Source organism: Ambystoma mexicanum, chromosome 3q, assembly GCF_040938575.1.
Source record: "Ambystoma mexicanum isolate Mex_15411 chromosome 3q, UKY_AmexF1_1, whole genome shotgun sequence".
Taxonomy (NCBI): domain Eukaryota; kingdom Metazoa; phylum Chordata; class Amphibia; order Caudata; family Ambystomatidae; genus Ambystoma; species Ambystoma mexicanum.
Genome location: NC_090926.1, coordinates 216,344,895 through 216,416,983, shown reverse-complemented (window position 1 = coordinate 216,416,983; position 72,089 = coordinate 216,344,895).

Genomic DNA, 72,089 nt, shown 5'->3' with positions numbered 1-72,089 from the left:
TGTGGAGTCTGACTGGGATGTCCGTTGTGATGATGCCTATTACGGTTGTGACGCAGGCCTCAGCTGTTGCCTGGCACGGGTTCAGGGGCGGCCACATCAGCAGTTACCGCTGTAAATCCGCCTGGAGTGATCCCTGTCAGAGGCCCCTCCAGACGCCGCGCCTTGGCCGCACACCACTCACGAGGCCTGGCAACTCTCTCTGCCAGCTGAAGGCACAGGATTGTGCCAACAAGCCACGACGTCACTCTGGACTCTTACCACTGCGTGGCATGGTGACAGACTCACCTTTGGCCCAGGAGTTCAAGCCTACGACACCGGCACACGCGGCACTTTTAATTATTTATTGGTATGTATTTACTTACTTATCAAGAGCTGGAGCCCACCAGACATCAGTGCGCCACACACAAAACAAGACCAACAACAACACAAAACACCAAAGCAAATGGATCAGATGGGCAGCAGTGGAGGCTAAATCAAGAACAGATACAGATCCTAGTATTGTTAATACTTATCAAACACCTCAGAATTGAAAAAAAGTAGTCCTTTGCAGGGCCAGTGCCGTTTAACAACGATTACACGAAAGCCACTTTTTTGCAGCTAAAGGGGAGGTGTGTTATATTTGTGTTTCTGCTGTTCACATCCAAGCACATTTTGATTGCTGCCATTTAGTTAAAATGTGTACGCCGGGGAGTGTGCAATGCTTTTTGTTGGGATCAATGTGGTTCTATGGATTTCTGGAAAATCAATACGTTTGTATTGTTTCTTACGTGCACTAATATATTAAAGTCGAGCACTATGAGAGAGACATAGACAGACAGTGGTGTGTTTATGTGCGCGCGCCGGCTCAAAATTTCTGCATGTCCGGTAGAATCCCATTTCTCCTGCTGAGTTTTGCTTCAGATCAATTGAGCTTTTAACCTAACTGCAATTGGTTGGGTCAGGTGCAGCTCCACTGCAAATTGCTCATTTCCCTAAACCATGTGCCAAGACATGGGATAGTAAGACGGGTGCATCATGTACCCACCTAGTCATTAAACCTTTTGTTGGAAGCCCCGACTACCACCCTCTGATGCACTCCATAAACATGTTGCTCACTCATCACCTGTTTGTGACCACAGCATAGAGATATGGTCATGTTGTATTGGCTCGCGCATGCGATGGCATCCCAGCGTTACATAGTGGAATGTCATTGCGTGTGCATCACTCTGTGACTGTTGACGTTGTACAAACTGTCATTTCCAGACCCAGTGGAGATGACTGGAACCTCATGGGGTCTTACATATGAATAAACGTAAGTATGATCAGCACTCACCTGGCGTGGTCTCTTCGATTACAGCATTTAGTGGCGAGGAGGAGACAATGTGAAGGAAGACCCGATGGCGGAGAGCAGCTGGCGGCGCCTATAGTGTCCGCAACTGATTTCAGAGCTCGATTTGGGCATTGTCACAGTGCTCTGTGGACCACTTCTGATTTGTGATGGCACGACCCTGAGGAGGGGAGCGGATGGACCTTAGTGAGGCGTGGTGGTAGATCTCAGTGGTCCTGTCAGCTGTGGTCAAGTCCAGATGCTGCACCAAATCCCTGATGCGTTCAGCCAGGCCAGGGCTGAAGTGGTGAGTCCTGTCACCCCTTCCTAGGGTTGGTGGGCCTGTGAGGGCGGGTGTGCCCCCACAGGCTCCTTTTTGAGCATATCCGTCCCATCACAGGCCTGAGCCCGGGCTGGGGTAGGGGGGATGGTCACCGCCTAGTATGAGTACTTGTCTTCAGGGGTCATGCTTGGTACCAGACAGGTGCAGCATCCTGCGGTGGGTGGCAGATGCTGAGTTGGAGGAGTTTCCCCCCCATCTCCACCACAGAATCAGGGCCAGGAGGAAGTGTGTTGCGCGCCTTGTTGGGGCCTTCCATATCAGGGCTCGGATCAGGGCTCGGGAAGGAGGCGGCAACATTTAGGCATCAAAGACAAGGTCGGCGCTAGCACCTTAAGTGGATGGTCGTGTGAGGTGGGGTCGACGACTTCACTTTCCCTGCCAAACTCGGGCTGGAAGGAGCGGGTTAAATGACCGTTATACACCCGGCACCGGTGGCATAGTGTTTATCATGCTGCTTCTCGCTTTAGACGCAATTCCGGCTGTGGGGACAGCTTCTCCCACAGTCAGGCAGACTACTGAGACATTCATATTGTAGATGGGGGAGGAGAAACCTTCAGGTCAGGAGGCATGTTTGACATTGAGTGCGCCATAGCTTACATGTCAGTATTTCAAGGACCTGTATATGATGTTCCTAGACAGTCTGTGTCAAGGCAAGGATCATTAATGTGAGCTTCATGTTACCATCTTTTGGAACTATCCTTAGTTTCTGGCAGCGGGAGCCTATCCTGCCAAGGATAACCTAAGGACAGTGGGACATTGTCCTGCCTGGGACACCCAGGGTGCTTTTTGCTATACACATATTAATTAATATACCTTATCATTTTGTTTGTTTTTCTCCCAGGCTCATCCTGACTGCTCATTTGCAGCGTATATTCAATTTTGGTAGTGGATACTGCTCCTGCCTATTCTGGGGAGGGAGGAGGTAGGTGGGGTGTTATCCTGTTTTGGGGGTAGCACGTCACTTCTTTTCCGCAGGGGTGCCAGGTTGTTTGCCCTTGTTGCATATTTCTGTCCCACTCATCATGCAAACTCTAGATCCACCACCAAAGTTTTTGACCACACCTGGTGAACCGCCAGTTCCATGGAAGGACTGGAAAGACCTGTTTAAATTCTATTTTGTGGCACCTGGTTTCGAGAGATTCTCGTATGAAAGGACGTTTTCACTCTCATGCCATGTGTGAGGGCTGAGGCGGTAAGGGTAATAAAGAAATTGCCAGAGGTTCAAGGGGTTGATGGAGAAGACGTGGGAGTGCTCACGGTGATGGTTTTTATGGAAAAGCAACAAGGAAGTTGGAGACTCAGTATGGCAAACAGGTAAATGTCGTGCTGGAGAGGTATTCATTTTTCTCAAGGAAGCAGGTGTTCGGTGAATTAGTGTATTCATTTGTGGCTGATTTGAGAGGGTTAATGGCATCTTGTGAATTTAAAGGGAGGGAGGATGAGTACATACGGGACCAACTAATGATGCACACATCTAATCCCAAAATTTAGGAACGGTTATGGCAAATGAAGACCCCTCCCTTACAGGAGGCTTCAACTATAGCAAAGGGTATGGAGCTAACAAGTAAAGGTGAATGCCAAAAGTGGAAAAGAGAGCGTGAATGTGCTAAAGGACAGTGAGAGGGAAATGGAGAACATTAGTGAGGAGGCAAGCGTGTGTGCAGTAAAAAAGTTCAACAGAGCAGGGGGTAGTCAAAATGTCCAACATGCCATCTGCAAGGATCATTGCCCGAGATGTGGGTTTGAGAAGCATGCACACAATCCAAAGGAGTGTCCCGCCATGAGAGGGAAGTGCAGCAAGTGTGGCAGATCGGGACATCTTGCCAGATTTTGCAAATCCAACAACAGCATGACAGAGGGGGAAGCAAGTGTAAAGTGTATGCTGGAGGAGAAACAGGAATGGTCTAACAAGATCATGAAGTGGAAGATGATGAGGAGAGGGAATATACCCCGCCTGAGTTGGAGATTGTGGTGGCAAGGCATTGGCGAATTCAAGGTCGCCGTACACTTTTATCATGTTGGAAAAGAAGGAGGAAATCTGGGGTGTCAAGAGTCAAATGTTGCACACATCCAATATTTAGCCCAAAGCATATGGGGGAGGTAAGATTGGCATGCAGGGTTTTGTTTGGTGTAACATTGCATATGGAAACAGACATATTCATGCCAAAGTGTATGTGGCAGAAAAGGGGCATTGTTTGCTGGGGTGGAAGCATCAGGGAAAACTTGGTTTGGAATTACATCCTGGAAAAAAATTACAAGTAAGATTAATTGGTAAAGGCTAATCTGAGATATTCAGGGTTGAGGTGGGGGGAAATTTAGCAATGTGTTTCCGTAAAGGGATAGGTAGGTTGCGTGGCTGCTGCCACAAAATTCAGTTGGTGGAGAGTGCCAAGCCATGTGTGCATAATGAGAGGAATCTTCCCTTGGGGGTGAGAGAAACGGTCAGTTTGGAGTTGCAGGGTTTGTGTGAGCAGGGGGTTATTGAACCCATTGAGTGTAGTAAGAGGTTGTCTTCCATTGTCGTGAACCAGCTCCCGGATGGTCGGATAAGGCTTTCTGTGGATTTAAGGGATTTGAATCGAAATATATTGCTCAACAGACATCCCTTAACCACAGTTAATAAGATCTTAACAACTATGGAGGAGTGGTATTCCATGGTCGACCTCTTGTCAGCCTACCACCAGGTGGATTTACACAACTCATCAAGAGCATTGACAGCTTTTGTCATACCCATGAGGGCACATACATTTAAGAGTTTGTCCTTTGGCTTGGCGTCAGCATCTGCTGTCTTTCAAACGATTATGGAAGATTTTAGGGGATATTCTTGGGGTAAGGTGCTTCCAGGATGATATTGTTGAATTTTAACATAATGTGAGAGTGAAGGAGGTTGACTGTGAAGTAAGACAAATGCCAATTTAAAGTACATCAGGTGACATTTTTGGGTCACAGATTGTCTGGAAAAAGTATGGAAACTCGCCCGGAGATGGTCGCCATCAAAAAGGATGAGTTGAAGTCATCCCCGGGTTTGATGGAATTTTATGCCAAATTCGTGCAGAACCTTTCAGCTAAGAGCGCTGTATTGGGAAATCTGTTGAAAGTGAGGGCTGAATTTGTGTGGCGGATGAAAGAAGAGGAGGTATTCAGGAGAATGAAGGAGGAGGTGGCTTATGCACCACGTTACACAGGTTTGATCCCTTGGCAGAGAAGACAATAACCGTGGATGCATGTGCCTGCGGTCTGGTTGCAGTTCTGAGCCAGTTCAAAAAAGGTGTAGAGGTACCGGAAGCGCTTGTATCAAGGGCCCTCACTGCGAAAGAGTCTAGGTATTCTACCATTGACTGGGAGAGCTTAGCTTGCTATTGGACTTCCAACTACCTTTATGTGTACGGAATTCCCTCTGTTATAAAAAGTGATCATAAGCCCATGGCGCATATTTTTACCACAAGGGATTCAGGTTTGGCTCGGATTGCTAGATGGTTATCTGTGTTGCAGAGATTTAACTTTGTGGTCAAATTTGTCCCAGGGCATTGTAATCCAATCACTTATTGCTTATCATGGTCTCCTAGGATGGGTTCTGCAGATGTGGAAGTGGTGGGCAACAAGTGGATTGTTCAGGTGGTGAATACCGTGGACAGTGCATTTTAAAAGGAAATTTGGTTGGAAGGCATTGCTGGTGATATGGAGTTGAGGGAAGCTATGATCAGGACTGAGCGAGGATGGCCCTCTGCTGAGGAGGTCAGTTCCCCGTTCTATAAGGTGAGGGATGAGTTGAGTAGTTCTATGTGGGGTTTAGCCAGGGGTGAAAGATTGGTTCCGCCTACATCGCTTCCCAGAAAACTGGTTTAGCGTGCTCATGGAGACCATCTTTGCAAAAGCTTAACCAAGCGCAGGTTGATGGCGAAGTTCTGGTGACCCGGTATGGATGATATCACGTAATATTATCCCCAAAATATCGCTGTATATATATGGTCGTCAGGAACGGCCATAGGCAATATTTTTATTGGGGATAATATGTGGGGTTTTGGGAGCAGGGGTTGCGGGGGTGTCCCCCCCAGGTGCCATCCCTTAATATCACCGCAAAAATATGGCAATATTTTTGTATGGCGATATTTTTGTGGGGATATTAACACATGGAACTGTTTGGACGCCATGGTGGATGAGGAGGTGGGTTTTTGCGTCCCTTGCTGGGCCAGTGATAAATCCTTAAAGATCTAGAAGTTGCAAATGGGGTGTGTGGATGTTCCAGAGAACGCATGGGAGAAGGTGGCTATTGATTACTTGAGTATGTTGGAGCAGGAACATAGATCTGACATTGTGGTGGTGGATTATGCATCAAGGTGGTTTGAGGTGGAATTTTTGGAAAGCATTTCTACCAAGTATGTGATCGACTTTATGGAAAGACTGTTTTCCAGAGAAGAGTATCCTAGTGTTGTGATTTCTGATAATGGCATCCAGTTGGTTTCAAAAGAGATGCGTGAGTAGATGGACGGCAATGACTTTGAGAATAACTTGTGAGCAACCCGAAGGTGTCTCCCCCTATTGCCCCCAGAGATCTGTTATCCAGGGGGCCAACACACAACCATTGCTATTGGATCCATTTCCTGGAGGTGGACCAGTGAGGGAAGATCACCTGGGCGACGGGTCTTCATGGAGTGGAAGTGGGACACCAAGGGTTGAAACACAGTATTCCCTTCCCTGTAACACTTTTTTCCCCATCCTACCCTGTAGGATATTTAGAAACTCTACCCCTGCCTTTTCCCGCACAAACACTTTATTACACAGTAATAGACAACAGACTAACACCAGAGCTGTTTACCTGACATGTCCCAACACTCGGGTCAGGCATAGTCCGGCAATTGACAATAACCAGGCACACCTGACGGCCCTTTACCTTCCTCACAGGGATAAAAGGCAGAGCACATAAGCACACTTCGAGCAAGGTCGAATGCACAAGGAGACAGTTACACCAAACCACCAGTACAAAGGGAGAAAGAAAGCGGTGAAACCTGGAAGGACGTAGAACGGGGAATTGTCCTTGCCCTTTTCAAATCAGACCTGCAAAGCCTCCAAAAAGGAAAGCATAAAACCGGGAGTTACAGCTGGCGTGCAAATCAGCAGATGTCAATCGTACACGGGGGCCTCCCGCATTGGTAAAGCAGGCAGAGAGGCAAGCTGGCTACCATGGTACTATCCTTGACTCCAGAGAACAAAGAAGCCAACGGGTTCAGCACAGCCGGTGAGTCGGAAGAAACTGATAGCAAACTGAACTGTGTTGAGCCCAAGGTTCCGAGTGGCAACATTTTGAACGCAAGAAGAAAGAACTTGTGTGTATGTCTGAACTTTAAAGAAATCCCAGTTGAGGTCCAGGTGCAGAGGGGTCCGGTGCCACGTGGGCCCTCATTCGAAAGGCTCTGACTGAGACCTGTTATTGAAAGTACAAGAACCAGAAGGCCCTAGGAAAGGGAGGGAGGCCCAGTTGGCAAAGAGGATATGAGTCCGGCAGAGGGAGGTCCTAGAGATGAAGAGCAATTGTCCAAGGTGCACGATCACTGAGATAGCCTTTGTTTGTTTTTCATTGTGAAATTGGGGTGAAGAGCAATTGCCCAAGGGGCTTTTGTTTGTTTGTTACTTTGAATCAGAAAGCCTTCTAAGGCAAGATACTTTTGCAGGAAAGATACTTAGCCTGTGAGGGGTTTTGTTATCATTGAACTGAACTGTGAACCTTGTGCTGTCGAGGCCCAGGAGTGTGCTGTGGTCAAGAGTCCCACCTTGTTCCGTCCTTCAAACGTGGGGAAGGGAGACCCAGCCATACCACTCTGACTGACTTATCATTTTTTAGAACACTTCTTTATTTTTGGGTGAACATTATCCCACACTATTTTTGTAATGTAGTAGAAAGGATTGGCAATAGTTTTATTTTAGTATAGGCCCATTATATTTGATAAGATGCCACGAGGACTGCCTTATTATTATTTGATGGTCGTAGTTTGCTTCCATCTTAGATTTAGGTTTAGATTAGAAATTGATCTCACCAATTATAAAGTTCAATAAACACCCTTGAGCTGTGATCACTTGTGTCTGTCTTTACTGTTGACACCATGAGTACCTAACACACTGCACTGCCTTATATAATTCCAAGGCCAATGGGCTATTTGAATGGACCAATTAAGGAAACAATCCAATTGGCATTTGCTTATTGTCTTGATTGGAGGAAAAGCAGCCAAGAAATGATGAGGGCATTCAGAGATCCGCCTCCTGTGTTGACGGGTTTAACGCCTTTTGAGAAGATGAGGTGTAGGAAGATACATCCACGGTTATTCCCTTGTACAGGAGGGCGGAGCGACCTCTGACGAGCCCATGGGATCAGAGCTCACACTTGAGTACTTTAAGACGAGCTAACTGCACCTTGAGGAGGATGGGGTGCAGGATTCTCTTACTCCAACACCAATCAATAAGGACCACTCGATTGTTTGGCAAAGGGAAGTGCATTTAAAGTACAGAAAACTGGGAAACAATGGAAATCAACAGTGATGCGATCGCCCGTCTCGCTTCAACTCCCAATTCTTCATGCAAACAGTAACCTTTTATAAGAAATTCTCGTCATCATTGACGTGTAAAAACTCAAATGTTTGTCATGCAATTCTATTGGTTGTAAAAGGTAACTTAAGTATAGGTGCTATATCTGTATATGGTAACAGAGTGTGAGGATTGGATAACTCTTACTGGGTGGGCATCTACGCCCATCCCTCTACATCACTTAAGATAGACGTCACTAAAAGCACGACGTCTCATTGGTTGTACTAGCTCTAGGACCCTAGATTATTTGGTCTATTGGTATTGGATAGGTTACACCCCTAGACATAAATCTCCACTTTAATTAGCAGCATGCAGAATTGACAACCAGATGTGGTGTGCCCCAGGATTCACCCTGCCTCCCTTCCATCAATCAGTACCTTAGGCCTATGTGTCAATTAGTTGGCTGAGGATGGCCTCGAAACTGTAGCTTCTTATCAGGAAAAGTTATGGCATCCTTCGGTTCTGGATGACATCAGACATTGATACCTCTTCGTTCTTGGCTGGTCACATGTCAGTCCACCGTGAAACTGCTTCATTTTCCCTCTATTTGTGTATTTGATTCTTCTTTTAGCCTTGCCACCTGCCTGGGCCTCCTTATCTCGACCTTCACTGGCTGGCTGCTATGCTCTTAAGTTTCACTTCTTTGGAGTTGCCGCTCTCCACCCTCTCTTGGGTGACCTCGAATTCCCAGGCATGAGGTGCTTCTTGCTGAGTTTCGATTCCGCACTTACAACTGGCTTTGTGCTGGTATATTAATCCTGGCCTGTTTGTCCTCTACCATCCTGGGTTTAATTCTGCTTTTGTAAAATGGAGTCGCACTTGTATAATGTGCTTCGTTGAGGTAGATATATAGTTGGCGCTTGCCACTCTATTCTTCTACTAAGCCTAGCAAGCAGTACTGTTTTCTTAGCTTCTTGCGTTCCAAGCCTATTTATAGGCATTTAGCTAGTTGCATATTTTCATCCTTCTTTCATGGTTACGATCTTTGTGTTGCAACATCGTTTCTTCTTTTACATCTATTACACGATTATTCCTTATATTTCGTCTTTACGTATCATTCTTTGCTTGTTGTTTTGTTCATTAGTACGTCTGTCCGGGCTCTTGTGTCATCATCATTCGCCTTCCATTAAGGCCCTTTGGGTCCCTCTGGGACAGTTAGCAAGTAGTCTTCATTTCGTGTCAGCTGCTGGTACGGTTGTCTCAACGGGTACTGTGCTGCCCACGGTTGTCTGGTTATAGGCACGTCAACAGGTATTGCTCTTCTGATGAGCACTGGGCAGAGCCCTAGCGGTGCTCTCTGTTGGTTTTTTTGCTCCTCATACATCACATATCTTGGCGAGTATGTTCCTGGTATCTCAAAATGGGTGGCTGGAGTGCAGGCCATATCTGGGACCTCCTCTACACTCCCCCCTCTGGTCGGTTCATCGACCAATTCTGCTTCCTCCTTCACATTCGTCTTACTTGGTTCTTTTGTATCTTGTTCATCGTCTTCTGGGTTTGTACATGATGGTGTGAAAGATTGTGTCTCTGGAGTCCATATTTTAATCGCTCCTTTCAAACTTCCTGCTGTTTTTACATGTTTGTCTTTGTTCCAGGTCATTAGCTGACATTGTCCATTTGGGCTACAATAGATCAATTTTCCTTCATAATTTATACATTTCCTGGGGTACAGGAACTTTGTTCCTTCAGGCGCATACTTGCTGGCCTTCACAAAGTCTCTTATTTCTTCATCCGTCAGGTCTCTGGGCTTCCATCCTGGTTTGACATCGATCATGATCTTCATCCCTGTGGCTTTCTTTGCCGTTTTCTGGCACTGTGTGATGATTATCTTGATAGCACAAAATCCTAGTAGTATCATCAATAACAGGGCTCCCAGGACCTTGAATATGTCTGCCATCCATTGTGGGACCCATGAGAATAGTGTTCCAAACCAGCTGTCATCATCCACTTCATCAGTTTCATCGATCATCTGGTTCTGTAGGGTTGTCAGCATACTTATGGCTTCTGTTAAGTTTTCATTTTCTTCATCATCCAAAGGTGTAAATGTGCAACATGATTCTCCAATTTTTGCGCAAACCCCTCCATCCATCTCTGTGATCATGTCAAGTACATATCTGTTCTGGAGAGTCATCAATCGGATTGCTCTTAGTTCTTCTTTAATCGCGCTGAATCCTATTATGGTGGTGTTTATGGTCTGTAATAATTCCCATCTGGTTATTTGCAACCATTTAGTGTTTGCTCCAACCTGGAATCTTGGCATGATGATTGTTTTGAAAACTGATGAGGTGAGGCTGAACAGTCTGTGTTCATATGGGATTGCATGGAATGCTTCTTCCGATTTGGCAGAAAAGTAATTTTCTCTCTTCATTTGGGATACCAGTTCCACAGATCTCCTTTTCCTCGAGTGAGCATCTGCTTTCGGAAAACTGTCAATATTCAGGTCACTTTTCGGGATCACTAGTGCAGGAACGTGGACGTTCACTATTGTTCATATGCCTCCCCAGTTTTTCGGTAGTCTTATGTATGCCTTGGATCCACACGCCCAGTAATGATCCATAATTACTGCAATTCCGTGAGTCATTCCTGGAGCTTCAAAGATTCGCCTGTAGTTTTGATTCTCTCCCATCATCCTCGTGCCATTGTTCCTGAAGCATAATTTTGGACTTTCCAGTGGCACTATCTGCAAGGGTCCTCCTCTGGCTTCGACCCATGTTAGTAACTTTACCAACTTTGAACATAGAGGTTTGCACAACCTCTGTGAGTTTTCTATTGCTTCTTGGCAGGCTCCAAGGACCATCCATGCTCGGCAGATCACTTCTCCTGCTTCCCATCCATCTGGTGAAAACACTGTTCCCCAGATCTGCATTTGGCCTCTGTTCTTCCAAATTTGAGCTTCTTCTGGAGTTTTTCCTTGGATGTTGTTCAGTCTCGGCTTAATTTCCCATCTTTTCCTGCTCCTTTAACTTCTGCCTTTTCATGCCTGATCATGTGATTCCTAGTATGAGCTCTGTTTCTTGTCTTAATGTCCTGGACATATTGGGACATCAATTTCTACAGCCACAAAGATCTTGGATTTCCCCATGCTGTACGTTAGAAGTGCACAAATGAAGCAATCTCCTTCTGATCCACTTCTCCCGACTTCCTTCATTTGTTGATACCAGATGTTGTTTCCTAGATGAGCTGTGCTGTCCAGGTAGTCATTCAATTCATTGTTATCTTCATGTGGGATCCTCTTGATTATTAGTGTCTTCCTATAGTTTGCTATGAGCATATCCCTAAACGCATCAGTGTGACTCTTCCTTGCTGGAGGACTCTCAGGCATGCTGATCGGTGGAGCAGGTTTCTTTATCTGCATTGATGTGCATTCTTTTCCTGCCCTCTATAAGTGCCTTTAACCACAATCTGTCATCAGCCCAATGTAAGACTGCATCGTGGGCATGGTACTTGTTCCCTGTGTTGGAACTGGTGTGCTTGTTAATACTGTCTCTCTGGGTTTATTTTTCAGTTCCTTATGTAATTTGTTCGCTCTAGCTATGAACGGGAATAAATGATCTATCAACATTGGTGTCCTTGCAGTGAATTCTCTCGTAGCCACTTCTGTTCTCTCGAGGGCTTTTGCTATGTCTGCTTTAGTCGGCATTTCACTTGATTTTTTCCGGTCTCTTTCATTGTTTTCTGGGACTGATTGCTCGGCTGGCAGTCTCATGCTCTCTGTTGCCTTCGCTTGAGGTTCTGTGGCCATTGACACATGCCCTAGTTCATGTGCATTCAGTGTGTGGGTGCGTTTCTTCATTTGTTACCTCAGGTTTGTAGGTATCACTGCTAATTATATTCAATTTTAGTTCATTTACCTTACCATCAGATTTTCTCGGGACTGGAATAACTATATAGGGTCTGGGTGCTTTTGTGGGACCTATGTGTACATTATCCGGTGGGTTCACTGAAATTGGAACGCTTCGTGTGCCAATATAAAAGGCAGTTCTGATTGTTAATGACAGAAAGACAATGATAATCACTATGCATATACACATAATCATGCAGTACGAAAGGTGGCAGCATTTCCTTCCAGAGAAGCAGGGCCGCCCCTCTGCTTGTTGGAGGACCAGGTTACTGTTCTGGGCCCCCATCACAATCATAACAAAATGTCAATGTTTTATTCTGTACACTCACTCCATTATTGTTTCTCGAAGAGTTTGTATCATAAAGTGTCTTGTGCTTCGCAAGTGTCCCCCCTCTTGTGGGTGACAATTGTCTGTGGATACGGGATACAGTTTCCTTGCTAGACTATGGAAAATAGATTAGACTAACACCTTTGGTGAGTCACATTCATTGTGCATATTCAAAATAGGTGAGTTCCCAGTCCACCCCCTGAATCTGCTTCAGTCCTGAGGACATGCTGGAACCTGTTCAATGTGAAGAAATGGAAAAAATGCTACTTAATCAAAATCAACACATGAAAAAATGTCTCTGCTCCCTCGATCTGTCCCTCGGAGGAAAGATGAAGTATTTTGCCTCTGTCTCTTCAATCTGTCCCTCGACGGAAAGTTTTCATATAATCTCTCTGAAAGTTGGACAGCTCCACTTGCAGCATGATTCCATGGAGGAGTGTTCCCATATGAGCAACATTAGCTGGATCTCTGATGAAGGTGATGACATCAACCTCAATAGGTCTCCCCACCATTTCTGGGAAGTCAGTGACTAGAGGAAAGAGGACATTGTGTGCCAGTCGGCTGTTCTCGGGTGACAGGGACATTTGTCCTGCCTTGTTGAGTTCTGGATCACAAGCCCTTCCCTTGGCGTGAACAGTCCTTGCACTTTCCAGCTGCGTGGATTGTGACTAAGTAACTTAGTTTAGTCCACAGCTGGCTCAAATGTTCGAAGTTTGCTGGATCTCTAATAAAAGTGAGAGTGTCAGTGGGTCTCCCCACGATTGTTGGGCACTCCTCTATGACGCGGAAGAAAAGCGTATTGATGACTTCATCTACTATCGCCTGTGGTGGAAGCATTTGTGTCCTTATCACTGTATTCTGGTAACACAATGAAGGCTTCCGCGATGACAGTAAGAAGTTGCCTGATTACTTTCTTGTTGGCAGGATCTTGGATGAAGTCTGTGACACTGGTGACTCTCTCTACAAGTGACGGATATGAAACTAGTACTAGCTGGAAGTAGGTTAGCACATCCCTTGTGATATTTCTGCTGGGAGACACCATAAATGCTGCAAAAGCGACGTCTTGATCTTTGATGATTCAGAAGGCTGCGTTTAGCTTCTTAGGGCAAAAAGTCCTTGATCACAGTTTATTTGAGTCTTGTTTCTCAACAAATGCTTTAGTGTGATTTGATTTACAAGTTCGTGTCAAAAAACGTGTTGTGGCTTAGATGCGCAATTTTTCTTCACCCTGCAACTGGGATGCACAGAGTGTCCGTTATGTCCTTATCCCCTTTTTTTCTTAGAGGAAATGTACAGTTTAAGCCACAACTTGAAAACAGGTTCTTTTGTCTTGGCTGTGCTGCTCATGCGTCCTTCTTCCTCGTCATGGATCTCGTCTGCACGTGCTGAGGTTCTTCCCCGTTGTCTGTAATTTCTTCACAGTGGGGTGCAGCTTGAGGGCTTTCTCCGAAATAGGGCTTAATGTCAATGAGAAAAATCCATGATCTCCTGCCCTGCAGTTTCACAGCTGATGGAGTGCATTCCTCCACGATGAAAGGACCATTGAATCTTGGCTCGTCCCACCTTTTCCTCGTGTGGTTTTTCACCAACACAGCATCTCCAGGGAAGATGAGTGGAGCACGTAGACTTTGAACTGCGTCTGTTTCAGCATCTCCTGCTGTGTTTTGTGCTGCGCTGCCCCCCTTTTCGTCATCGCTGTAGTTGGTCTGAAATTACAGAAAGGCTGGATGTCATGCAGTTCAGATATTCTTGTAACTCGGTTCCCAGGACCTCTCGGGTTGACTGGGCATCACATCTATCTCTGTCTCGGGGGGTGAGTGGGGTATTCATTCTCCTTCCTGTGAATATTTTGTGCGGCGTAAGATGATGGTCGGAGCCTGGTTGGTTCCGAAGAGCATACAATGCCAGTGGAAGGCAGTGCAACATTCCCTCTTTGGAGTAAGCTTCAACTTGGCTATCCTTTCTTTTAACAAGCCGTTGAGCCTCTCACAAATACCATTACCTTCCGGATGATATGCCGACGAGAACCTGTGCTTTATACCAAGCAACAAGCTAATCTGTTTGAATACTACATGAACAAAGTGAGGGCCATTATCTGATCTCATGACTTCACACACCCCCGACCTAGGGAACACTTCCCTCACTCGAAATTTAGCCGCACGGGTAGAGTTTGGGTGTGTACATGGACCTGTTTCTACCCATCTAGAGAATGGACACACCACTACAATTAAGTACCTGTACCCGTTACACACTTGAACCATGTCGATATAGTCGATATGTAAGTGCTGAAAAGGCCCAGTTGGCCGGGGGAGGACTCCTCTCACTACTTTTAATGTGTGCCCAGTGGTGAATTGCTGGCAGATTATGCAGTTCACCATAAAGAATGCAACATGCTCTGCTACATTCGGTATAAACCAGTCTTCTGCGAGCGTTGCTGCTAGATTCTCTTTTGACATGTGAAATGGGTAATGCAATTGCTCCAATGCTATTTTTAGTAGGGCTACAGGCATTACTTGGTTACCAGTGCTGTCTTGCCACCACAGGCCATCAGAGGGGCTTAAAGAACACCCTCGATGTTTCCACAGGTTCTTTTCCTCCTGCGGTGCCTCCCCTTGAAGCTCCATTAGTTGCGTCTGCCCCATATTGCTATAGGCTTCGGGTGTGGTCCGTGCCACCATCATTCTCTCATGGGTACATGTCACTTCTACTTCCATGATCGTCTCACTTTTGGATGTCATACGCTTGGCTTCCGTGTCTGCTGCATGGTTTCCGCGTGACACGAAATCTGTCCCTTTGGTGTGGGTGGCGCATTTCACGACTGCTATGCCCACTGGGAGCTGTAGTGCCTTGATCAGCCTGTCCAATAAGGCTGCACGTTGCACTGGCGTGCCGTCCGCTCAGAGGTAGCCCCTCCTTTTCCAGCATGCTAGGCCTGCGTGCACTGTAGATGTCACATAGACAGAGTCACTGTACACTGTAACTTCCTAGTCTGCGTGATTTTCAATTGTGAGTATAAATGCCAATAATTCCACAGCCTGTGCCGAATAATGAGATGGTATTTGTGCACTGACGAGTACTTGAAATTCTCTGTTTGCTATGTGTTTCATTACGGCAACGGCTGTAAATCTTTATCTGTCTTCTTGGTCGATTCTCGAAGAACCGTCAATAAAAACGATCTCACCTCCCACCAGGGCATTTTCCTTCACCCTGGGGATTTCATCATAGAATTCTTCATAGTTCACACAGTCATGTATCGGCTCTCCTTCAGTGACTGGCTCAGCTATGAACGTAGCTGGGTTCACTGTTTTACATCGAACTATTTTGATCGATAGTGTAGATATAATCACTTCATAGGCAGAAGCTCTTTGAGATGTCATCGTACCCTTTGGTTTCTCTAAGATGTCAAATAATGAGTGCTCGACGTATAACGTCATGGAACATCCCATTACAATGGTTGTCGCCTTCTCTATGGCGAATGCTGCGGCAGCTAAGCTTTGTTCGCATGGGAAGTGGCCTCTCATGACTGGGTCCAGGCTCCCACTGTAATACGCCAGGGGTTTGTACCCCAACGAGGTTCTTTGAGCGAGCATTGCCATCATAACGCTGCCATCTGTGTGTGAGAATAGGTAGAATTCCTCTGCATAATTAGGAATCCCGAGAACTGGAGAAGTACAAATCTCTCTCTTAAGTTCTGTAAACCCCTTTTCCATTGACTCGGTCCATTCAATCTTTTCCTTTGTCACCTGGACCTTCTTTAAAGCCTGGAGCAAGGGCTTGGTATACGAGCTGTAATCGAAGACCCATGCTCTAATATAATTGCACAGGCCTAAAAAGCTCTGCATTTGCTTTATCGTGAGTGGCTTTGCTGTGTTCATGATAGCTTGAGCCCTTTCTGGGGTCACCTTTTTTCCCTCATGCGAGATGAATTGGCCTATGTACAGCACTTCCTGTTGACAATACTGTAGCTTTTCCTTGGCAACCTTATATCCTCTCTCAGCCAGAATAGTCAGTAGTTTAACAGAATCGCGCCTGCATTCTCTTCAGTGGCACTGCAGATTAGGAAGTCTTCCACACACTGCAAGACAACACTATCTAATGCAATATTGCTTAGGTCCATCTGTAGGACTCTGTTAAATATGTACGGGGGCTCACAGTACCTCTGTGGCAACCTCATGCTTTTCAGACACATTTGTCTGAATGTAAATGACGTCAGATCTTGAGAGTCACGGTGCAATGGGATTGAGAAAAAGGCATTTTTCAAGTCAATCACTGTGAAATATTTTGTCTCAATGGGTATGTTACATAGGATTGTAGATGGATTAGGGACTAGAGGGACCTTGGCTTCCACAATATCGATTAATGCTCTTAAATCTTGGATTAAACGCCAAGACCCTCTTTTGATTTCCTGACGGAATAGATCACCGTATTACAGGGTGACTCTGACGTCACTAGGATGCCTTGATCCATCATGGCGGACATTGTCTTTGCGATCCCTTCGTCCGCCTCGCTGGACATGGGATATTGTCGCGCTCTTGGTAAAATTTCTCCTGGTTTCAGTTTAATTTTCACTTCTCCCACCTCCTTCAGGAGGCCTACGTCATATGGATCTGTAGTCCATACTGAGACAGGCATTTGGGCCATGTAGTCATCAAAGTATTCCGGACGTACCAGTGCCAGCATCATTCTCTGCAGCACTTCTCTTTTAATCATTTTTACCCAAAATATGATGCTCACTTCCACCCTCGTCTCTTCTGAGTCTCGTTGCTCTTCTAACAGATCATCATTGGTGACATCAGTCACTCAATACCCTTCTTCAATGGCGATAATCGCACACCATTGTCTGACTTCATCATCATATCCTTCGACCAATGCTATTTTCCCTCGTACTGGTGCAGCATGTATCATCAAGGTCTCCCTTGATGATACATGCAAATATGATTTTAGAGAATGAACAAGCACGATCTGTAGCAAGATGGTGAGAGAGGTGGATATCAATAGCCATATACTTGTTCCCCTTTTCATGCATATTCTTGGTCTGAATAGAAACTCATCAGGGGTTCTCATAGTTCTATCTGCGAGGCCTGGCAATCCTGCCATAAGCACACGCATGCCATATGCGAAGACCTCTGGCTCTAGAGGCACGGCCCTCATGGCTATGTGTCCTGAGTGTGCCCTGATTATTTCGCACACCTTTGAATAATGCATTCCTGAAGTGGAGCATACTATGCACTCCTCCGTGAACGAGATTGTCATATTCAATTTTGTCATCAAGTCTCGACCCAAAATGTTTACTGGGGTCTGACGTGAATATAACAAAGGTACATTCATTTCGCACTCTCCTAGAGAGACTGAGAGGGCGTCTGTAAAGGGAACTCGACTGTGAACTCTGAGTATCTATGGCCTTGTCGGTCAAGGAAAACCTGCCTTCTCGTATGCACAAGCGTGTTGCACCCGTGTCTACTAAGAAGGAATATTCTTTACCCCCTATGATGACATTCACCCTTTGTTCCCTGTTAGGGTCTGGTGTCACTGATAGGATAGAGCACATCAGGGTTCCCAGTGAGCTGTCCTAGTTCATATATAAGTTCGGTCCACTCTACACTTGTGGATTCTCTCCATTCCCTGGGTTGCCTCCCCTTCCAGAGTTTTTACCCTGAGATGTTTGCGGTGGTGCCTGTTGGAATTGCCCTTGTGGCAAGTTCCCCATATTTGGGGGTTGAACCCATTGTTGCGCACCTTGCTGTATGCCTGGTGCTTGCTGCTGCACTGTGTGCTTCTGTGCACCGCCCTGTTGTGAGATTGCAGGCATATTCACCATGCCTGCTCCCATTCCTTGGCCATTTTGCCATGCGCCTTGGCTTCTGCATGACCATGCCAAATGCCCTGTCATTCCACACAGCCAACACACTGGTGGCGGTCGGACTATTTGTCCATTTGACATATCCGGATTGCCCATTTGCACGTTTTGAAAGCCTCCTTGATTACTTTGGAAACCTCTCTGATTATTCTGCTATCCTCTTCCTCTAAATCCCCTTCCCCTCGGGTACAATCCTATGTTACCCTGGCTGTTCTGCTGTGGGTTAGCCACATGTTGTACGTTCTGTTCAACTTGGCTAGTCAGCATGGCTCCTTCAAGAGCATACTTTGATCATTTCTTTTGCACCAGCCTCGCTACCTCACCCTTTCGATTTGCCTCCTTTTTTCGATTCTTTTTTTGCAACAATCTACAGTAATGTGCAATAATCAACTGTATTTCGGCCCAAGGTTTAGCCTCAACTCCTACCAATTTCTTAAGCTGTTTTTATACTGACTCTGGTAACCCCTGGCACAATATATGATAAAATACAGGTATAGATTTCGTCCAAGATTCATGCGTTTGAGGCACCCACGCGTCTTGGAAATTTTGGATATAAATCAACAGATCTTCTGACTCCTTCATTTTTTGTGTCATTATAGCTCCCATATCAGAAGTGACTGGGTAAAGCACTCGTATCGCTTTCCATACTGCTGCTCTGCAATTATTAAACGGCGCTCTGTTGTGTGCAGTGCTAATTATGGTTACCCCAGGGTACCCTGCCTGTTTCCACATGTAGTCTGCTCTCTCACCAAGTATGGCGCTCAGGAGAACTTTAATGTCCCCTATAGCTAACGTGACAAACCCTGTCATTTTTTCTAACTCGTGTATCCACTTTCCGCCTCCCGATGTCAGCATTGGAAGCTTGTTTTTCAGGTTTTCCCGATCCATGTGTGGCCATGGAATATATTGTGGTCTTGCTCCCCCTTTTCTAACAGCAGAAATTGGAATGCGCAGCCTTCTTCCTCTTTCCCCATAGCTCTTCTGTCTATCGCTGGGGTAATATTCCTGCATCATCGTATGCCTCGCAATGTCCTCAACCTGTCTATATAGGCTGGTGCTGACACCCCCCTCTGACCATGGGGTGTTTCTTCATGCCGGTCAGACTGCATGGCAGATTCTGATGCCCTCGGTGCTGACTCGCTAGCATCTGACCATCGTACCCCTTTGTCCTTTGGGAGCCGCTTTTCGAGCCGTCTCCCTTCTCCATTTGTCTCGCACTCCGTCTCCTCTCCGGAGTCGGACATTGATTGTTCCCAATTCACGCAACTCCTCGCGTCATCGTCGTTCCTACTCATTTCTAGCCTATCCAGGGACAGTCTCCTGCTCCCACTACTTCGGGTGACGTCCTCAGCGTCATACAGCTGAGTGCTTTCCAAGCGCTCGTCTTCCCCTTGTGATATTAGTTCTAGCCCCAATTCATCATATATTTTATCGATCATTTCACCGATGCTTCTGGCGTTGAAGTCATCTTCAATATTTGCCCCACTCGTGCCTGGTACTGAATCGTACGAAGAGAAGAATTCTTCAATTTTTTCCCATTCTACATCAGGATCAGGTTTTTTAACTTCCCGCTGCAGATATTTGCGTGCCCTCTGTCTATGCTTACGTTCAATATCATCATTGAATTCTTTGCGCTTCCTTGCCTCTTCTCTGACCTTATCTTCTTCTCTTCTCCTATCATTTCTACATTAATTTGCCATTGGAACTTCTTCATCTTCTCGTCTCTTCATCCTTTTTTCACGTATCCTTTGCTCTTCTTCCAACCTTAGCTGTTTCTGTCTGTACTGGTCATAGGCTGCTTTCTGTTTGCGATCGAGCTGCTTTTCTTGCTCCTCGCGATATAGCTGTTCTTGCTTTAGCCTATCTTTCCTCCTTTTCCATCGAGTTTCAACAATATCTGTCCTCCCATCCATTCGTCTTTTGTGAATGCTATCTCATCAGTTCTGCCTTCACTTCCTTTCCATTTCTTTCCCTCTCTCTCTTTATTGAGAGGTGCACTTGCCTGTGCCTGATCCTTCCTTTCATCATCGCATCTCTCCTTGTCCCTTGGGACTGCAGAGGTAAGACTCTTATCCTGATCCTTCCCCTTATTGTCGTCACTACTGTACGTAGGTGGCTCATATGCGGGGTTGCTGTACCCCATGGCTGCCTTAAGCACTCTTAATGGGTTAGAGTCCCTCTGGCTTACTTTCCTCGGTTTCTGTTTCAGGTGGGGCAAGGTGTGCGGTAGGCATCTCACCCCCTTCCGTGCATACATTTAATATCCAGTCTGCGGGTGGCTCTTCCTCCTTCGACTGTTCGAACATTTTCCAAAGTTCTAGAACAGCAAGGCGTTTTTCTAGCTTCTTGCCTGTATATGTGGCATGAAGGTAAGTCGTCATGTGTTGTAAAACGGCTTTAGATAAGAGACCCATTTTGTGGCCACGGCATAAACATCTCGTGGGCTGTACCCTTAACCCACTCGGTACTGTATTTCTTAAGCTTGGGTGCATGTTTAGGCAGTTGTTTACAGAAGTGTGCTAATGGAGTAATGTCTTCCATGCTTAAATCTGTTTCTAACAATACTTTCGTGCAATTTCACACTCCGTACAATATGAGCGAGCACCAAATATTGCAAGCTCCAATCTATCTTTTCCTGCCAAAACCTTTGTTTCACCACTTTATTCAAGAACATCAATTCATGTGCGATTCTCTCTAAACTATAGAATCGCGGAAAACCCCTAATCAATGTCAAGCAACAAGGAGACAAATTTCCTTACGTGTGACACATCAACAGAACATGTATGACAAACATTAAACAGACTAGACAGACACCAGGTGTACACAGATATCTCTGCCTTCTAATCAATACCCCGACATGGAGTCTAAACGAACTCCTTTTACGACGTCTTTAACCGCCGTAGTAGCCTACTCGTTTCCTATTATGTGGGACTATGAGTTCACGTTTCTTCTGACCGCTATATTAAAGCGCAGGAACAAGGCATATCCTCTCTCTTCTCGGGTGTCTACCCCGGTATCCTCTCTCTTTATCTCAGGTGTCCACCCTGGTATCCTCTCTCTTTAACTCAGATGTCCGCCCCGGTATTCACTATCTATTCAGTTATTCTGGAGTCATTATCCCCTTATATATTTACAGCCTTCTCTACTTCTGACTATTTTGTTGTTTTTCTCCACCTCCATCCGTTACCTTTTCCCTTGCTTGTTCTATTGACTAAAGACATTTGCCAAAGCATCCATTTTTTGTTTCATTCACCGCTCGCATCGTTCCTCTCTGGACCCTCGGGATCACCGCCTCCGTTACCGCCTCTTTTATTCTTTCGCCTGATCCGCTGCCCGTAGGAATGGAAGGGTTCATGTCATAAAACAGGTGCCTTCAGACCCACTGCAGGTTTTTTTTTTGGGGTGATTTAAACTATCATTGTCCACGGGAAGCTTCACAGTCTACTCGGTCAAATGGCGAAGGACTTGAGATATTGCCGAAGAGCTAGTGTTTCTTCGTGTCGATGGTCAATAGGTGTCTTATCAATAATCAATATTCAATAGTTGATGGTCAAAACATCCTCTCCGCTACCAAGTGTACAGGAGGGTTGAGCGACCTCTGATGGGTCCATGGGATCAGAGCTCACCCTCGAGTACTTTAAGACGAGATAGCTGCTCCTTGAGGAGGATGGGGTGCAGAATTCTCTTACTCCAACACCAATCAATACAGACCACTCGATGGTTTGGCAAAGGGAAGTCCGTTTAATGACAAGTTCAAAAAAAGGGGAAACAATGGAAATCAACAGTGATGCGATTGCCCATCTCGCTTCAACTCCCAATTCTTCATGCAAACAGTAACCTTTTATAACAAATTCTCGTCATCATTGACGTGTAAAAACTCATAAGTTTGTCATGCAATTCTATTGGTTGTAAAAGGTATCTTAAGTATAGGTGCTATATCTGTATATGGTAACAGAGTGTCAGGATTGGATAACTCTTATCGGGTGGGCGTCTACGCCCATCCCTCTACATCACTTGTGATAGACGTCACTAAAAGCACAACGTCTCATTGGTTCTACTAGCTATAGGACCCTAGATTATTTAGTCTATTGTGATTGGGTAGTTTACACCCCTAGACATAAATCTCCACTTTAATTAGCAGCATGCAGAATGGACACCCAGATGCAGTGTGCCCCAAGATTCACCCTGCCTCCCTTCCATCAATCAGTACCTTAGGCCTATGTGTCAATTAGTTGGCTGAGGATGGCCTTGAAACTGTAGCTTCTTATCGGGAATAGTTATGGCATCCTTTGGTTCTGGATGACATCAGACATTGGTACCTCTTCGTGCTTGGCTGGTCTTGTGTCAGTCCACCGTGAAACTACTTCATTTTCCCTCTATTCGTGTATTTGATTCTTCTTTTAGCCTTGCCACCTGCCTGGGCCTCCTTATCTCGACCTTCACTGGCTGGCTGCTATGCTCTTAAGTTTGGTTTCTTCGAAGTTGCTGCTCTCCTCCCTCTTTTGGGTGACCTCGAATTCCCAGGCATGAGGTGCTTCTTCCTGAGTTTCGATTCCGCTCTTACGTCTGGCTTTGTGCTGGTATATGAATTCTGGCCTGTTTGTCCTCTACCATCCTGGGTTTAATTCTGCTTTTGTAAAATGGAGTCGCACTTGTATAATGTGCTTCGTTGAAGTAGATATATAGTTGTCGATTGACGCTCTATTCTTCTACTAAGCCTAGCAAGCAGTACTGTTTTCTTAGCTTCTTGTGTTCCAAGCCTATTTACAGGCGTTTAGCTAGTTGCATATTTTCATCCCTCTTTCATGGTTACGATCTTTGTGTTGCAACATCATTTCTTCTTTTACATCTATTACACCATTTGTCCTTATATTTCGTCTTTACGTGTCATTCTTTGTTTGTTTCGTTCATTAGTACGTGTGTCCGTGCCCTTGTGTCGTCATCATTCGCCTTCCATTAAGGCCCTTTGGGTCCCTTCTGGTACAGTTTGCAAGTAGTCTTCATTTTGTGTCAGTTGCTGGTACGGTTGTCTCAACGGGTACCGTGGTGCCCACGGTTGTCTGGTTATAGGCACGTCAACAGGTATTGCTCTTCTGATGGGCACTGGGTAGTTGGTTTATTTGCTCCTCATACGTCACATATCTTGGCACGTATGTTCCTGGTATCTCAAAATGGGTGGCTGGAGTGCAGGCCATATCTGGGACCTCCTCTACACCCTCATTGGTTGGTTTAGGACAGACACAGTGCAAATGAGCAAAAGTTTGTGGAAGGAAGGATGGTGTGTGTTGGTGATGTGGTGCATATAAAGAACCATTAAGTGTACCGAAAGGATGTTCCAGTTATTTTCATCCAATTAAGGTGGTGAGAGTGGGGAAAAGAAATGTTTTATTTATTTAATTTTATTTATTGAACATTTTTATGGCACCTATACAGCATAAAGTGTGTCCAAGCGCCACAAGACAAAAGAAGGCAGTATGAGGGAAACATGTGAGAAAAAAACAACAATAACGGTCCTACTAGGCCTTGTGAGATCTGGATCGTGCAAGTGCAGTAACAGAAAGTGTGAGGGTGGGGGAGGGGGGAGAGATAGGGAGGAGGGATGGGATAGGGAGAGGAGGAGGAAGTGCCAGGGTAGGGGGTACCATGGGCTGACCAAGGGCTATGGGGATCCCAGGAGGGCAAGTACCATGGAAACCGGAGGTCAAGGTAAGCTATTTGCGAGGACAGGGGAAGACTAGAATCAGTAGGCTGGTCAGGAAAAGGTGCCGGGGGCAAGTGCTGGAAGGGGAGGACTGGTTAAGGGAGGGCCTGGCCACAGGAAGACTCATAGGGGACACAGCAACTAGTTGCATGGCAGGTGGCGATCAGTAAGGGAGGGGGAGAGGGAAGGAGGAGGAGAAAAGCAAGGTCTTGAGAAGCTTCCAGAACTTAAGGAAATCCGGCTTATGTCAGAGAGGGGTAGTGAGGGCGTTCCAGAGGGAGGCTCTTGATGATAAAAGTGATCTACCTCCCTCTCTCTGCTTAGAGAAATGTCTGATCTGCAGATAATTTGAGCTAGAGGACCGAAGAACACTAGCAGGGTGGTATTTAGGGAGAGAAAGTTGGATGTAGCGTGGTCCCATACCCCAGAAAGCCTTGTGGATGATGCTGAGGGTATTCAATGTGATCCTTGCAGCCACGGGGAGCCAGTGGATAAGTCTTGCAGTCCTGCTCTGGATTAATTGAAGAGGGTGGAGGGAGTAAAGAGGCAGATTAAGGAAGGAGCTGTTACAATAATCCAGCCTGGAGAGAACCAGAGCTCTGGAGACATTGAGTTTATGGGGGAAGGTGAGGAAAGCGAGAATGCCTCTGAGGAGATGAAGCGGAAAGTGGGCCTTTTTGGCAGGGTCAGCAATGTGAGTAGAGAAGGAGAGAGAGGAGTCGAAGATGACACCAAGGTTTTTTGCCCTCACTCAAGGTAAGGGGAGGGGCCCAAGGAGGGTGGCCATAGAGTAAGCGGGAAGGATGGAGCAGGAGTCCCAATGAGAAGGATCTTGGTCTTACTGGCATTAAGGCAAAGATCGTTAGCAGCACACCATGCCTGAATAGTAGTCAGGCACTCGGGAATGAGGGAGGAAGATGCGGAGGTAGAAGAGGGGAGCGTAAAGGAGAGTGGAGTGTCATCAACCTAACACTGGAAATGAGGGGAGAAGTTGAGGTGAAGTGGGCCAGGGCAGCAAGGTAAATGTTGAAAAGCCACAGCGGGAGGATATAGCCCTGAGGGACACGGCAAGTAGAGAGTGAGGTGGAGACAAGTGCTGTAAGGCGGTGGAGTATGGACCGTATTGCCATTGTTCACCACCCCATGCAAGGGAAAATGTTTTGGGGAAAGGTAGTGGTGATGAATTCCAGAAGGGGGAGATGAGTGGTACAAGGGAGACCCTGACAGTGGCTACTTCATCCCATGTTGTTGATTCATATGGAAGTCGAGACTCACAGGATGCGGTATGTGGGGAACATGACGAGGCATATGGGCATGATGGCATGAGCATGGGACAGGGTGCTGGTTGCATCACTAGTCGGTTGAGAAGGAGACTATCGAAATTTGATGATTACGTAACTCAGTAGTCACTTGCCATCTAATGTTCCTTCCATATGCATCTTCCTGTCTTAATTACCGTTGCAGCTGCTTGTGTCTTTACTCACTTTCTCTCTTGGTACCACACGTTTCAGTTATATTTTTTCTTTTAGCATATCTTTGTCTTTCTTCTCCATAGTTTGTACATGACGTGTGAGGGGAAACATATGTTGTATTGTCTCGCTCACGCGATGGCATCCCAAAGTTCCATAGTGGAATGTCATCGCGCACGCCTCAAACTGTGACAGTTGACTGTTGTACAAACTGTCATTTTCAGGCCCAGCACGGAGATGACTGGACTTGCCTGGGGTCTTACATATGAATAAACGGATGTATGATCAGTACTCACCTGGTGTAGCCTCTTTGATTGCAGCAGGCCAGCGCTTTTACCAGATATCCACTGTGTACCTGGTTACATGGACAAGCCTGCACAGTATGTCCAGTATACACTGACCCTGACATGCTACGTGCTGGGACCTTTGTTGTTTGTTATCTACACTTCTACTTTTCTGCTTGTATCTCAGATTTGGGACTTCCAAGTCATTTCTAGCCTAATCTTCAGTCACACTGACTCCATACCTGCTAAGCATTTTGCTGTCAGCATCTCAACGTAATGACATCCCCTTTCGCTCGCGCCCACTAAAAGTGACGAGCTCCACTTCTCTGCTGTGATTCGTCTCCGCTCTCTATGTTTGCAATCTGGGTGTGACTTTTCACTCAGTTCTCGCCTTTACGGTCCCATATCTCAAATCTTGCCTGGCTCTGTCATTTCCAACTCTATAAAGTATGGAAAGTTCAGTCACTTCAAATATTTCACACTTGAAAATCTCTGGTCCTCAGGGTCACAAGAGTTTCAAAATAAAAAAATGGGACAGGCCACTGACAAAAAAGTAGCACTGTGGTTGCCGATACAAAAGTAGGACTGCCCTTTGAAAGCAGCCATGAACATAAAAGAGGGACTAAAATACAAACATAGGACTCTAATGACAGCACATAAAAAAAAGAAATGTGTTCTTAGGCTTGACAAAAAAAAACTGCACAGTGTGGTATGGGGAAACATCCCAGTGTGGCGTGAGCCCCCACAGCATGCAGAAAGACTCTGGAGAAACTTTATCTTGTCCGGGCTCCACGCATGCTCTCTCAGGCTTTTATTCAAACCCACACGCAACTGAGTTACGTCACTCTGCCGCGTGGCTACCTTAAAAGAACACGACACACAGTAGAGGTACTGTAGTATACTTTACACATACAACAGACCTCACCCCCAAAATATGGAAATACTAACCCAGTAATGAATTGAAAAACAATAAAAAATAAAATATTGTATCTTATATATAAATATATAAATACACACTTCCCCAGAAAATATGACATACACACTCACACACAATACTAATCTAAGATGGGGAACAAGATAGCTATGGAAAGATCAAAGATCGTGCTGTCTGATCAGGCCTGATCATACGCACATTCATCAGCTTGCCAGAAGTAACATGTCAGCCATCTATGAATTGTGCAGTAGTACCCCATTAAATTGTAAATAACAAAAAACGAAACAAAAACAGCTCTGGAGGTGCACACTTATATACTGGATGACGTGGTGGGGATACAGAAGCAGATACGAGGAGGGCCACAAAGATAGACAGCAACACCACAGTCCTAAGAGCAGCACTTACAATGTTTTATGGATATCACTAACAAAAGGTCACATAAACAGTCTCAAGAGCAGCACTTACAATGCTTTGTGGATAAAACTAACAAAAGGTCACAGCCCTAAGAGAATTACTTACAATGCTTTTTGGATATCACTAACACAAGGTCACAGTCCTAAGAGCAGCACTTACAATGCGTTAGAACCTCAGTGTCATCGTTGACTCTACACTGTCCTTCTCCTCACACATCTCTTGCATCTCTAAACAATCTAATTTCTCACTGTATCTCCTCAGAGGTACTTTGCCTTTCCTCTCCTTCCCTCAGAAGATCACTGTCTCCCAATCTCTGGTTCTCTCCAGGTTGGACTACTGTAACAGCCTCTTTCTAAATCTACCTGCCTCCACTCTCCACCCTTTAAAATTAATCCAGAACAGGACTCCAAGACTTGTCCTTGGCCTCAAGCCCAGGGATCGCATCTCTCCAGCTCTGAAATCCTACAATTGGCTCCCAGTGGATGAAAGGATTACATTTAAAACCCTCTGAATTGTCCACAAGGCTTTCTGGGGCCTGGGTACAAAATACCTTCCACTATCCCTCCGGAATTACCTCCCCTCTCTAGCCCTTCACTCCTCTACTTCTAACTCCCTCAGGGTCCGTCGTTTCTCAAAGAAACGTGCCGGGGGTAGATCTTTGTCTTTGGCTGGGGCCTCCCTTTGGAACAGCCTCCCTGTCACCCTGAAACTTGAGGAGAACCATCTCCGGTTTCGGAAGCACCTCAAGACCTTCCTCTTCGGCTCTGCCTTTTCCCCTATTCTCGCCTGCTGATTCTGTTCTCTCTCTCGGTATCGTGCATCTGGGCACCCACTGTCCTTCGGGCCCAGGTACCTGCTCACCCTGCCACCCTCCTGCACTGCCTCGGGGCCACCACATGCACTGGAGTCTGTATCTGTACCCATAAAGCCACCCCACCCACTTTTCTTCTGCACTTTTCAGATATACCCTATCTGACTAACCGAGCACTTGCTGGCTGCACTACCACGATTTATCACTTTTATAGCTTTTTTTAGCACTTACAATGCTTTGTGGATATCACTAACAAAAGGTTGCAGTCACAGTCCCAGTATCAGCACTTAAGAATTATTTGTGGACATAACTAACAAAAGATTGCATTCACAGTTCTAAGAGCAGCACTTACAATGATTTGTAGATAACACTAACAAAAGGTCACAGTCCTAAGAGCATCATCACTGACATTGCTTTATGGCTATCACCAACATAAGGTCACAGTCAAGTGTGGGCACTTTCGAATTTTGTAGCATGTTTTAATCACTCCCTGAAGCATCTTTTTGGTAGAACAGTGGACTTTCCGCTTCACATTGTTTTGTTGGGTTATATGTGGTTACTCCGCCCTCTGCGAACAAATATAGAGATTGAGAGGTAGGGTGGGCACCGCTTTGTCTTTATACTAATTCAATAATGTCGCTCGTTTTTTTTTCTTTTTTTCTTATATTTGGGAGCTCATCCTTTACCCTAGGCACTGGGTTATCAGAACATCTACAAAAAAGAAATGGACAATTTCCATCTCAAGATGAGCTCACTCGCACTCCCCTGATCGGGTTTCAATCAATGTTCAAAGTAGTACAAAATTGTAGTTAGTTGTTTCTTATGTAGTTATATTTGAAATCATTAATCCACATTTCTATTTATGATTTTCAGTCTCCTTGTTTATTCCTGACCAATCAGTGTTTTGAAATTATAGCCTATGCATTTCGGACATCCGTCCATCATCAGGGCTTTTAGCACTATTCATAATCATGAAATCAGTGACAATCCCGTCATTATGATGCATTCCCAATTATTCACCATTTAGTGAGATCCGTAAAAAGATAAAGTATCATCACATACCAATTTTGTAGTTGTAATCCAAAATGGAATGCCACGAAAAGATGCAAAAAAAAATAAAAACGAATGTACATTATGGAACATTGTTGTTATACATTGTGAATATTTAAATTGTATAATTATATAGGTCTCGACCTGTAGGTCTTCTACTTCCTAGAGATTGTATACATCTCTGCTGTATGGATCTCTGAGGAGCCCACATTAGCAGCTCCTGTTCAGTAAATACATAAATAACCTTATATAATTCCCCTCCGAATCTAATCTTTTTCTTTTAAGGTCGCATCATATTATCCCTCAGGATCATCGTTCTTACCTTACGTAGAATACTGCTGTGCGGGCAGGCCGGCTGCACAAAGGAGCAGCCGCTGTATGTAATGGCGTACTTATACACTAATCGCTTGCGCGCATGCGCGCAGTGTTTCACTCGGTACCTCGTTCTCCTCTTTGCTCTTTAAAATTTATTGGGATAACCTGCTCTGTAGCTTTACGGTATCACCGTGTACATCATTCTATGCTGGTTTTTAGAAAACAATATTTTTAGAAAACCATGAAATACTGTGTCTCGAGCGTGTATTAATCCAACGCGCATGCGCGTGTGCCGGACACTACCTCGCGAGGTCCCGCGCTTGCGCCCGGACCTCAAAGGTAGTGTTCATGCGGACGAAAAGAAGTGGATCATCTATCCCTATTGTTTAATGCTGTACTCTGGTTCTTCGTGTCCTGCCCTACCAAGCGGACCTGAACAGGGTCATATTTATTGAATACCATGTCATTATTCAAACTACCTCCTCTAATACAGGGGTCGGTTGTTCTCAAGTTACCAGTTGTTACCAAATGCAAGTAGCTAGAATGTATCCACATTAATAACATATTTTAGCATTCTTCTCATATTCTAATCCTCAATTACCTGTTCCAATATTCACAAGAGAGGTACTTCCTATTTTCTTGGGTTTACATGCATCACATAATTTACAGTTTGGTCCCCATATATTCTTAGTTTGACACTTTTTATCTCACATGTAGAATCAATTCATACCAGTTAGACATGAATGTTGGCTACGTAACATTGTATACATTTATGTGCATTCCCGTTCATATTGTCATGTTCAATAGAGGGTCTTCACATTTGGCAGTGGAACCACTGCCTTACGTCCCACAGGGAGCTCCCTGCGGGACACAACGTGTACCCTCTCTTAGTAGCCAGTGTTCTACCACTTCATCTATATTTACTGAAATTCACAAAAAGCACATAAAGTTCACTTCCTCATTTATACCCCCCGGTCTCAGGGAGTCAAGTCGATCGATCCAAAATGATTCTCGTTGGTTCAACCTTCTCCCTACATCTTCATGTGTGTTACGTTGTTGGATAGCCTCGAGAACCTGGATCCTCATCTGGCTAATGTTGTGCTTCATTGAATTCCAATGTCTTGCCACTGCTGAATTCACATTATTGTTCCGAATGCATGATCTATGCTCGTTCCATCGTAGCTTACCAGGTATTTTCGATTGCCCTACATAATAAATGCTGCATGGGCATTTGATCGCGTAAATTATGTTTGGTGTATCACATGTTGCATATCCTCTTAATTTCATCTTTTCACCCGTACAGGGGTGGTCTACACTGTCTCGCTTTGTTATGAAGTTGCAGTTACTGCATTGTAGGCATGGGTATGTCCCTTTCCTTATGGTCTCAATCGTTTTCTTCCTGGGTCTTGTTTTCACCAGCCAACGCAACAGAACGACAAACAGAACCCACGACATCGGTAGAGAGAGAATCAAGGGCAGCACCCATTTTTTTAGGACGAGAAACAGGAAGAAAAGAACGAGACGGGGGAAAAGAAAAAGAAAATCCAAGAGTGGAGACCAGAGGAGCGAGACAGAAGAAAACTTAGTTGTAAATATATCATCGAGGGTATTAACCAGAAATGAGGAGATGCTACTCCAGAAGGGCCTAAGTTTTGTCCCCACACACAGTACAACTATGTTTGAGACTAAGATCGATTTATTTAAATTAGTCAGGAAATTGAAACTAAAAGTATTTTTTGATGAACTTGACACGACCCAATCCAAGGAGCTAGATCCAGAAGAATTACAAGAATTCAGAAAAATAAGTAATTTCATGCCACCAATAAGTGTTCCATCTATAGACATTTTTCACAGACAAGTACTGAAAGATTTGAAAAAAGTTTCATTCAAACGTCCGAAGTATGGAAATTTGAAACCTTATGAATTCAACCTCCTGAAAGGTTTGTATGGAGATGAAGATATAACTATACGTCCAGCGGATAAAGGGGGAGCACTTGTCATTATGAACAGTCAAGATTATCATAACGAATGCATGGACCAACTCAATAACAATGATGTATACTCAGAATTGGACAATGACCCCACAAGCAAAGTATTGAAGAACTTAGAAGAACTACTGGAGAAAGCAGAGGGACTAGGTTGGATAAGTGAAAAAAGAAGATCCTTTCTTACTAATAAACACCCTAGAATACCGAACTTTTACACACTGCCTAAAATACACAAGAGTTTGATCAAACCACCAGGGAGACCCATTGTTTCTGGCGTAGACAGCATATTACAGCCATTAGGGCAGTACATAGATTAATTTTTGCAACCTTTAATACAAAAAACAGATACCTACATTAAGGACACCACGCACTTTCTGGAAAGATTGGGTAAGAACAAATGCACAGCCGATTCAATTATGTTTACCATCGATGTGAAGAGCCTTTATACGTCAATCCCACATAACTTGGGCTTGGAAGCAATAGAATGGTTACTCCTTAAAGAGGGAGATTTAAAGGCAATCAAGGAATTTATTCTAGTACTACTTCAATTCATTTCCGAAAATTCTTACTTTCAGTACAGAAACAAATTCTTCATCCAAACATCCGGTACAGCTATGGGGGCATCGATGGCCCCCACATATGCAAATACTTTCATGCATAAATTTGAAAAGGATCATGTCCTAGAGAATGCAGTATGGAGAAATTACATTTCAATGTGGGTCAGGTTCATCGGCGACATTTTCGGGATCTGGATCGGTACAGAGGAATCTCTCAATGATTTCTTTATATATCTTAACAGCATAGACCAGCGTATACAATTCACACAGGAAACTTCAAAAACTCAAATACATTTTTTGGACGTATCGATACAAATCCAAAACAACATTTTTCAAACCAACATTTACAGAAAAGAGACGGATCGCAATAACCTTCTCCATCGCCTTAGTTTCCATCAACCGAGTCTAATTAGGAATCTACCTTTCAGCCAGATGATGAGAGTAAAGAAGATTGTGAATGATCAAATGGTGTGTGAAACAGAGTTTAAAAAAATGGGAGAAAGATTTGAAACCAGAGGATATAAATCCTCGGAGATAAAGGCAGCAAAAGAGCGCTTACAGAAACCCACAAATACCGACACCAGGAAAGAGAAGAAAGAACCGAATATAGTCTATGTTTCATGTTACTCGACACAGAGCAATAAGATTAAGAGTGTGATTAAGAAAAACTGGAGTACATTGTCAAGCGACATGAGAGTTGAACATTTGTTCAGAGAATTGCCTACTTTCGCTTCAAAAGGAGTGCAAATCAAAGAGACAGGCTGGTGAAAACAAGACCCAGGAAGAAAACGATTGAGACCATAAGGAAAGGGACATACCCGTGCCTGCACTGCAGTAACTGCAACTTCATAACAAAGGGAGACAGTGTAGACCACCCCCGTACGGGTGAAAAGATCAAATTAAGAGGATATGCAACATGTGATACACCAAACATAATTTACGTGATCAAATGCCCATGCAGCATTTATTATGTAGGGCAATCGAAAAGACCTGGTAAGCTACGATGGAACGAGCATAGATCATGCATTCGGAACAATAATGTGAATTCAGCAGTGGCAAGACATTGGAATTCAATGAAGCACAACATTAGCCAGATGAGGATACAGGTTCTCGAGGCTATCCAACAACTTAACACACATGAAGATGTAGGGAGAAGGTTGAACCAACGAGAATCATTTTGGATCGATCGACTTGACTCCCTGAGACCGGGGGGTATAAATGAGGAAGTGAACTTTATGTGCTTTTTGTGAATTTCAGTAAATATAGATGAAGTGGTAGAACACTGGATACTAAGAGAGGGTACACGTTGTGTCCCGCAGGGAGCTCCCTGTGGGACGTAAGGCAGTGGTTCCACTGCCAAATGTGAAGACTCTCTATTGAACATTACAATATGAACGGGAATGCACATAAATGTATACAATGTTACGTAGCCAACATTCATGTCTAACTGGTATGAATTGATTCTACATGTGAGATAAAAAGTGTCAAACTAAGAATATATGGGGACCAAACTGTAAGTTATGTGATGCATGTAAACCCAAGAAAATAGGAAGTAACTCTCTTGTGAATATTGGAACAGGTAATTGCGGATTAGAATATGAGAAGAATGCTAAGATATGTTATTAATGTGGATACATTCTAGCTACTTGCATTTGGTAACAACTGGTAACTTGAGAACAACCGACCCCTGTATTAGAGGAGGTAGTTTGAATAATGACATGGTATTCAATAAATATGACCCTGTTCAGGTCCGCTTGGTAGGGCAGGACACGAAGAACCAGAGTACAGCATTAAACAATATGGATAGATGATCCACTTCTTTTCTTCCGCAAGAACACTACCTTCGAGGTCCGGGCGCAAGCGCGGGACCTCACGAGGTAGTGTCCGGCATACGCGTTGGATTAATACACGCTCGAGACACAGTATTTCATGGTTTTCTAAAAATATTGTTTTCTAAAAACCAGCATAGAATGATGTACACGGTGATACCATAAAGCTACAGAGCAGGTTATCCCGATGAATTTTAAAGAGAAAAGAGGAGAACGAGGTACCGAGTGAAACACCGCGCGCATGCGCGCAAGCGATTAGTGTATAAGTACGCCATTACATACAGCGGCTGCTCCTTTTGTGCAGCCGGCCTGCCCGCACAGCAGTATTCTACGTAAGGTAAAAACGATGATCCTGAGGGATAATATGATGCAACCTTAAAAGAAAGAGATTAGATTCGGAGGGGAATTATATAAGGTTATTTATGTATTTACTGAACAGGAGCTGCTAATGTGGGCTGCTCAGAGATCCATACAGCAGAGATGTATACAATCTCTAGGAAGTAGAAGACCAACAGGTAGAGACCTATATAATTATACGACTTAAATATTCACAATGTATAACAACAATGTTCCATAATGTATATTCGTTTTTATTTTTTTGCATCTTTTCGTGGCATTCCATTTTGGATTACAACTACAATTGGGTATGTGATGATACTTTATCTTTTTACGGATCTCACTAAATGGTGAATAATTGGGAATGCATCATAATGACGGGATTGTCACTGATTTCATGATTATGAATAGTGTTAAAAGCCCTGATGATGGACGGATGTCCGAAATGCATAGGCTATAATTTCGAAACACTGATTGGTCAGGAATAAACAAGGAGACTGAAAATCATAAATAGAAATGTGGATTAATGATTTCAACTATAACTACATAAGAAACAACTAACTGCAATTTTGTACTACTTTGAACATTGATTGAAACCCGATCAGGGGAGTGCGAGTGAGCTCATCTTGAGATGGAAATTGTCCATTTCTTTTTTGTAGAAGTTACTCCGCCCTCTACCACTTTAAATGCTGTCAACTTTATGGTCGCAGTTGGATTGATGCATGTTTCATCGCCCCACTCATTATCGTGGTATCTCTTCCCACCATGCTCTGTACCTGTTAAATCGTATTTCCCCCTGCACCATTTGCACCCCCAAACCTCCCCACGGTTGTGCCTTGTTAGTGTGGGGGTTTCACCAATACTCCCTTTTTTTTACCCCACCGCTTCTTTTCTCCCTTTTCCTCCTTGCACTTTCCTCCTGGTCCTGTCTCTCTGTGCCTTTAATTTGTGGCAGCCCCTTAGCAGGATATTACCACTCCTGTCAAAACCCACTGCCCTAATCCCCTGCTACTTACCTGATGTCCTTCCACCCGCCTCTCCATCCTGCCTGGAGGCCCCCCATGCCCCTATTGCGTGAGACACACCACAGACGTCGGCTCCTTCCTTCTCCTTAACTTGCTGCCCAGTTGGAATTCGAAGGGAACCAGTTCCACAATACATTCTTTTTAGGCTCATGATGAAATATGTCATTGTCAAATTGATCCACGATCTGTTTGGCCAAAGACCTGTTTATTCAAATGTCTACGTTTTATTCCAGCGATGTAGCCAAAGTACAGTATGGTTGGTTGTGAAAGTCCTCATTCTGTGCATTAGGTATACCAAGCTCTTCCCTCAGCTGGTAGATACCAAGATGGCCAACCCTAGATCACTTGCACGGGCACCCAGGGGTGTTCCTAGGTCTGGAAAAGATATGGAGCTTCACTCATTTCGGGACTGTTGGGACTCGGGGCTAGCTATAGCCTTTTGGTTGTTTGCCCTGAGCTTTTATTTGTAGCTACAATCAAAAGACCCAGGGCTACAGCCGCCTCAGCCCCCACCCCAGCAACACCTCTGCAGGCATCTAATAGCTACACGAAACGCGGGATGCAGGAGAAACCATATGAATACAGCAAATCAAGGTGAGAGACAGAGGCTTGCAACCTGAATATCAAAAGGACCCACCAAATGAGATTCTGGCTGACTGCTTTTATGTGGGGCCTCCCCCGTTCCCCTAACACACACATGGACACACGTTTTTAATTTTGGAGGTAAATAACTGTCCTTACCGGCATGGCGCAAATAGCGTGTCCGTGTAGTCAAGAGCCCGCTAATAGAGGGCTATTACGACTTCGCGGGCACGAGCTTTGCGCCATGCTGGTAAGGCACGAAAAATAGCGGTCACCGTAAATAAGCAGAACCGGAAGTAGCGTCATCACACAGGAACAGGAAGGAGCAAGGCGGCCATCTTTAAAAACACAATCCATTGCCATCCTCAGCACACAGGACCTGTGGGACACTGCTGTTCGTGGAAACTCATCCTCCAACACACAATGCCAAAGGCTATTAAGAAGGGCGCCTCCCGCCTGCGCAAGGAGTGCTTCAATGAAGACGAGTTGGAGATGCTAGCTGGGACCCTGCAGGAACATCTGACATCATGTTCGCCTTCATCCTTCGGAATAAAGAGATCTGGGCACTTGTGGCGCAGAAAGTGAGCGCAGTTGGGAACACGCCATGCACTATAAAACTGCAGGAAGCGGTGGGACGACTTGCGGCTGCGAGTATGGAACATACTGTCTGCCAACAGGAGCCAGGCAATGGCAACAGGTGGAGGAGCCAGCTCCCCCATCAAGCTGTCCCGGTGGGAGGACATCTGTGCCAGCCTGATTGGCATTGAGGGCATAGAAGGTGTCAGAGATATGGAGTGTGGCGCCACAACATCGGCGGATGGAGGTCAGTGTCCTAAGAAAACACTGTAATGCAGAGTCTGATGAAAGTCAACCAATATGTCTGTCCAAAGAGGCAAGCCATGGCCCAACACACACACACTCCCAGCACAGTTGTCGGACGCATCACAGACACATGCAGATGCCTGCAGCAAGGCAATGCTGTACCCGACACATACCACACCAAATGTGAATGCCATAAGTCATACTGCATGCAGGCCCCAACAAATATCCATGTCACATACCACAGGTCTTGCCCAACATGAGTGACCCTGACATATGCCTGCATCACCCACCCATGTATCAAACAACGTGATCATCCAAACTCAAATGCCTATTACCCTCGATTGTGTGGATGATCAATTGTACAAATGTATGTATTATGCCTATCAAAACATCACTCATGCCGTCCCTCTCTTCGACCCCCACAGGCTCAGACCATGACAGTGATGCCCAGGACTCTACCCCACAGCAAACCACACCCCAGAAGAGGGCCTGGGATGAGGCCAACCGGCCTTCAACCTCGAAGGGCCAACCCAAAGGCCGCCAAGCACCACCATCCAAAACACCTCAGGTTGCCAGGGCACTGGTGCTGCCAAGGGCCGTTGAGGCGGAATCGCCAACACCTGTTGCACAGCCACAGGAAACAGCCGAGGCTCCACACTCGGCAGAGTCCAGTCTGGCTGGGGAGGTGGCAGCCACAGCACCCCAGGCTGAGGAGCAAGCACAGGAAGACGTATGGGTGCCCGTGGAGGACGATTCCTCAGAACTGCCCCGCACACCCAGTCCATTGCCATTCCCCCAAATCACATCACTTGAGTCAGACCACGGCACCACCCCGGTGCAGTCTGGGGGGGGGCTAATTCAAGGGGCCATTAGTCCCATAGTGAAGAGCAGTGAGGCCGAGCATGACACCCAGGCACCGTCCACCTCCACAGGTGCACCTGCAGGGCCGCAGCATTCTGAGCAGCTGACAATCACAGACAACACCGCCTCCATGGGCAAGATATTTGCAGAGAATACTAGCCGCCTGTGCAAGGAGGTATCCGCCCTGCGGCAGGTACTCAGCCGCAGGACGGATGCCGATGCCATGGAGTCAGTACGTCCGGCAACCCAGTTTGAGGAGGAGGCCACACCATCCTCATCAAGCTCTACCCAGACCAGCCCACTCCGTCAGTCGTTGCACACCCTGCGCCGGCCAGACATGCCGCCACCAGGTCCAGGGAGTGCAAAAGAATAGTCTGGCCAGCCTGATGAAGGCATTAGAGACTTGTTGGGACATGTGTGGGGGAGTTGTGGGGGGAGGGTGAGGGGGGTGAGGGTGTGTGGGGGAGATTTGGGGGGAGGGGGAGGGGTGTGTGGGTGGTGGAGGGTTATTGCGTTTTCATTGTTAATTTCAATACACCTGTTGTGTCAAACGCAATGCCTGAGTGGACATTCATCATTGTGCATGTGTCATTTATTCATATACAGTGCATAGTGTGCATGTACCCCCACACACAGTGCCCTCTGTCAAACTATCATGTCACCCACTGCAGCCATGTGTGTCAGTAATATTATGCAATCACTGACTGACCCACTGCCTGTCCCTCCTGTGTATCGGCACCGCAATGATGTGCTGCCACTTTTTCTTCATCCCCTTCATCATCACTAGGTGGTTGCAGTCCAATGTCAGGGGGCAGGAGTACTTTGCATCGGATACACATGTTGTGCAGCATAACACATGCCATGATCATTTTGGCCACCTTCTCATGTCTCTAGAGGATTGCCCCACCCGAGGGGCTAAGGCAGCGAAACCATGCACTCAACAGGCCAGTGATCTGCTCAATGACCACACGGTTACGGACGTGGGATCGATAGTAGTCCTCCTCGTGCCTGTTATGTGGGTTTTCGGGCAGGGGTGAGGAGCCACGTCATCAAGGGATAGCCACTGTCACCTGCATGGGAGGCAGATAAAAAGGTGTATGTTAGTCGATTCATGATGAACAGCTGTACTAGTCACACATGCCGTCAGATTATCGTTGGCCACATGCACATGTTCCTGGTTGTTTGCACGCCATATTTATGCCGTCAATGTGTCCTGTGCCATGGAATAATGGTGTGGGTTGCATCTTCAAGATGATACACGGTGTGCTCTGCCGTCTTGTTACTCATGCATTGTGTATACATACAGCTGTGCCTGGGTCCATTTAGTGATGGTAGCATTCTGTAGGATTATCTGATGGGAGCGTTGGCAGTAGGTTCTGCAATGTTAGGCATTCAGCGCTGATTTTTCCCATGGTGACATGCAGCATTCCTGTGGTTGATCCGGGATATCGGGCACAACAATGTGTGATGATCTTGCTGGCGTCGCATACCAACTGCACCTTGTTGGAGTGGTATTGCTTGCGATTGCGGTACACCACCTCCATGGCATGTGGGGCCACCAACTCCACGTGGGTGCAGTCAAGGGCACCTATACAATTTGGCATGCCTGCCAGTGCATGGAGGCCACCTTTTGTTTCAAGGATCTCCTGGGGAGTCCGTGGTAGGGATATGTATTCCGTTGTGTGCTTGAGGAGGGCATCCAGCACTTGCTTCAGGATGCAAGTAAATAAGGTTTGTGATATGCCATGCATGTGCCCCACTGTGTGCTGGTAGGTGCCTGTGGCAAGGAAGTGGAGCACCGACACCACCTTCAGTAGAGGGGGGATGGCGGTGCGTATTTCAATGAGGCTGACAGTGTCGTTGTGTATCATGTCCACAATGGTGTTGATGGTGTCCTGGTCCAGACGGTACAGGGTGTGGTTCTGCTCTGGGATTGGGCTGAAAGGACTGGCTCTGATGTGTGGGATTGGGGGCTGCCTGCATGGTTACGCTGGCTGCACTGGTGGGGCAAGCTGGCCCTGTCTCACCCTCCTTCTCCTGCTGCGTCTCCTCTGTGGTGCCTGCTGTTGCTGTTGGTGTTGTTGCTAGTGTTGCAATGCAAGCATGTCCTCCAGCTCAGGTATTGATGCTACTATTGTATTAATCTTGGTGTGGAAAGGGGTGTGGTGTTTTGGTGTGCTCCTTTTGTACAGGCCCAGACTCCATTGCCTCGACCTGTGCTGATGGTGTGCACCTGTGGCAGTTGGGAACTCTGCACATAGCATTTTACGGTTGGTCCACGATGCCAGTATTTACGGCATGCCGGTATCCACTTTTAGCGCCTTCAAGATGCCGGTATTTGCATGTCTGCCTGACTTGTGATGTCCCCCAGTTTACGGCATGCCGGTATTGCCGACATGAAGGGTCGCGTGCCCGCGCCCATGCCGCTATTAGAAGCACCGTTATTTACGGTGCCGCTAATAGCGGGTTGGCATGTCGGAATAGCCCGGAGCGGTAAGCGATGCCGGTAATCCTTTACCCGCATCGTTTTTCCCTTACCTCCAACCTCGGAATTACCCCCATTGTGTCTTTATTCACCCTTTTGTGGTAGAATGCCACCTGAGAGTGCAGACTAGCGAGAGTTTCGTTCATTTTTTATATAATATGATATGATTAATTCAGTCTCCGAAAGTGAGATCGGCTGATCAAACCCACCTTCATATTGCTCCAGGCTAAAAAGTGTAGTGCAAACATGTTACTATGCTGAGTCTGTCTACTGAAACCTCTCAGCAACTGCCGTGTGGTTTGGCAGGATGGCTGTTCAGGGTGACACGGGCATTCCTTGTGGAAGCCAAAGCTGTAACACACATGGACTGCCTTTAATCGTGAGGAACCCTAATCCACAAATTCTATAAATGTGTGCTTCCAGAGGCTGGGGGTAGATTAAAATCAAAATATAATGTATTTATTGTAATTAATATTATAATAGTTGTAACATTGGGGCCTCTGGCAATATACATTTATCCTGACCAAACGTTTTGGTATCATATTTTTGTGTGCATGGTTGGTAGTGAGTCATTTCGCTGACAGGGCCTTGTGTGTATTAGCGATCTGCTACTGGGTTTCACCCAAAACAACACATTTGGTCCTGCCCAGGAACCACCCCTCACCTTCCTAGGAAGACTCAAAATCTCCCCGGGTGACTAACTGGGAACCAGTGCTTCAAACACAAGCCTGCCAGAGCATTGGAGAGCTCACATGGGTGTGGTTATCACCAGAGACTATTTGAAGCTGGGAAGACAGTAGAAAGGTCAGTGTTAGAGTAGCCAGGAAAGGAGTACCAGTGCCGGGAAGGGTCCCAACGTCTTGGAATCTTCCAGGGCTCCCACAATTCCCATACCCTCTCCCGACTCACTGGAGATGCTGAACGCGGTCCCAAAGCAACCAGAAGTCAGGAATAATCCTTGAGCACTAATTGCCTGCTTCGATCCGGTTTTAAACCGATCAACCGATTTTCAAGCTACTGCATGCACCTGGAGCTGCATTTGGCCTCCTTGCTTTCCCAAAAGCTCTTCAGTCCATCTTGATGCCAACTTAATCAAATGGAAACCATTGACTTGCTTGTCTAAAACTGCTGACTCGATCAACTGGAAGCCATTGTCTTAATCCGTCTCTCCGACATTTATTTTTTGCTATTAACAGTTCCACTACTTTTTGCAATCATTGTCACTATTCCGGATTTGTTCTCTGTCAAGTCAAACCACACTTCTCCAGTTTCGCACCGGATATCAGTTACAGCTAAACTGAAATCTGTTTCAACTCAATTCACTGTATACCAGCTTGACTGCAACCCTTGAAAATGGTGTTGCATGTTGCTGCCTTACTTCCGACCCTGTCCCCTGCCGGAGTCACGGTTCTACTACTTTTTTGGTACACTTCTATCACTGGTTCCACTACTTCTTTTCGTACACTTCAACCACTGCTCTGTGGCAGCCATCAATTGACCCGTTTCGACAATGACTCCACCCATTGGAAGCAATTGACTTGGCCCGTCTCGACGCTAACTCAACCATCCAGAAACAATTGACTCAACCCATCTTAGTGCTGTCTTGCTTTACATAAAAGGGCCTACAAACTGTCCTCAACAATGTTGAGGCTCAATGACAAGCCACAAGATTGTTCAAGTGGTTCCATCCCCCTGCCCTGTCGAAAGGCCTTAGTAAAATTGTACAACCCCACTGACCTTTTTTTAGAACTTCTTTAATGAACTTGACTTTGCAGCTGGAATTATTCCCTATCTTCAGATCCCGAGTGCCCCTTTTCATTACAAAGTCTGCATACTGCCTTCTCCTACAGAGGTGTCTTGTAGTGTTTTAGATTTGTATTTTGGTTTAATTTAAGTCTCCAATTTTTATAGAACCTTGGTTGGAAATTCTTTTATGTTGGTACCACAGTACTATTTCTGTTTGGACTCTTTCTGTGCTAGCTCACATCCCCCTTAAAGTGTCTAGCCTGCCCTCACTCCCAGGTTAACATAAAAGGCAAAGGAGGTGCACCATTCATATTCTACCTGTTCAACCTCTACAATTCAGATCACGGCTAGTCTAGTAGTAGTCCGGGGCTCAGCTCAGCAATTGTTTAGAAACCAATATTCGCACCTGTACTCCTTCAGAGCAGAAGTCGTTCCAGCCAACCTTCTTTATACGTATTTTTTTATCATGATGCTGGAGTCTGTTGTACTAGCTGCTTAGGTCATGTTATGTCAGACTAGATTTAGAGTACATTTTTATAGTATAAACAAAAATTAATCTTGCATGGTTTTGTATATTAATAAACACACTAAAGGACTCTGGGTGGGTGTACACAACCCTACTAAATTCACAAAAACTCTGTACAGGTACAATTAGCTTCTAGTTAGTTAGTCATGTAGTCATATACAACCTAAATGACACTCCGACCAAACTAACTGTTTCCTCATGATGCTAAATATCCCTAGATGTCGGTGATGAGCAGCTATCTAGTGAACTGGGACAGCCAACCCAGCCCTTTAAGATGACATAGCTATACTAAGAGACAGATGGGGATGCAAAATATTACTCAAACATCAATAATCAAACTAATTCAGGAAGTTGGCAAAATGAGACTGTTTTAATATCAATTATCTAAAACAGGGAGTTACAACGAACATCAGCACGTTCGCTCGATCCTCACACTCAATTCAACATATAAAAAAACAGCTTATGTACTACATACTTGTCACTATTGACGTCAATCTACATTGCAAACTACAAAACCCTATTTGGAATGGTGATAGGCTTAAAAGGAACATCTAGGTATACGTTCCATACTGGTCAGGGAAAGTGATTGGGTCTCTAACATCAGGTGGGGCAACTAAGACCTCCTCTAGTGCAAGTCACTATGAACGTCATCAAATACACAACGTCCCATTGGTTATACAAACTATATGGCTCTCTATTACGTGTCCCTCTATAATTGGTTGGCACCCTTGTTTCCCTCTGTAATATTCCACGTGCGTAAGCAGCACGCAGGCTGGCATCCAGGTGCCAGTGGGATGGCCACAACCATAGCTTCCCACCAATTAGCCCTGGCATCCCTCTTCACACTTGCAGCCTATTAGTCAATTAAATGTTTGAACTCAGCCTTGGAAATGTTCTCTGTGCTGAAGAATATGAGGGAGTATAGCATACTAAGTCTTCTCAATTTCGTTACAGTTCATCATAGTGTCTATGTTCATCTGACCACGTGACAGTAGACCACGATTTCGAGTCTTACTGCATTTAAAATACTACTATTTGATGAACCTCAGACGTCTTCAATGTTCTCGCCTCTCACTAGGGACAGGAGTTTTGTTCTATCACACGTTAATTGTTTGTACACACATCCAGGCCCAGGACCACCTTAACTTCTTGATGTTTATCCAACCAAGCCTTTCTTTGATTCACCTCCATGGTTACATTTTCTGTTTCTAACTGCGCCACATTGAAAATGTCTTCCTGCTTTCGGAATCCAGCCCTGCTTTCGGAATCCAGCTCTGCTAAAGTGCACTGTATAATCGTCCATAGTCCTTATACTTTTTGTGTATATACGTTGGCGCATCGCCGCAATCTATTCACTACATAGCCAGCCTTAAAGAATGCTTTGTCTACTTGTATTACTGCTTCTGTACACTTGTAAAATGACTCAGTGATTTCTCCATTATTCTTATAGCATGAACATCTTCATCTCGAGCCCGAAATGTTGCTCCTCTTTAATACCTTGAACTTAGTGCTTATAGAATCTTTATGTTCTCTCGTCTTCTGCATCTCTTCTAAGTGCATCAACTCTGCTTTTAATGAAGTTACAAATCTTCTTTCTCGCTTGCTTTTCCCTCTTCCTCTGGGATTTAATTCAAATGACCATCATATTGTCATCTATTCATGTACGACTTCCTCAATGGAAATCTTACTCCCACGACCCACGATTCTCTTTGGTATGGGTATTCTTACTGGCAATGCAGGTGTTTCACATTCTGGTTCCCAACATATAGGCATCATGGGAGAGTAGCTTTGGGTGTGGGCACTCGACTCCACCTCTACACTAGGGTGAGGGGACAGAAAGAGGCTAGCCCTATCACTAATTGAACCAAAAACTAAAAACACTCCAGAACACTTTGCGCTGTCCCCCAAAGTGCTAAAGTTCTAGCAGGAAACCTGATTACTTTAATTTCCCTGCTTTTTGAACTCTGTATTACTTGTTCCAGCTTTCCTCTCTATAGAACTTGGCTGTTTGTGACCATCTGGGACTTAGGGGAGTAAGTAAAAGGGCTTAGCCCGCCTGTTTTTGTGGGCATATTTTCAACAGGTAAGACCCTGACACTGTGGAAGGCTTAAGGGTGAGCACCCTGTTCAGCCGAAGTGACCATGTCCCGAACTATTTTGCACAAAAGGGCAAGTCTTGGTATTCTGACACTGATGGGGTGATGTTTGGGCTTGTTTATCAGGAGTTGCAAACATTTCTGACATGGAAACCTGCCCAAATGATTTTATTAAAAGAATGTCCAGGTGTACAAGCTGCACAGACTATTTTGGAGCACATTCCTTCCACTCTGGGTGGTTGAGGAGCCGCTCAGTGCTGATCTTTGGGCGCAATGGTGTTCATGTTGTTGACTTGCAACCTGAACGAGTCCCTCCCTTCTCCTCAGTCCTTTAACTGGCGTTACTGTGGTACAAAGCCATGGACAAACCGCAAAACGTGGCCTAGTCTTATGGTAACTATCCAAGCATAGTGACATTACATGAAAGAAAGGTGCCAGACCTTCCTTGCACACAGAAAGATAGAGAGCAGGCCCTTATCGCCCTACCTACATTGTTTGTTGCAATTCCACCTTCAAGCTTCACACAGTCTAAGGAACACGCCTGCCTAAGGAGCCTAGACTGTATTTTCTCAGTGTTGAAGGGGTCCTAAGTGAAAACATAGTTTTCACAGGACCGAAAAAAAAGAAGCGATTTAGAATGACCGCTCTGTTCCCGTACAGAGAGGTCATTCTAAATCGAGCTGTCATCCCCTACCGCACACGAGTGCACACAGGGGCTGACAGGCTGTCTGCCAGGTGAGTGTCTGTGTGTGTGTGTTTGTCTGTGTTTGTGTTTTTGTGAGCGTATGTGTGCGTATTTGGTGTGTGTTGGGCTGGGAAGGGGCGGTGGGTGGGGAAAGGGGGGTTTGGGTGGGGTGAAAACCCCTGTTTAACATAAAAACCGGCAGGAGAGAGTGGGGTGCAGAAGGGATCATCTTGGGGGGTGGAGGGGATGTGATATTGTCGCATTTAAATGCCAACACAAAACCGGCTGAAAGAAATCAGTCTTTTTTGTGTTCGTTCTTTTAAATGCAGTATTCTCACATAGAACGGAATCAGCCAAAATGACTGAAATGAAATGACCGAATGCGCGATTTGGCTGAATTTCGGCCGTTCAAAAATTCCAAAGTTCAATCAGATCACGCATTTGGTGCAGGGAGCAGCCGATCCCGAAAAGCACCCAAAAAAAAGAAGAAAAAATAGAGGGCTGCCGGGGAGTCCCCAGCACCCTTGCTCGCTATATTGTGAGCAGTGTTTATGGGGGTGTGTCCCGTAGCCATCCCCAAAAAAATTTTAAATTTAAAAAGAAGAGGACCCTCCAACGCTGGTTCCCGATCACAGAAGTGAAAGGGAACAGGCGTCGCAAGGACACAAGGTAAGTATGGGTGTGGGGGTGTGGTGGGGATGTGGGTGGAGGCCAAGTTGTAAATGTTCAGGAGAGAAAAGACTGAAGATTATTTTCTCCCTCATCGCAGGCTTTCAACCCCATGACATGATGCAAAATAACAAAATTTCAATCATCATTTTTTGGCATGGAAGTGACATGCTTTTCCAATTTTACCGATTTACCTTGACCACTCGAGTTCCTTTATTTATGTTACAAATAGCATTCACCTTTCTTTGGTTATTATTATTATGTACAAGAATCGCTACGATATTTATACATTTAAAATCAGGACCGTATTAATAACAACATCATTAAAATGAAATAAATGTCAATTACAATATGTCAATTAATCATGAATTTGTAATAGCTTATCAACCGCATGCCACATTTTTACTGCAGCCATATTGGACTGCGGTTGTTACCAGACAATGACATTTTTTCCTCCTCTTACTTTTTCTCCCGAACAGAGTTCGTCGTGTAGGCCAGACCTTCACATTGCATAGATGTTTCATCACCTCAGTGATTCCATCCGTAGCACAGATTCTGTATCGTTAGTTAGCCCTTTATTGGTATACAAGCCCTTGGCCCAAGAACTTTTACACTGGGTTGTAAGGTGTGTAGTAAGTTACACTTCAGATATAGGTGGTCACATCTCACAAGCAGCCAGGGAAAGGCAGGGGCATTGTGTGATGTATTTTGGTGTTGGCCCAATCCTAGGTGTATCCTTTGCGTAATCCCAAGCATGTGCTATGGTGCATAGATCGGTCCTAGTCTGCTCGGTGAATCTAGGCCATAGACCAGTTTTGACATTTGGATGGCCTATTCAAGAGGGTTCAGGCAGAACAGTGATCTCTGAATTTATTTTGCGGAATGTTGTCAATGTATCTGTCTGCACAGTCTATTCTTGACTACGCCTTCTTGGGAGTCACAGAATTAACATTCTAGCGTTTAATATGGTGTACACTGCATGTGCATAACAAATAACCCACCAAACCTCCAGTATTGATCACACTCCCAAGCCACTCCTACATCGGTCATTACGTAGCATACCAACATAACACTCTTCCACATCAGCTTTGGAAACATAAGACAATTATCATAGTACTTTAGGATATAGCCAACACCTTAATTTCGCAGTACTGTGGCCCACCTAACAAGGCTGATGTGCACCCGTGCTAACACAAAACATTCTTCCCCCGCTGCATCACTCTCTCCATGTATTTGTAGCATCTATTTTCTTCTTCCCCGTCCAATCATCTTCGCCTCGCCCGTTTGCTTTGCCCCAGAAGATAAAGATCTGATACCCCAGATGGCTGTACAGTATTTAGGCACAGTATAATGGCTCATCAACGGCCACAGGCAGCCAGTAGATACTCTACAAAATTGACAAATATGGTTGAAGTGTGAAAAGTATCACAGCATTTGTGCAGTTGTGTTACGCACCAGCTGCAGTCTTCATGCTAAGCAAATGAATAGCTTTACATGCACAGCATTCTGTTGTCCAAATTCACTGACGCAAATGAGCGTACCAACCGGAAAAGGTTGAAAATCCCTGCTATTCCTAACATGCAAATACTTAACCTCAACCACTGCAGCCATTTGCACGCACATTTTAAGGTTTTGTTCAAGTAGATCTCCAAGCACCTGGGTAACAGAATTAGGTGATGCGATTAACCCCTGGTAATTCACACCTATCCCTACCAGATTTCAGTCACCATTCTCAACCCAAAATTATGTTTTCCTGTCTTGTTCAGATTGAATTTATGCCAATTAGTCTGTATCGATTTGGTAACTGCAGTCAGATAACTAGCCCGGGCTTCCAGCGCAGCCTCAGAGATATAGATCTACATGTCATTAACTTATCCCTAGCACCAAATGCAGCTAAAATGTCCAACATGATGCCAAGGACCAATGTACAGCCCCTCTCCATGTCCAGGATGTTTTCTCAAACCAAATAATCTTCCATGTGAACCAGGCCTGCCACGGCCATGACCAGCTCTGAAGCCAGACTTAGATTGAAGAAGCCCCTCCCCTGTAACCATTTTGCCAGTTTTATGAAACTGCTTTCTTCAACATCTTCATTAATAGGGGAGTATTTTGGCAAAATCTCACACATTAAGGCATAACCAATGTCCAATGATGTCCAGATGTATGGGGCCATGCAGACAGAGCATGACTGCATTCTAGGTAAAGTGTTACACAGAAAACACCCTAGATTAGAAGCCCTGCCTCCAGTTCCAATTCAGAGATAAATAAAACGAAATATACAGTGGCAGCTATGGAGCACACAGATGCCATCTCTGATGCTAAAATATCTGCCTATGACCAGAGGATTAAAAGTGCTGATTCTGACACTGGGGTGAGTGTTCCATGATCCAACCACTCCCACCCACATTTTTGAACAACACTCTTGTGGGGGGCTTGTAATTACTTTGTGTCAAATGGCAGCTCACTCTCTCTTGTTTCCCTTCTGGCCTACTCCCTCCCACCCACCTCAACGCCCTCCCCCGACCCCTGATTGAGTGTACTGCCCTGATTGTTGTGTGCAGTGCTGAGGGGACCTGGCGATGCTCGGATCGGCCAATGCCACAGGGATTGGTCTGGGGTGAGTGTTCCATACTCCATCTGCTCCCACCTGCATTTTTGAACAACTTTCTTGTGGGAGGCTTGCAATTGCTTTGTGCCACATCACGGCTCACTCTCTCATGTTTCCCTTATGCCTACTTCCTGCCACCCACCTCCTCTCCCTCTCCTGACCCCTGATTAGGCGTACTGCCCCACTTATGTGAGCCTTACGGGGCAGCCCTCTGCCCATTGCAACCACTGTGCTGAAGGGCCCCAAGGCAAAGTGCAGCTCCTACAGAAGCAGCTCCAGATGATGTCTGCCGATGTCCACCAGAGAAGGAGGCAGCCATCAACCAGCAGCAACTCCTTGTTTAGGGAATTTCTTGTGCCAACCTGCATTAATCATTATATCACCATTATTAAAGAAACCATCTCTTGACCAAAGTGTGCCCTCCAATTACAGGCCCACTTCTAATGTGCCATGTTTGCTTATGATTCTGGGCCATGCTGCCTATCTGCAAGTACAAGATTTCCTTGATAGGCGTCAGAGCCAGGGTCAGAGGCAGTCGGGGTTCTATAGGGCTCACAGAACGGAATCCGCCTTGCTCGATCTTAAGGCCAATATGCTGTAAATTCTGGAGAAAGGAGGCACTGCTCTCCTCATGCTTGTTGACCTTTCAGTGGCTTTTGACTTAGTGGATCATACGATGCTGATCACCAGGCTCATTCACTCTGCCCACTTTTCACCCTCATCCGCTAGATGGGTGAATTCCTTTCTAACAAATCGTACGGCCAGGGTCTTTGCTGATAGCCAAAAGGCTGATGAATTTGTACCTTGGTCCACCGCCTACCGTATAATGAGGCCCTGAGTCTATCAACATGTTCTACTCACTCATACAAACCTGTATGAAGGATAATGGCTAAGCGCTTAATGATTCAAAAACAGAGCTAATGATTGTCAGCGCAGCAGCACGGTTAAGGAAACTGAGTCCGGACTATGGTGAGTTTCATGTAGCCTGTTGTGTTATTACCACCCTCACTAAAGTTAAGACGCTGGGTATGTTGATTGTCCAAGAACTTAACATGAAGGCCCATGTACGCTGCCTAGTCTCGTCCACTTCCTACTACTTAAAACTACTTGCACAGCTGAGGCCTTTTTTGTCTCGAGATAACTGTGCTACTATAGCTATGGTGATTGTTGGAGCCAAATTGGATTATGGCTCTAGCCTGTTACAAGGCGTGAGTAAGGGAAAAATCATGTGTCTCCAGATTATCCAAAACAATGATGTTAGAGTTGTGGAAGGACTTTGTAGGAAGGATCACATCTCAGAGGCAAGGAGAGCGTTGCACTGGCTTGCTATAGCTAGCGAAATGTATTTCTGTCTCCTCTGAATCACGCACAAGTGCTTGTATGAAGTTAGCCCAGGCTATCTTTCCAATTGTATCTCTTGGTTGCCGGCAGGAAGGACGCTGCGGTCCAATACTTTGGGCCTCCTGCAAGTTCCCAGGTCCAACCTGGATGCTGTGGAGTAGGGTTCTTTCAGCTATGCTGCCCCAAAGAGTTGGAATGCACTTCCCCCCAATCTGAGACTGTGTCAGTCTCTCTCTAAGTTTAAACAAGGCCTAAACACATTTTTGTTCTGCTGACCACTGGCCTAATTCGGGATATGTTGTTGTATTTCTAATTTTCTGTTTTTTGGTGTGTGCATCATGTTTGCACTACTATGCTTACGGGCCTTTTGTAAATAAATATAAATAAAAATAGATAAATACACTCGAGTGAATCTAACCTCTGAAGAGAATAAGCCTTGGCAAAGCCAACAGTTTTCGCACTTGTGTAGGCATGAGGTGGGCATTTTCCAGGCACTGCCATAATGGTACTACCTGGTCATAAAATGGCAACAACTGTAAATTCTGTGAGTTCCTTCGCTATATTATGGCACTGCATGACAAATATCAAATGCCTATGAACCAAAACTATTGTCTTTGCCAATTCTTCTTTTTAAGGGCAATTTGATGCAAGGTTACTTGGTTAGCACATTTATACAGCAGGGGCTTTGTCTCTAAATCTCTTCTCTACCGGAGGTGGGTTGCACCCAGAGCTGAGGCAGGACTCCCTCTGATTGCCGGGTTTTGCTTGCAGGGGCAACTTGGCAGTAATGCTTATGCTAGTACAGCGGGGATACAGGATGGGGCACCAGAAATCAGCAGTGAGCACCAATGGCAGCTGTGTCTACTTGTCTCTCAGTGCAGCCCATCTTGTACAAAGGATGCTAATGGACCTCAAGGGTGTGCACACAGTGGAATAGAGTGATAGTGTGACTATTAGAAGGGGTTCTGCTTATATGAATGCAAGGGAGCACAGCACAAACCCAGGAAATAAACACAGACTGGCAGAATTTTTCCTTCATTTTGCATTGCAATTCCATGCTGTGAAGTATTTTGCCATGCTGACCCTGCCAGACCAGTAGCGAGACATGGAAATCCAAACACAAATTATTATTTATTATTATGGCATTTATGGAGCGCTGACCTAGTTTTGGGAAGCAACGGAGCTCTTTACAATCATAGTGGAAAGAACACAGTGAAGGAAACCGAGACAAGGAGAGATGGTAGCTGACATCCGGGGAGGGCAGACAATTGGAAGCAAGGGTTCTACGAGCAACCAGGGGAAGAAACAGTGCGGAGCAGATCATCGAGTCTCATATAGGGTGCAGAGTGGAGAGTGTGTGGATCTAGCTATTAGAGAGCAGCCATTCCTTGAAGAGGAAGATCTTGATATCTTTTCTGAACTATAGAAGTGATGGGGTGAGTCTGATATTTATGGGCAGGATGATCCAGAGTTTTGTGGTGTAGACAGAGAAGGAATGTCTTATGGTTCTTTCCTTCATACACCAGCAGATGTCAAGTCTGCACATGTCGTTACTTCTGGTGGATTGCAGTTCTCCGGAGATGCAAGGTTTTTCAGTGAGGTAGCTTGGGGACTTCAGTGTGACAGCTTTATAGATGATGCAACAGGATTTGAAGATGATAAGGGCTTGCAGAGGGAGCAAGTGCAGTTTGGTGAGGGTTGGGGTGATGTGGTCAAATTTGTGGAGTCCTTTGAAGAGTTGTGTTGCTGGAAGCAGGGCGCATCTGAGGATTGCCGGGGTAGTTGCCGGAAGACCTTCCAAAAGGGCATTGTCACCATCAATATGGGAGAGGAACAAGTCTCGAACAGCGGATCTGAAGTAGCATTCTGGGATGAAGGGCTTCATTTTCGGCAGGAGAAAAAGTTTCTACCAGGCCGTTTGTGTCTTCCTTGCGGAGTGCTGTTTGAAGGTGTGGTGTCTGTTGATTTCAAACCCAAGGGACTTGGAACAGGTGGACTGCGTCAGCTGAGGTATGAATCCTTCGAGGTTCAAAGCTTAGAGCCAGATCTGGATGTCAGGGTGTTCACGGTGTTCAGGGTGTTCGGTGTTGTTGGTCAACAATAGCAATTCAGTCTTGGAGGAGTTGAGCTTGGCATTGGGCAGCCACAATTGGATTAATGTGAGGCAGGCCTTGAGCATGTGGATGTCTTCAATGAAGGATATCTTGAGGTAGATTTGCATGTCATCTGCGTCCTCTGGTCCTCGTGCCCCCCACATTTAGGCCCAGTTAACTTTTTTTTTCTGTCAGTCCCCTCATCCTGCAGCAGATCAGAAGAAAGCAGGGTGCAAGCAGCTAGGCAGGAGATGTCATGCAAGTGCAAATTACCTTTGTTCTGGTCGGGATGTGTGGCCCACACACAGTGTAAATTGTTTGTGGGGCCATATTGTGAGCCATGCAGGGCTGAAGTGACAGGAAGCCTTCACAAGTGGTTCAACCCTGCACCCCTCCATCTGGGGATTGGGTGGGTGGGGCAGAAGACAGCCACAGAAGAAGCCATAAACCCTCCATTTTTAGTCAGGGTTGAACGCATCTCTATCAGGCTTCACCCAGGTAGCATCCGTTTCTTCTCAGAAATGAACATCTAGTACACACTATTCCTTAAATCTAACTTCTACCTGAGAAAAATTCATTATATATGACCAGAAATTCTTTAAATGTCGTCTAGATGTACCCTAGTGTCCCTTTGATTACATTCTCAAACAGAGGTAAGGTGAAAGGTGTATGTTTGTCAGATAAGATTGCTTAATTGCTTAGAAAGACTAGAGAATATGGAAAAGCAGATACAACTTGAGACAAGACATTGCATTTGATAAGAGATCTGCAGCCCTACCTTTAGCTTCCCCCATCCGTGCCAGACGCCACTTTTTTTTTACAGTTCTTAAAGCGGATGCCGCCCAAAAGCCTTGACTGCCTTAGGGCACAGATTATTTGGACCCAAATTGAGGGAGCCACCGAAACAGGCTCAATAAACAAATTCTCCATTTCTGTGGAATCTATGCAGCAGGCCAGCTAGAGGTATCATAACAAATGGGGCAACGAACATCCGCATACCAGACAGGACCTCAGATGAAAAGGGTCTACGGTCGTTCAGACTTCCAGAGCACTGAAACCTCAGAAGCCTTCAGGACTATGGAATGATCACATCTGTCCTGCTGGTGGACTTCCTGGTTGGTGGCAGACTAGTGAGATGTATTGAACAATGTAAGAACTCTATCTCCACTGACTGGGTCCTGGATATTGTGAGACAAGGGTGCACATTGAAATCTCCAGGAAACCTCCTCTTCCTGCACTTAAGTTTACACAATGGAATCCAATAATGAAACGCTGCTCCTCTAAGGAGTGAAGGACCCACTGGAAAAAGGGGCTATAATCAATGTTCCACCACACAAGTTGAACACAGGTTTCTATTTCATCCTTTTCCTTTTGGTGAAACATCAGGACGTTTCAGGTCAATTTTAAATATCAAAGAGGCGCACCTCTATGGCCAGCATACCACCTTTGGGATGGAGTCCATCAGGTCTATTTACAACATGTTAAATAAAGGGGTGTTTATAGCAGCAATAGACATAAGTGATGGATACTTTAACATTCGTATTTCAGAGCCCACCAGTAAATCCTGTGATTTCAGGTGGAAGAAGACCACTATCAGTTTGTTGTCCTAGCACTTGGCCTGCAAACTACCCACAGAGTTTTTCCCTCGGATCGGGATCCACTTCTGGCACTTCTCAATGAGAAAGGGATGTCCATACACCCTAACCTAGATGGTTGGATGGTTCACGCTCCGTCAGAAGATCAGGCAGCAGTGCAGATCGTCTGCAAACTCCTAGAAGAACATAGAGGAATTACAAGATGTCGCAAGTCAATCCTTCTCATTTCCTGAATGTTATCAAGGTCATCATCAATACCTACTAGGACATTGTGTTTCCTTCACTGATGAGTTCTGAAGATGAGGCCTTAGGTTACTGTTCTCCTGTCCCCTGCGTTATCGGCAGCTCAGTAGTGAATTCGAGTCCAGGGGGATTTTGAAGCATGTGTATTTCTTTTTTTTTGTTGTATTTATAATGCCCATATCCCAATAGAGAACCTGGCAGCGAACTGTATCTAGGCACCGGTGGATATGTAATGAGCGAATGACTAATTGACTATGCCAACTGACTCAGAGAACTATGCAAACAAGTGTGTTTTCAGATGTTTCCCAAAGATAGTTAAAGAGTTTATTTGCCGTAGATGTAAAGGGAGGGAGTTTCAGGCTCGAGGGCCTGCAGCGGAGAACCGTCTATTGCCCCAGGTAGCAGTTCTGGAAGGGGGAACGCCAATAGGCCTTTCTCCATAGATCGTAGTGTACGGCTAGGCCGCTCACTTACAATTCTAGATGTTAGATAAACAGAGAGGAGGGCGTGAAGGCACTAAAAGACAAGGCACAACAATTTAAACTGTATTCGCTCCTGCACTGGAAGCCAGTGAAGGTTCCTGCGGAACTCTGAGATCGATGTTTTCTGTATCTATGGTGCCTTTAGTCAGGCTGCACAACAAGCCCCTGTTTTGAAAGCTGCTGCAAATGAGGAATCTTGGATTATCAAAGGCGTATACCAGTGGCATCAGAGGCACCTCAATCATTTCAATGGCGGCTTGCAAATGAGAACGTCTTGAAATGGTTACTAATTCAACCACCGGACTAGTTAACTGTAACCCTGGCTGACAGCCTTCTGGGCTGAGGAGCAACTTTGAATCATGAAACTATTGAGGGAAGACTGTCCTCGCAGGAAACCTGCAAATCTTAGAGCTGAACTCCTGAAGAGGTGTCTGCAACATAGTGTTATATAAATCTCTAGGGGGACCAGGTACAAGTCCCTAGGGGACAGAGTTCAGTCTACCTGCTCATGAGCATAGGTTCCCCTCTCTCCCTGTCCACCTCATGCATATTGGGGCGGGAACATCTCCCTTGGAAGAACATTACCTGTCCCAGGGGTTTTCCCTTGATCCTCGGATCTTCTGGCCGATTTGTGCTCACATGTGGCGCCCCAGGACCGCCATGCTTGCATTAGAGACAAATTTCCAGTTTCCCAGATTTTGCTCCTGGTAGTAGGTGGAAGTAACCCGGAGCGGGATGCCCTGTCCATCTTGTGGCCAAAGAAACTCTTCTTTTCGCCTTCTTCCTCCTGCCCTGGCCAAAGTTCAGAGTGAATGAGATCAGGTTTTCCTGGTTATTCCCCTATGAAAGAATATCCTTTTTGCCCCTTCTCTGCAGTAGGCGTATTTTCCTTAACGGGTCCTGCCCAATCTTTCATCTCCTCTGAGGTGGCAAAGTCTTCATCTGGCCCCCTCATGGCAACTGCTTCTATCAGTTTGCAGGCTAACCCGAGGAGGTTAATTGTTCCTCAAATACATGGGTGTATTTTTAGGGGGGACGGGGGTGTTTGTCCTCCCCAACCTCCATGGCACACTATTTTGTCCCCACTCATTTGAATGGGGCACCTTTTCTTCAGAGGCCATGTCCCCACCCAACATTTTCAGCAAAGTTTCTCCACAGCTCAAATATCCAGGAAACCTTCAACCCTCTGGATCATGAAAGGCACTGGGCGTCTTTTTCTAAATGCTGTAAAAGATTTGAACTTCCTCCTTTTTCTTGTGATCACTTAAGGGTCTTAGACTTCCTGAAGGATGGGTTTTTCTCTTAGTGTGGGGGTTTCCCTTTGAGGGCACGGTTTATACCATTTGGGCAGTTCAGGAATCTTGGGGCCGGCGGGGAGGGGTGGGGTTGGACATGTCAGCAATTTGATCCCATGCTTCCAGATTGCTCAAATCTTTTTCGGTCGAATGCCCCCAACCAATTGTTCCCCCTTGGAGTCTATCTGCGGCCCTTGATGCTTTCCGGTGTCATTCCAGCCCCCTGTCTGAAGCTCCTATAGAATTGTTGACCTTGAAAGTGTTTTTTGTTAGGCATCCCCTCTGCTAGAAGTCTTGGGAAGTTGGGTGAAGGGTTACCTTGTGATGAATTCTATCTAAAGTTGCCAGACCACGAGTTCATGCACACCCCTCCTTCAAACCAAATATCTCATCAGCTCAACACCGAAGGATGAAAGGCTGAGTCGGCCTCGCTCGGATTGAAACCTGTAAACTGAAGGGCACACACATTAGCCTGATAAACGCTGTTTTGGGATCTGTCAAGTCTGAATCGGGATTAATGACTGACACATGACTAAAAGTGGTGCACGGGGAAGTGTTAAATGCACAATCGTGGGCCACATATGTTACCGAGCACCCCAAGGGTTAAAGGAGTGCTGCCCCCGTTGTGGGGGCGGAGCCAGTTTACGGCGGAAGGCCGGGGAAAAGAGGGAATTATGGGTAAGGCGCGCGAGCGCCAGTACTTTTTGGAAGAGGGAGAAATAAAGAGGCTTCCACAATTCCTGTGTCCGCGTCCTCCTTCTCCGTGGCCGCCACCGTGTAACACTGGCGACGAGGACCATCCCCGTGCGCCCACGGAGTCCTCCTTCGGCAGTCCGCCGTCCTCCTGTGGTTTTCCACCACGTCCTGCGCTACGAGCGCATCCGCGGCATTGCCAGCAGTCCGCCAGCTCTCCTCCGTTTTGATCTCCTGCCGCCTCCGCGCTGCAAGCGCGTTTGAGGACGTTCCTGCGCCTCCCTCTGCCTGTTAACCTCCTACACGGCCAGAAAGTAGAGGCCGCTCCACAGGTACCCTGCAGCTGCGCCATATCACGACGTTGTAGGTTGGAGGCTCGCCTGATTCTCACGGCACTGCGACGAGCCCCCCCCCAGAAACTGCCCAAGGGAGTTTCAGCGTTTCCACTGCGCGGCGTGCTGGCATAGCCCGCCCACGCCCAAAAAAAAAAAAAAAAAAACATTTTTTTTTGTTAAATATCATCAAGAACATTTGGCGAGTTTGAAGCAAGGACGTGTGCCACCCCTCTCCACACCTGGCAGACCACTCTCTCTGCATAACTGATCCATACACAAGTGCTGTACCCAGCTCCTGGCACCATGAGCACGCCGGCATCTGCCTCAGGGTCCAACCCTGGGTCGCCTACACCAGCCCATATTGTACAGCCAATTCAGCTGCGACTTCCACCGCCTTTCACCATGACTCCACAAGCCACGAAGGGGCCCAGATGGACCGACTGGATGGAAGATTTCCAGCACTACGTCAGGGGGTCTGGTGATGGTAATTCCCCCAACATTAGGGACATTTTCCTCAACCTGGTAGGGGGTGAGATTAGGACGGTGGTCAAGACCATCCCTGCAGCTGAACAGAACACATTCAAGGACTTGATCAACGCTCTAGATAGACTCCTCATCATAGAGGTTAATCGTGACTACGAACGCTATCTTTTCAACAAATGCACCCAAATGCCACAGGAGACAGTTGACGAATTCATAACCCGCCTAAGAGTGAAAGGCGCAAATTGCCAATTTGACGCTTTCTCGTTGGAGGAAGCCATAAGATTAAGGGTCATCGAAGGCTGTCTATCCCCGGTGCTCAAAAAACAGCTCCTGAAGAAACCCCTCACCACCAGAGAGTGAGCGAACTCGCCCGCATACATGAAAGGGTTGATGCCCAAGCCACATCCATGGGAAACCCGAGTAACACCAAGCAGGACGCAGCGGAACTGGTCGCAACTATTCAACCAGCTCGCCCAGGTGACCGAGGGCCGCAGTCATACAGAACTCAATCCATCCAAACTCCCCGCCAACAGAGACAGTGTTATCGTTGTGGGATGTCTTTTCCGCATGCAGGCTCATGTCCGGCGCTATCACAGCGATGCACGAACTGCGGAAGAGAAGGACATTTTCACTCAGTATGCCGGGAAGGCATACCATTTCCCCCTGTGAGATCCCAAACGCCTGCCAGGCCTGTTTTGCGTCCACCACCCCCACGATACTTTCAACCCAGATACTACCAACAAGGCCAGGGGCAAAGGAGATACGTCCGGGCCATCGACGAATACCAAACACCAGGATATCCACTACAGCCGGAGCAAGCTGACCGAACAAGATACTTCACGGACAAATATGATCATCCACCAGAGGAATATGGGCCCGAGACTTTCTACCAGGAGGAGCACGGAGCCGCATATGACATGCCATATGACCTCTACGACCATGACGAGTTTGTCAACCTCGTACTTGACACTGAAGAGGCCAGAGAAGCCCCAAAAATCCCCATCAAAATGGGAAACAGAAAATTCCAGTTCATGATTGATTCCGGCGCTACCGTCAACATTATGGGCGAGCAGGACTATGCCGCACTACCGGACCCACCAGCACTCGAACACACTCGCTCAAGGATATTTCAGTGGGGAGCTACCACCCCCCTACCGACGGTAGGATGCTTCACACAACACCTTCTCCTAAATGGCCGGAAAGTCGACACAACAATACACATTATCCGGTCACTTGCCAGAAGCCGATGCCTACTCAGCTATCACACGGCATCCCGCCTGGGCTTGATTGAAATACACGTGAGGCCGGGAGACTCCATCACAGCGACCTCCGAGAGCACAATCACGAGAAACACAGTTGGCTCCATCGCATGCCACCAGCCGCAGAACCTGGTCACACAGTCTGACATCACGAGGCAATTCCCCAATCTCTGCACAGGGCTAGGCAAACTCAAGGCCCCTCCCATCCGGCTCCACGTCGACACATCAGTGAGGCAAGTACCACAACATCCTCGGAGAGTAGGATTCCACCTGCAAACGGCTGTGTCAGATGCTCTTCAACAGCTGCTGGCTGATGGAATCATTGAACCAGCCACAGGCCCGACACCATGGGTCTCCCCGCTCGTGGTCGTACCCAAAGAAGGAGGGAAGATCCGTCTGTGCATGGACATGAGGGTGGCTAACGCTGCCATCCAGCGTGAGAGACATCCGGGCCCGTGCATCGAGGACATGATTGTGCAATTGAACAACGTTCGGATGTTCTCCAAACTCAACCTCAACCAAGGATACCATCAACTAGAGTTACATCCGGAGTCCAGGCCCATCACGACGTTTGCGACCCACAACGGTCTCTACAGGTACCGGCGGTTGAATTTTGGAATCTCATCAGCCGCGGAAATTTTCCAGGAGGCCATCCGACAGGTGATCAGACCCATCAGGGGCACACTAAACTACAGCGACGACATCCTCGTTTTTGGATCATCTAAGGAGGCCCATGACAAGGCTCTACTCGCCGTGTGTGCAGCACTCCAGGAAGAGGGCCTCACTCTCAACATCGCCAAGTGCCGTTTCAGCAAGACAAAACTGAAATTTTTCAGACACATCTTCTCCAGCGAAGGAATGTTGCCGGATCCCGACAAGGTTGACACCATCACCAACTTGGATGAACCGCGGCAGGCTGCAGATGTTCGCTCGTTCCTCGGCATGGCTGGTTACTGTGCGAGGTACATACCACACTATGCGTCCCTTACCGACCCTCTGTGGAAGCTCCTTCAGAAAGATACAATTTTCGAATGGACCCCTGCGTGCCACCAGGCATTTTCCAACATCAAACGTGCCCTGATGGAAGCACATTGCCTGGCGTACTTCAACCCTTCGTGGCAAACTGAAATAGTGGTGGACGCTAGCCCAGTGGGCTTTGGTGTGCCATCCTAGCCCAGTCCAGCGGGGCGGACGTCCACCCGAGACACGTGGTCGCCTATGCAAGCAGAGCCCTGTCCACCCCTGAACTGGCTTACTCCCAGGCGGAAAAAGAGAGTCTAGCCGCCGTCTGGGCGTGCGAACATTTCCACGACTTCATTATCGGGAAAAAGTTTACGCTGATTACGGACCACCAGGCCTTGCTATCGCTCTTTGGCAACCCGCACACCAAGATGCCCCCTAGAATCGAGCGGTGGGGAATCCGTTTACAGGAATACGATTATGACATTGTGCATCGACCCGGGGGTGACCTCAACCCCGCGGACTACCTATCACGACACCCAGTCGGGGCTCCCCTAACCCGCGAAGGAGACATCGCCTACGTACAATACATTGCATCCAACTCGCTACCACCGGCGCTATCCCTGGAGAGAGTTGCAGCTGCATCAGCGGCCGACCCCACCATGGCTCTTGCCATCAGCCTCACACTGACCAACAAATGGAGAGATCACCACAGGGCAATGCTGGCGCACCCAGGGGTGTGCAAACAGGAAATCGAAAGACTGGCCAGGATACATAGTGAACTGGCCGTCAAGGATAACGACATCCTCCTCGGAGGCTGCAGAGTCGTCATCCCCGCCACGCTCAGGAACGAATTAGTAAGCACCGCCCATGAGGGACACAGAGGAGCGGAGAACACCAAAAGACAGCTGAGGTGCCATATCTGGTTCCCGTTTCTAGATGCAGCGGTAGAGGAATGGGTAAAAAACTGTCATGCCTGTCAGTGCACGGCTCCTGCGGAACATCCACCCCCGCTCCAACACACACAGATACCTGAACGGCCGTGGGAGCGTGTAGCCATGGACTTCTACAGGCCCACGGAGGAGGGTGACTACCTCCTGCTCATAATAGACGAACACTCACGTTTCCCGATCGTCAAAACAGTCACCACCACCGCATTCCCTCAAGTAGCAGCGGCAATAGAGGAAGTGTTCCGCGAGTGGGGGATCCCCAAAACAGTCAAGTCTGACAATGGGCCCCCGTTCAGTGGACACGAGTTTGGAACCCTAGCAGAACACCTAGGATTTGCACACATGAAGATAACTCCTCGACACCCACAAGCGAACGGGATGGCGGAACGCTTCATGGCGTCGATCAAGAAGACAAGACAAAGGGCCAAAATAGAAGCAGTCGATCCACACCAGGCACTGTGCCGACTTCTACGGGACTATAGAAACACTCCGCACGAAGCCACCAACAACACACCTGCCGAGCTAATGTTTCGATACAAAGTGCGAACCCGTATACCGTGCAACCCATCGGATGAGGAGCTGCCTGACATAGACGTACTCCGAAGGGACGCGGAAGCCAAGGAGAGAGCAAGACGAGAGACAGATGCTCGCCGCCACGCGGTAATACCAGACTTCCACATTGGGGACGAAGTACTCGTCCAGCAACCAACGCCCAGAAAGACAGATCTGCGGTTTGCTCCAAGCCCCATGAGAGTAACCGCCGTGAAAGGCACGATGGTGACGGCCGAGGATCAAAGCAGATCTGTCACCAGGAACTGTCAACAATTCAGGCACTACACCAGACGAGAAGGAACAGAGCCGTTCCAGCGGTCGACCTCTCCAGAACCACGAGAACCGCGGGACGACCTGTGGATCCCGCCAGGAGGACATCCGGGGGAGACAAGCGGAGAAGCGAGAACCACGGAACCGCAAGAGGCATGTGACCAAGAGGAGAGGCCACGGAGAATCGTAAGGAAACCTATGAGACTTGTTGAAGAATGTTGATTTGATGTTTGAATATATTGTTCGTCGATGATGTTACCGAGCACCCCAAGGGTTAAAGGAGTGCTGCCCCCACCGTTGTGGGGGCGGAGCCAGTTTACGGCGGAAGGCCGGGGAAAAGAGGGAATTATGGGTAAGGCGCGCGAGCGCCAGTACTTTTTGGAAGAGGGAGAAATAAAGAGGCTTCCACAATTCCTGTGTCCGCGTCCTCCTTCTCCGTGGCCGCCACCGTGTAACAACATAGCAACAACTGTGCATTGAGGCATGTGCAGCTAGCATCGCCAAGGTGCCAAAAAACGTATTTCTTCTGCGCATGTTTGCACCAGGACAAATTCTGCCATAGTCCTACAACTAGTTTAAACATTGCCCTGGTGACAAAATGATTTGAAAGAACACTTTATTTTTAAAACTTAATAATACTAAGGGTTCTCGGGCAAACCAGCCAGGGCACGTGGTGAAGCTATGGACTAGGAACCCGCTGTGGCGGTCTGTCCTACCTCTGCCATGGGGTGACGGAGACGGGTCGCAAGGGTTCCTCTGCAGGGAGAGTTGCCCTAGCAGGGTCCAGGGTACACAGTAGCCAGGTAGGCGGCGAGCGGCTTGGCGCTGACCCTATGTGCTTACTTGTTTGGCATGGACGAGCCAGAGGGGCAAAGTCTGAACACTAAGGAAATAGCTCGATTTTGGCCTTTGTATGGAGCAACGTGCAAACAGAGGTGCTGGGCCCTGTGCGGTAGGGTGCCTGGCGCGGCTAAGCGCCAGGAGGAGGTCTCACCGGTCCACAGACCACCAGCACACTTACATTTTTCTTTTTAATATGCACTTTCTTCTGCTTGGTGCCAACGTAGGCAGGTAAGCCTTCTCTTTGTCCTACCCGAAGGCTTCACCCAGGGCTGGCCCTAGGATTTGTGGGGCCAAGTGTGGACACATAAAGTGTGGGGGCTCCTTAATTTGCATGAAGTGACCTCACAGGAAGTGACATCACATGATAATGACCACTTTATGTGGGCAGCAGCTAAAAAATGCATATGTATATATGTATATATATTGTCAACTTCCAATAATGTAAATGGTGCTCCTAGTGACTTCTCTTGGTTTTCCCCGGGTCAGGGATTACGGGATTGGTGGGTGAATGCCTACCTGGGTTGCCCACATTGCTAACAGCTAGTTATCCTGAGGGGTGGAAGCTGCACTGTCGGTAGCGGTTGGGCTAGTTGGGGTGCTGTCACAGTATTTATATTCTATCATATTCTGGTGAAGTTTCAATGTTACAAGCAGTTAACTCTTCTTCACATCTGAAGCCACACACGTAAGGACTGCTGTGAGAATGACCTGCCCTACCCTTCCAACCACTCCGTTTTGGGATTCTGCACTTTGATTAAAAACACTTAGAACGTAAAGTGCTGCAGGAGAGAACATATTTTAGGTAGCTAACTGGTGCTTTGCATGTGCTTTTAAAATAAAAATGCCCCTTCGCACTTCTTAACATGTTAATAACGAGTTGTCCGAAACAATGGTCTCTTAAATAGACCATCACCGCTTTAAATGCTCTGCTTTAAGAAACAGTGATCAGCAGTGCTTACAAGGCCAGCGGCGCCGATTGGGCCGCTGGGAGGGGGGTATTTGTCTCTCCAGAGTTGCAGCAGGAGGTTGGGATGTGACACATTGCCTCACAGGACAAACAATAAGGATGCTCAGCCTGGAGGTGGAACAGCCGCATTTGAGAAAGATATTCCACAACACCAGCAAGCTTTTCCATCATCGTGCATGTTGCAGCGTGGGCCGCCCGTGTGCTCTGAGCACACGGCCCACGTTGCAGCCTGCAAAAAGAGTGAGTCAAGGGCACCCTCAGAGCAGGGCCCTAGCGGGCGCGGGGCCAGGGACAGCTGCACATACCTAGCGCCGGGCCTGGCTTCACCATTCAGAATGGGTGTGTACGTTTTTTTTCGTATGCCACCAGCGTCTCAATGGGCACAGGGCCAGGATAAACTGGCCGTTAAAATTCTGCAAACCGTGTTAAGAGGCAGGTGGAAACGAGGGCCTTTAGGAAGATCTCCGGCACTTTGAAGGCTGTGTATGGCCCAGCAGTCATTAAAGCTATGCATACCAGAGAAGGTCCACCTGGTGTTTTTGATCAATAGCTGGAAGATGTTTCAGCTCTGCACAGTGGTGGAAATGGAACAAATATGAAGGGGATCCCAAGGGCTGGGGGCAGAGTTTGGAGGAGGGGGCAGAGCTGGAAGTTGAACTCCACTCAAAGGAAATGTTCAAAATAATAGTTTAAAAATGATGCAATGTCTTTCACGCTGCTTCTTTCCAAACTCCACACTGTACATCAGTTCACTTTAAATGACCTCCATGGCAGTGGTGCACCTAAAACACTGTTGGTAACGCAGTGATTTTTTAGTACATTAAGGGATCCATAGACACGCTCTGCAGTAGAAAACTACCAGGGTAGCTCAGCAGGTTGAGAGACCGCTGCTGAGATGTTATACAGTAAAAACGGGTTAATCGTATGACTTTTTGCAATTCCTTACTTTAAATCGATCGAATGCTTATTTTCAGGGCGAAGGTGGGGGTATTTCTGCCCCTTTAGTAAAAATCAAAAGTTGGCACCCAAGAACCCAGAGTTTAATTTCCTAATAACTGCTGTCCGCACAACAGAAACATTAATTTGTGATTAAAATGCTCAACAAGCATATAACTTCTTTATAAATATAACCTGTGATAAAACACAAACGAAGGGACACAAAAAATATAGCGTATTTGTGTGGTGTTCCGACAACAAAAAAGAAACCTATTTGAAAGAAAATTAGCGAATGCAAGTTTAAGCAGCATTTTTGAGTTTGGACGTGACTTTTATTTCTATGAAAGTGCAAGATGCACATTTCGAAAACAATAGTATGCACAGCATGTAGAAAGCCTGCTTTATGAGTGCTTTTAACAGTGATGGCCCCCACCCCAGTGATAGTCATGGCCCATTGAATCCCATGGTGTCCCTTTCAAGCCAGAAGAAAGAAACAGGCTAAGCAAACATTACCTGCAAACCCACGAATGCCGACTAGAGAAAGGAGCACAGAGCAGATAAGATCACCAAGCCCCCAGCTTCCCTCTGCAAAGCTGGAGCCTTGGTAAAGACTTGTCAGGGCTGAGGGAGGCTGGGTCTGATATTTGGGGAGATATCTGATGCCGGATCTCGGACCCGGCAAGAGCTGGCCCATTGACCAGCTCTGGCTCTGCACATAACACACATAACGCACTTGGAACTCAAACAAGTTTCCCACAATGAGAAGAAGAAAATCCAAGATGGTCACAATGCAAATTAGAATGGAAACGCTTTCAGAAATTAAGTAGCCCCCTTTCCATTTCCACCATGGCCACAGGTCAGGGAATGAGTCACCAAGATGAAACTGCAGCAATGGCTTTCCCCAAAAAGAAATCGGGAGGTATGTTGAATCACTGGCTTTGAATGTGGTGCAAAACCGGCTACAATTGTTTGTATTCCTTGCCATATGGTTGACTGAAGTGCACCTCTAAAATGCCTAGTGTGGTATTTCAGCCAAAGGGGAGAGGAGAGGCATGTAACCAATCCTGGTCTACCCATTCCAGATACCTACTTCAGCGCAACTTCCAGACAGGTTGTCACTGATATCTTCTTTTCTGTCCCCTCTAAAGATTTTTGGACTCCTCAACTTATCTCTACTCTCTCACCTCACACATCTTCACCCATTAATGGTGGCACTAGATGGGAAGTACTCTTGGTGGGCTTCTCATCATCCAGGTGTATCATTAATGTCTAATGAAATGGCACTATCATGGCTCAGGGTCCTCAACCCAACCTCGTCCTCTTTGACCGGTGCTTGCCGTCCCTCATCAACTTCCTTCCTACACCTGGTACTCCTTCCTCTCTCTTTGCCCCTCTCCTCCGAATGGTGTACCACGCCCCTGTACCCCATATTAGAAAACCTTCAAAGGCAGTGACTGGCTGCATCTATCCACACTTAATGCTCACTCTGCTATCAAACACTCTGCCGACATCTGACTCCTCCTTGAAGACCATGACATCGATATCCTTGTGCTCACTGAGACATGGTTCAAGGCGGGCTCAGTCACTGCTTTTGACTCCCTTCTTCCTGATGACCGCAAGATCATCTCCAAGCCCCGCCCTAACTGTGCTGGCAATGGGGTTGCCCTGATCTTCCCTGAGTTGGTCCCTTCTTCCCCTCATACCCACCCAGCCATGCACCTCCTTTGAGAGCCTGGTATGCAAGCTGATCATCTCTCCCACTTCGACCCTGACCATTGCCACTATCTACAGGACACCTGGCTCTATCACATTGCTCCTCTCAGAATGGGCTGATTTCTCCTCCTCTCTCCTCACATCCACTCTAAACTCCTTCTCATGGGTGACTTCAACATCCATTTTGACTCATCTTTCACGGCGTCCACTCTCTTCCGTGACCTCTGCACCTTGCTCTCCCTCTCCATTCTCCCTTCCGGTTCCTACCCACTCAGCTGGACACACTCTCACCTGGGTCCTCTCTGCCACCCGACCACACCTCCCACCTTCTCTGCCAACCTGCCCGATGAAATGAGTGTCAGCTGCTGCCTTCGCATTCACCGTCATCGCCCCTCTCCCTCCACCGCAGACTCTACCTCTGACTCCGCTCTCAGCAACCTCCATCTTGCCATCACCAACACTCTCGACATTCTGCCCCAGTCATGAGGATCTGCCTGAAACATGCCACCAAGCGTAACACCTGGTACGACTCTGAACTTTCAGTCCTAAAATCAGGGATGTCATTTCACCAAAATGCCTGGGGAAATGACATCACACGACCCTTGACCGATATCATTTGACCCACCCCAAAGTGACATCACAGGATGCGATGGAACCTGACCTTTCACCCCTTGACAAAACAGGAAGTAGCAGCACATAGCATTGTTCCTATGTACACTACGAAAAATATGGTTAAGATAACACTGTAATGTGATATACATTTCATACAAGAATGGATCAGCATATGTATCATTAATATCAGTGTGTACAGGCCCATATTACCAAACTACTGTGAATGCAAGCAGACATCGAAGGCCAAATGATAATGATTTGTTATTATATAGCACTTACGCTTACATTTTTTATATAGAAAAAATATACATACAATATCACCCACCCTGTGTTGGTATTCATTTATAAACCTCAGAAGGATGAAAGGATGAGTTGGCCTTGGCGGGATTCAAAGCGGCAACCTGCAGCTCACACACACATTGCAGCAGTGAGCGCTCAACCCACTGAGCTATCTTACCGGCTATAGCTATCTAACCGGCTATAATAAAATGAGCAAATTACAGGTCGGAATTGTTCTTTCATCTGAAGGTCTGGTACAAAGTTGGTGGATCTATTTTTCAGGCTTCAGAGGTTGGCAAAATACATGCCATTGTGAGGGTCCATAACTGTGTATTAAAGAATTTAGAGTAGCGCAGGGAAAGCAGCGCACTCACAGACCATCCCATACTCTGGGCACCTCATTAATGCAAACAAACATCCTGAACAGACTGTGGAGATAGGCAGGGCCGTCACAAGGGGAGTGCAGGGGGGGCAAAGTGCCCCGGGCCTCGCGCTTGCTGGGGGCCTCGCGGCCCCCTCTCCTAAGTGGAAGGCAGCACCGTCTCCCGTGTCCTTTATTCACACGGGGGACTGTGCTGCCTGCAATGATTTTGCTGTTTGTTGTGAAGCCGTTTGGCTCCGCAACAAACAGCAAAATAATGGGAGACGACAGGGCTCAGAAGTGAGCATACTGACTGACAGGAGAGGAGTTCTCTCTTGTCAGTCAGTGTGTTCACGTTGCTCAGCATGACCACACTGACTGATGGGAGAGGAGTTCTCTCTTGTCAGTCAGTGACTGATGGGAGAGGAATTCTCTCTTGTCAGTCAGTGTGTTCATGTTGCTCAGCATGACCACGCTGACTGACAGGAGAGGACTCCTCTCCTGTCAGTCAGTGTGTTCATGTTGTCAGGGTGATCACGCTGACTGACAGGAGAGGAGTTCTCTCTTGTCAGTCAGTGTGTTCACGTTGCTCAGCATGACCACGCTGACTGACAGGAGAGGACTCATCTCCTGTCAGTCAGTGTGTTCATGTTGTCAGCGTGATCACGCTGACTGATAGTAGAGTTCTCTCTTGTCAGTCATGTGTTCACGTTGCTCAGCGTGATCACGCTGACTGACAGGAGAGGAGTTCTCTCTTGTCAGTCAGTCTGTTCATGTTGCTCAGCGTGACCACGCTGACTGATGGCAGAGGAGGTCCCTCTTGTCAGTCAGTGTGTTCACGTTGCTCAACATGACCACACTGACTGACAGGAGAGGAGTTCTCTCTTGTCAATCAGTGTGTTCATGTTGTCAGCGTGATCACACTGACTGATGGGAGAGGAGTTCTCTCTTGTCAGTCAGTGTGTTCACATTGCTCAGCATGACCACACTGACTGACAGGAGAGGTCGCCTCTCCTGTCAGTCAGTGTGTTCATGTTGTCAGCGTGATCATGCTGACTGATGGGAGAGGAGTTCTCTCTTGTCAGTCAGTGTGTTCACGTTGCTCAGCATGACCACGCTGACTGACAGGGGAGGAGTACTCTCTTGTCAGTCAGTGTGTTCACGCTGTCACCGTGATCACGCTGACTGATGGGAGAGGAGTTCTCTCTTGTCAGTCAGTGTGTTCACGTTGCTTAGCGTGACCACACTGACTGATGGGAGAGGAGTTCTCTCTCGTCAGTCAGTGACTGATGGGAGAGGAGTTCTCTCTTGTCAGTCAGTGTGTTCACGTTGCTCAGCATGACCACGCTGACTGACAGGAGAGAGCTCCTCTCCTGTCAGTGTGTTCATGTTGTCAGTGTGATCACACTGACTGATTGGAGAGGAGTTCTCTCTTGTCAGTCAGTCAGTGTGTTCACGTTGCTCAGCGTGATCACGCTGACTGATGGGAGAGGAGTTCTCTCTTGTCGGTCAGTGTGTTCACGTTGCTCAGCGTGATTATGCTGACTGATGGTAGAGGAGTTCTCTTTTGCCAGGCAGCATGTCTACGTGTCGGCTGTGTGGATGCTTTTTAAGGGTGCATGGAGGTAAGGTAAGAGTTTTTTATTTTAAATTAAAAGTGTATGTGTATTTCAATTACATCAGTATGTATATATGTATGAATGGATGTGCCCATGTTGGTGTTTGTGTCAATGCTGTGTTTGGTTTTATGTATACATGCATGAATGGAGTTGTGTAACTGGTGGATGAATGCATGGTTGAAAGTCTTTTTTTGTGAGTGTGTGTTCAGCACCACCCCTAAATGTAGCCGCCCTGGGGGCCACTTCATTAAGGGGTGGGTTCATGGCATCAGAGGTGCACCTAGGCTAAAATGTCAGGGGGGAAAGGGGACTAACACTTCAAATGTTGGGAGAGGCGCTAACTAACGTCCGAGGCTGTGAGAAAGGGGCAAACTTCCTTGTGTGGGGGCACCTAACATCTTTCCACATTTCGAATGAGACTTTTCTGGTAAAGTTTCAATGTTACAAGCCTCTTGCCTTCATTTCTGAAACGTCACACTTAAGGACTGCTGTGAGAATGAGATATCTCATGTCACCACTTCCCTTCTAATCACTCGCCTAGCATGCAAGTGCTAACCCCACATCACGATTTCAATTACCTAAAAATGTATGCATATGAATGCAGTTGCTAACAGTGAAATGACTCCTCATGGCCATGCTAATCCCTATGGCAATTCTCACCCAGTTCCTGCCCACCCAAAACACCTTCTCACTGGAACTCTTTGAGCTAGCTTTAAACATGCCTTGCCATCAAACGTTGCTCTCAATGTGCCTGCAAGTGTTTCCTCAAAGGAGTCTTCTGAGAATGCATGACTTCACTGGAGTTGTAAACACGTAACTGGTGTAATAAAAATGTCAGGTCTGCCTTTGGCCACTCAATTTGAAAACACCCTGTGTGCCTTTCACTGAAGTTCATTTTTTAAAAAGCATTGGCAAAGCCAACAGTTTTGGCTTGTGTATAAGTATTAGGCATTTACCAGGCACTGCTATTAGCTGCTCAGGTACTCAAACTATTTTGCACTGGCACTATCAATGACCAGCTAATACCAATACAGAAGTGCCTTTCCCATGCCTACACGAATGCCCAAACTGTTAGCATTGCCAGTGCTCTTTATGCTTTACCCTTGATGCACAGGACTATGCCAATCTAGCCAGTAATAACACTTATGGTACACAGTCAGCCTGGATATACTTTCTGTGGCATGGCATTTTTACTGGCTGGGAGTCCGTACATGGTAATAATGGCATATATTGATGCAGCCTGCATCGACATAATTAGAACAACCAGCATGAATATATTTTTATACTAGCATATCTCGCATGGAAAGGCGGCATGAAATGTATTGGAAAATGTTCCTATGCACAATTTGTGATTTGCAACTATTGGGAATTTCCATGTGCTTCAATACAAAACCAATTGCAAACTGTATGGATTTCTACCCAATTTTGCAAAGAAAGTGCTGTAAAATGCATAATTTTTAACCCAATGTTTCAAACATTTTCTTGGGAGTGAGAACCCCCCTCAAGCAACCCTTGTTTGGTTTGGGCTCCCTCACTGTGCTCTGTTGATCCTGCCTAATTGGCACAAACATTTAAGCCTCTTAAGTTCAGAAATGTACCAGCCTCCACTGTACATCAATTGTCACTATGTATGATGTGTGTTTTAATGCGCACACTGGGGCAGGGTGCTCCTTAATGATATGATATGGCATTTATAACATGTCTGTACACAAGTGTTTCTAGGCGCAACAAGGCAAGGAGGGGGAAACAAAGGAGTAGGACAAACACAGACCTTACTAGGCCCTGTTTCATTCAGATCGCGCAAGAGCAGGGGGGGGGGAGGGGAGAAGTGCCGAGGGTGGGATAGGATGCAGAAGTGCAGTAACAAAGGAGAAACAAGAGTGCAGCCAACGGGTGGCAAGTGTGGGTACTCATAAGTGCAGCCAAACGGGTGGAGAATAAGAGCAAGAGAGGGACTGTAGGGATACAGATACAGACCACAAGTGCAGGGGAACCAAGCGGCAGTGCAGGATTGCAACAGGACAGGCAGGGACCTGGGCCCAGAATTCAGAGCTTGACCAGGTGACCAGTGTATGGATCAGGCAGGTGATCAGCAAGGGAGAGGAAGAGAGAAAGCAGAAGCAAAGAGACAGGTCTTGAGGTGCTTCCGGAACCGGAGATGGTACTCCTCAAGTTTCAGTGAGGCAGGGAGGCTGTTTCCAGAGGGAGGCCCCAGCCGAAGAAAGATCTGCCCTCAACTCTTTTTTCTTGGAAAAGTGACTGACCCTCAGAGAATTGGAGGTGGCGCAGTGGAGAGCTGATGCCATCTTATATATATTTATTCATATGATAAAAAAGTTAGTCTGGCATGAATCTTTCATCAGCAGAGAAATCTAAATTTGCTGTAGTTGATTTGGAGTTGTAGTAATAAACCATATTTGGGATCCTGCACACAAACTCAAGGTTAGATTTCTCGAGACTCCTGTTTGCAGATGTGCCGCCGCTGGCCGAGTGCAAAAAATTGTAAGGGGGCCTCACCAAATGTTTTGCCCCGGGCCTCACTACATCTTCTGACAGCCCTGGAGATAGGAAGGATAGACACATTACAACAAAGCATTAATTGTGGCACAATAAAATCAAGAGGCACTTTATGTACTAAGGTCAAAATGTCTACACTGTACACAAGCTTTTAAGCACAAGGATTTTGTCAAGTGACCGAGGACAACAAGATGCAATGTCTTGTGATCATCGTAAGAGACAACGGGAGAAAAAAACATGCTATAACTGCAACTTGCGAAAAGCAAAATACGTAGTCTGAAATGGATGCCTATTCTACTTTAAATGCTTTTTGGAAGTTGTTGTCTGCATTGTGGTTTTGAGGTGTTCAAGAACAGACTAAATCAGTGACTTATGAAATAAACGTTTAATGAGTCTAGCAATTATTGTATAGAACTGCAGAAAGACACATTATTTGTTATTCCTATTCTTTCTTATTTAGGGTCACTGCTCAAAGTGTTACACTTGCAAGGAGCTTCAATTTTCTTTTTTAGGGGTAGCTAGGGAGACCACAGTGGTAGCAAGGGAGACCTCATGGGTCGCTGGCGACCCCCAAATGACATCCCTGACTGAAACGTAAGTGCAGAGCTGTGGAACGAAAGTGGCTCACCCTCTTACAAACTGGCCTGTCGCCTTCTCCAAAGACAATACAGACTTTCCATCTGTTCCAAGAAAAGAGCCTACATCCAGACGTGCATCTCTGGTGCTTCCAAAAACACGGCTCAACTCTTTAAAATCTGCAAGGAACTAGCCAACCCTTCAGCAGTCTCCACCTTACCTCTTCCCTCTCAGACCCTCTGCATTGAACTGGCCTCTCACTTCACTGCAAAAACTCAGGACATCCTGAGCACTCTCTCTTCCTCCTATCCCTCTCCTCCTCCCATTGCCCTGCCACCTATGTCCTCCGATCCTCCCTCTGCCTTTCTCTCCTCCTTCACTCCTATCACATCCGATGCGGACACTAGAGTTGTCCACTCTATGAACGTCTCCTCCAAACAGATCTCCCCCTGTTCCTCCAGAACTATTAAGGACAATATTGACTCCCTTGCCCATGCACTTGGTGATTTCTGCAATCACTCTCTTGCTACTGGGTCTTTCCCCTCTTCCCTCAAGTACTCTCTTGTGCGCCCCCTCCTGAAAAACCCTTCAGCCGACCCCTCGTGTCCAGCTAACAACCGCCCCATTGCTATTACCCCCTTCCTTGGGAAACTCTTGGAGAAGCTGGTCTACCCCCAACGGGCCCAGCATACTGAGCTTGTTTGTTGCCTACAGAATCATCAATCTGGATTCTGAGCATCCAGAGGCACAAAACTGCTCTTCTGAACACCGTGAAGAATTGCTTGCATCTCTTGATTCTAACTCACCAGCTGTTCTCATTCGGCTTGATCTCTCCTCTGCATTTGATACGGTCAACCAATCCATCCTCATAAAACATTTCCACGATACCCTAGGTATCTCAGAGGGGGCACTGGACTAGCTGACCTCCTTCCTCATTGACCCTCCCTCCCAGGTTATCCTGGGCTCTTTCTCCTCTCCCACAGCTTTCACCACCTGTGGCGTTCCCCAGGGCTCCAGCCTCTCTCTCTGGCTCTTTAACATCTATCTTGCTCCGCTTGCACCTAATTTCCA